Below are 72,089 nucleotides of genomic sequence, written 5' to 3'. Positions count from 1 at the left end.
GGTGTTATTATCAGAAGCTCATAGGTTCTGATTCTGTAGCAGCCAGCAAAACAGCCTCACAGGGAAGAGTTTCTGAAAGATTTGACACACCAGATGCATCACTACAGTTGTTTGGTTTCAGCAAATTAGTATTCTCCGAAGGAAAACCATTGATTCAGAACATTGCCAGCTACCACTAATTAATGAAACACAGTCTTCAAAGCTAATATTTGCACCTTTAAAGGGAGGTTGTCATATCTGAAAGGGTTCAGGAACGAGCTATACAAATTAGTCAAGGCCTGGAATATTCTGCTTACCACAGGAGATTTAAACTCACTCTGACTTGGGAACAAGGAGTTCAAGAGATGTCTTGCCATAAAAGTACCTAAATAAGGAAGAAGTCTGAAGGTATTTTTTTTTTAAATTTAGCAGACAAAGCAAGTTGTTGGACAAAGAAATGAGATAAATTCAAACTACAAACATGATGTGACTTTTTTTTAACAGGATGAGTAATAAATGACTGGGTAGCTTATTTTTTTCTATCACTTAGATCCTGTTAAGACTGGCACTGTTCCTTGCACATCTACTAATGCATTAGAAATACCTCAAAATGAAGGAAGAGCTCCCACTTACTCCACTTTCTGACCCCAAATCCAGCACCGTTGATAGAATGTTTGCTAAGACAGGACTTTTTTCTGTTGTGCCTGCTTATATCACATCTGGCAGCTCTGAGTTAGGAAGTGAAGAGAACTGCTGCTGCCTCGCTGGCCTGAGAGACTGGGCTTGCCCCTCTGTAGAGCTGGGCTGGCTGTGGTAACATGCTGTGTAGCATATGCTGTACCAAACTGGAACTTTTGGCATGTTCATTCACTCTCTAAAAAGTCAAAGGAAGGACATGGCTTTGTGTGACTTGTTATCCCAAATAGTACCATTGTACACTAAAGCTTAGCCCTAAAATCTGGGCTGGAGGGAGTATATTAAGACATAGGTGAAACAGAGAATAGAATCGCTCTTGACTTCTTGCATCACAAATGATGTTTTGGTATATACCAAATTAATAGAAGTTGTAAATGGCCTTATCTGTCACCTTCAGTAAGTTTTGCTGATTTCCAGTACATAAGAAACTGTCCCTTTTGTTTGCGTGTGTGTTTGCTTCTGTGATGTGCAGTCTCACTAGAAAAAAAATTTGGAAAAGCAACATGCATGAAAAGTATATTTACAACTGTGTATCAATTTGGGTGAAAAGACTGAATGGCTGAGGCATGAGAGACCAATGGAAGGAGTCTAGTCTTATTTAAACCTCTATTAATATTTTCAGAACTTGCAGCCTCTTAATGAAATATCCAGGGAATAAATTAAAAGTGATAGGAGAAAAAGCACAAAGAAGTAACACTCTTTCTAGAATAACCTTCACCTGGGACACTGCTGGCCAAAACTTCCAGGGACATGTGGGAGTATATTTTTAGTCAGTGAAAGAAAATTGGAAAACAATAAAGATTCTCAACTGACTTAGAAAGGGAATGGGTTGCAAATTAAATTCAACTTTTCAAATAGCTCACAGAATCGTAGTATCATTTAGGTTGGAAAAGACCCTTAAGATCATCAGGTTTAACAAGTAACCCAGCACTACCAAGCCCACCACTAAACCATGCCAGAAACACCATACGTAAACACTTTTTGAACACTTACAGGGATGTGATTTCACCACTTCTCTGGGCAGCCTGTTCCAGTGCTTGAAAATCCTTTCTGTGAAGAAATTTTTCCTAATATCCAATCTAAACCTCCCCTGCCATTTCCTCTCATCCAGTCACTTGCTACCTGGGGGAAGAGACCAACCCCCACCTTGCTATGACCTCCTTTCAGGTAGTTTGGAAAGCAATAAGGTCCCAATGAGCCTCCTTTTCTCCAGGCTAAAAAACCCTAGCTCCCTCATTCACTCCTCACAAGCCTTGTACTCCAGACTCTTCACCCTTGTTGTCCTTCTCTGGACTCACTCCAGCACGTCAATGTCTCTCTTGAAGTGAGGGACCCAAAACTGAACACAGGATTTGAGGTGTGACCTCACCAGTTCCCAGTACAGGGGACGATCACTGCTCTGGTCCTGCTGGCCACACTCTTGCTGATGCAAGCCAGGATGCCATTGGCCTTCTTGGCCACCACAACACATTGCTGGTTTAGGTTCAGTCACTGTCAACCAGCACTCCCAGGTCCTTTTCCACTGGGCAGCTTTCTAGCCACTCTGCCCCAAGCCTGTAGTACTGCCTGAGGTTGTTGTGATCCAAGGGCAGGATCCAACACTTGGCCTTGTTGAACCTCATACAATTGGCCTCAGCCCATCGATCCGGTCTGTCCAGATCCCTTTACAATCTTTCTACTCTCCAGCAGATCAACACTCTCACCCAGTCTGGTGTCATCTGCGAACTGACTGAGGGTGCACTTGATCCCCTTATCCACATTGTCAATAACCATATCCAACTGGACTGTCCTCAGTACTGAGCCCAGGGGAACACCACTGGTGACTGACTGCCAGCTGGATTTAATGCCATCCACCACCACTTTCTGAGTTTGACCACCCAGCCAATTTATTACCCAGCAAACAGTACATCCATCCAAGCCATGACCAGCCAGTTACTCCAGGAGACTGTTGTGGGAAACTGTGTCAGAAACTTTACTCAAGTCCGGGGAGACACATCTACAGCCCTTCCCTCATCCACTAAGAGGGTCACCTGGTCATAGGTGGAGATCAGGTTGGTCAAGCAAGACCTGCCTTTCATAAACCCACACTGACTGGTCCTGATCCTCTAGTTGTCATGCATGTGCCCTATTCTGGCACTCAATCTACTCCATGACCTTCCCCAGCTCTGAGGTCAGGCTGACAGGGTTGTAGCTCCTTGAATTCTCCTTCCATCGTTCTTGTAGTAGGGTATTATTTTTACTGACCTCCTCAGTTAGCGAGGACTGCTGGTAGATGATGGAAGGTGTCTGGGTGAGCACTTTTCACTGTGTTCAGTACCCTTGGGTGTGTCCCATCCAGCCCCGTGGACTCATGCAGATCTAAGTGGTGTAGCAGGTCACTGACTATTTCCCCTTGGATTATGGGGGATTCATTCTGCTCCCAGTCCCTGTCTTCCAGTTCAGGGTACCTGAGAACAACTTGATTAACTATTAAGGTCCGAGGCAAAGAAGGCATTTTCCTCATCCTTCATCATTATGTTTCCCCTGGCATCCAGTAAAGCATGGATATTCTCCGTAGCACTCCTTTTGTTGCCAGTGTATTTGTAGAAACATTTGTATTATGTTTTATAGCAGTAGCCAGATTAAGTTCTAGTTGGGCTTTGGTCCTTCTAATTTTCTCCCTGCATAACCTCATGACATCCCTGTAGCCCTCTTGAGTTGCCTATCCCTTCTTCCAAAGGTCATAAACTTTTTTCCCTGAGTTCTAACCAAAGCTCTGTTCAACCAGGCTGGTCTTCTTCCCCACAGCTTGTCTTTTGGCACATGGGGACGGAATACTACTGTACCTTTAAGATTTCCTTTTTGAAGAATGTCCAGCCTTCCTAGACCCCTTCACCCCTCTGGACTGTTTCCCAGTGGGCTCTCTCAATCAGTCTCCATAACAGGCCAAATTCTGCCCTCTGGAAGTCTGAGGGGGCAGTTCTGCTGACTCCCCACCTTACTCCTTTGAGAATTAAAAACTAAAATTTCATGATTGCTATAAGGTTTTGTGCTTTCAGATTGCAAGATTGAGTTGTTTTCTGTAAGACTCTAATAGTGATTTTTTTTCTCCCTCACTCTTTGTTCTTTGTTTGGAAAAGGTAGGACCCCTCTCAGAGTCCTAGATTTCAGACAGGTTTTTTTTGCCAGTCATTATCTCTTCCATTTTGTTTCTTCTGTTTGCTGAAGGCAGTAATTCTCATGATGAATTTGTATGTGTGGGATGAAAATATGCACATCAGCTTCATCAAGTATTCCATTAAAATTGGACCACAGAGCTCAGCAACACACAGCAAGATGCAGTGGTGAATTTATGTTGGATTGCACAAATATTTGGATTTAGATGCATGTTGGCAAGCAATCAATTAATTTTATAACTGAAAACCTCTCTGTACTAAAGAAATAGGAAAGGGTCTCTCCTCTCACTATACTGGGAGGCAAAACTATACAGTGAACCTGCTAAAATGAAAATAATTTTGTAACTAGTCCAAAGAATGTGAGAGGCTAGGGGATAACAGTGCTGTTTTGTAGCAGCTCATTAGATTTCAAAATTTGTTTTTATTCCATGTTAGAATCAAAAACCCTTCCTTTTTTTTGAGAAGGAAATGACATTTAAAACAGCATTTAATGACTTTTTTTTTTCCTCTAGAGTGAGTCAGGTCAGGTTTTGTCTTGTTTCCTCAGAACTTGAATCACAGAAACCTACAGCTGACAACTTTGTTGAAACAGATTTGTCAGTTTTCTATATTCTTAAAATGTTCTAGCAGCTCTACTATGTAGGTGTTTAGTTAAGTGTATCTTTCCTAAATGGATATTCGAAGGAGACTTCAAGAATTCACTTAAAAGGAACGGCTTCTCGTCTGCTATGTGTTATTCAGAGATTGTCAACATGAGAAAAAGCAGATATTAGATTTACGAAAAGAAATAGAACAGAAATAAGATACAGCGGTGATTGAAGACATCAAACTGAAAGTTGATTCTTTATAAATATAATTATTCCTTCCATTTTGTGTTTGCAAGTTGGGGAAATATCCAGAACTGTCCTTATTTGCACTGGCTGAAGTTTACTACACTTCTCCTTTCCTTTGTCCTGGCTGTTTTTGGCTTGTCTCTCTCCTTTCTTTCTCTGGGCTCCAATTTTTTTTTTGCCTCTTCCCGCTTCATTTCTTCCTCCACATAATCCAGCTTTTAGGTTGCCTTTGGCCATCTGTATTTTCTTGCATTCCCAAATGTGGCGTTCTCCCTGGAAATCCTGTATGTTCTGCTTCAAGTGCTGGCAGCAAAGAAGACTTCACTTAAATTCTGCTCACCGAAGCACCAGATCCACGCGGCCATCAGGATGTGAGTAAATTTCACTTTGCTGCCAGCACTCGGAGCAAAAAACTGCATCAAGAGGAAACAACAAAAGCTCTAAGTTCTAAAAGGATTTTCTGAAAAAAAATTAGTTCATTTATATGATGTACCTTACATAATATCAAAAGAAACAGCATAGCTGCTGGGCTATTGGGTTCATGATTCTTCTTATGTTTCATAGGCATTGTAGAAGTTACTACCCTCAATCTAACTCATGTCATTTTAGTGATATGAAACAATTCAGTTTATAAGACTAGAGCTTTAAAACCTTTTTCTACCGTGGTCTGTCTGTGACATTAGATAAGTTAATTATTGACATTGCTTCATTTTTCCTTATGTAAACTAACATAAATAATTTTAAACATTGATAACATTCAAAAGATGTTTAGAGGTTTTACTGTACTGGAGAACGTGATAGAAACTTGTATGGATGTGTCAGAAGTGGAATAACCAGCTCTGTTGGCAACAAAAATCTGCGGTGGCAGCATAGGGATCATAATCCTTTTTGGAGCCCTGGGAAATATTCAGTGCTGGAAATCTACCTTACGTAGCTGCCAGTACAGGACTGAATTACTGTGAAGTTGGCCTACCTGAGTTACTAACAAAAAGTGGAGTTTACACATCCTTTGGTCTCCAATGAGAAAGGTAACTTCTAATTCTGCCTTATAAATCAGCGATCTTTATTGGAATTAGTCATGTCACTCAACGAATATTTTTTCTCTCTTCCAGATGAATAAGTGCACCTATTTCTGGCACAAATATGGAACTTTTTTGACTAAACAGAAAATTTGTTCTCCCTCACACCTTCAGTCTTCTTCAACCCAGTCTCCATACAGAATTTTCATAGATTGCAATTGGAAAGCAAATCACAGTCAAAGCAAATTCATTTCCCAAACCAGATGAAAATTTATGTAAATATTTTTCTGATGTTTGCTAGTCCTTGTCATGTGAGTGATTCCCTGATGGATGATGCGCTCTGCAACGGGACACTATGGGAACTAAAGTCATATAGACAGAATAAAAAAGTAATTGGCAGAAAGATTCTCTGCAGACTTATGCACAATTTTGGCAGCAGCTGCTTCAATTTTCAGCTTCCTTTCCCACTCATTGTTTCAAAGCAACAGAAGAAATAACCTCTACTCTTGTGTACTTTCAGTGATATAATTCTGCCATGAGGATGGAAGAGAAGAAAAATCAGAGTAGTCTAACATAGGAAACACAATTCCTGAATTACTTAATAACTGAATGTGTGGGGTTTACAATGAATGTGAATGTAATTTCTTTTCTTTTAACTGCGAGTTTCCCAAAAACAAATTTCTAGAGCTTTGAAACTGAGCCTTTTCAGAATTAGTAGCACACAAATGATGTCTAATGTGTGATGATGAGCCTTAAGAACTAATTAATGGTATAAATTATTTTTCTATTCCTAGTACAATACCTTTTAGAAGACCCTTGCTCCATCTTCGAGTAGGCTAGCACTCAATAAGTCACTGCAGTGAAGAAAAAAAGCCTTCTAGCAAAACCTAAAATGCCAAGATAAGTAAGAATTGAATGAGAAGCAAAATGACTGTCCCTTTTTATCTGCAGGGATAAGAGGCACAATTTCTGTTGAACGGTTTAAACAGAATTGTCCAAGAACCCCTTGCTTCCTTCCCTGTTCTCTATATCTAAGTCACTGCAGGCACTTAATCATCTGATGGTGTCTACAGGTTGACAGGGTCTTAGCTGAGTTAGATATCAGAGTGCCTATGCAACATCTATACAGGTTTGGATCCACAAGGAGGATGGACCCTAACCTGTGGCCATCAGTTACTAAGGACTTTAGGAATTCAAAAAGAACAAGAAGAGTCTTTTTAATAATGTTGTGAGTCTGCCTCAAATTCAACGTGCCTAAACTGACACTCCAATCAATCCTTCAAGCAGCAAGCTTCACAGAGGTTGGAGAAGAGGGTAAGGAGAAGCTCAGCTGTAAGGCGTTGAGGAAGTGAAGTACACTTAAGAAAGGTACTCTTAACTTTACCATCCTATGTGACTGACATCATATAGTATTATTCTTGGTATATTTGGGACTCATACATCAGTGCTTGGATCTGGCCAAGACAAGAATCTGTTGCAAAAAAGATGTTGAAATAGATTCACTTGAAGAAAGATTTTTTAGTAGAGCCTATAGCATTGACTGAAATGGTGAAAAAAAAACAAAAAAAATCAAAAGCTTCCCCTTCAGTCCTAGGCCATCCAGCATGCGACAAAGAAGAAAAGAGAGTTGTTCCCAGATATGCATCCTCTCCTGGGCCCTTTACAGTGCAGAAGGGTCCCTACACGGTGCTTTTCCCACAGTAACTATGTAGTCGCCATTAAACACACTGACTCCCCTTTGGTAGTGCCTGCTTGTGGTGCTGTTGGTATTGACTGATGCTTTAACAAGGGCAGCTGCTGTAGTGGGTACCCTGGTAGTGGGTACCCTAGTAGTGGGTACCCTAGTGTGAACCAAAAGCTATAACAAACAGGTAGGAAAAGAGGGAAGAGAATCTCAAACTGTGGTAGTTCCTGGCTGAGGGATCTAAACGCTAAGCTTCAGAGTTAGACTCCAGCTTGCTTGCTGCACTGACTCCAGACACCTGCAGTACTTGTCTCAAAGAGCCACTGGAACTTAGATAAAACTGTCATTTAGGAGTCCCTAAAAGAATCACAGTCTTTTGGCCTTGTTGAATTAATTTATTCCATGCATGTCATGCAAGGCCTCTTTTGCAGAAATAGTACTGAATCCTTTCCGGATGAGTGCAGAAAAGCACTAGGTGGACAAGGTACATTCAAGCATTAAGCCACGTGAATGCAAGGAAAGGTACCTATAATTATCACCATAAACATACCCGAAATAGTGATAAATGAGGCAGGAACTGTTTATTTTCTTTATAAATTAATTCTGAAAATCATGCTTCCAAAGGTCCTGATGACATTAGCTTTCTACTTAAATTTCCCTTGACACTGACCCCTTTCTTCTCTTCTCAAAACCAAATTTGTTTAGAACTTCTGGTCCCTGATATTTTAAGATTTTCAATCTTTAAATTTGTTCAACTAGTGAGAAATAATGTCCTTACTACCATAAAAGCCTCAAAAAATTGTGGATAGGGAGTCAGAGAAGAATAAAGTATTGAATTATTGAGCAGAGAAAGTAGTCTGCAGCACCTATTAAAAGCAAAGAAAAACACAAGAAGAAAGAATTTTATTCCATACAGACTGGTATCTCTGTTTTTAGTCTAAGCATTTAAAGATGTTGTTTATTAAATGTTAAATGGAGTTTAAAAACTACTTTTTTTTAAAAGGATGTAATTGATGGAAAGGCTTATTAAGCCATGTCCAATATTCCCAGTCAAATGCTTAATCTTTAGTATCTCATCCTTTTCTAAGTATCGTTAAGTAGGAGCACTTTCACCTATGTAGTTGATTAATGAATCTTAATGGGAGAGAGTTTTCCTTGAGACTTGCCTAAACTTTCTTTTTTACTCTTTCTTCTCTCTTTTCATGTCCCCAAGCTCATCACTTTACATATTTCCAGTATTATTATGCTAAATAATTCCTGTTCAACCTCATTACATACTTTTCATATTGAAATGCTTTCCTAAATTACACTGAAAATTGTTTTTTGGGAGTATGTGATTAAAAAGTATAATAATGGTATTCTGCTTCCCCCAAAGTCTACTCAACACAACAAAGGGGATCAAAAACACTCAACCAATGGGTACAACAGCAGAACCTTTCCAAAAGGACAGCCCAATGTCTGATATTACCAGTAGTGAGGAAAGAGGTATTTTAGAGTCTGTTCTTTTCTCTCAGAGCCCTTTCCCAGCCCCACACCAAGTGCAGCTCTATGCTATGAGTTTCTCCCAACCCTAACCCTAACCCTAATCCTTATCCTAGACCCATATAGCACCTGAGATCAAGGTTTCCAGCCACACACAAGAAGAAGTTCTCAGTGAAGACTTGTTTTTGCACTCCACTGTTTCTTCTAGTCCTTCCCTGCTCCAACTGCAGTTTTGCTTCTCTTCTCTTTCCCAGCCTTAGCACTACACATTAAAAATAAACCTAGGACACAGTCTTGACTTATTTTGAGTCCATGTCACCAATCCCTATCTCATTCCAGCTGCAGCTCTAGGTTCTTTATCTATCCCACCTCCTGGGACAAAGTTAAGGTCACTCATGCGTTTATTGCCAGAAAAATGAAAAAGCCTAGAGCTATAAGTCGAATGGGGCTGGGAAGGAACTGCCAAAGCGAGTGTTGGATTTCAGAGTTCTCCTGAGAACCTTTATTTCTTGCCACGGATTGGGTTTTGGACTAAGGTCAAGGCTCAGCCCCTGCTCTATGTTTAGGCTTAGGATTCCTGCTAAGTTTGGGGTTTGGATTAGCATTGGTATTCGGAGAGTAGGAAAGCCCAGAGCAGCACCTGAAGTGACAGTATGAAGGAGTTTTCAGAGGATAGGCACATGGAGGGATTCAGAAACTGTATAAAAAACATGGAGACGGAAATTTTACTGAAGTCTTCATAGTTATTTGTATCTCAGGCATTAGGGTTTGCTTTGGGCTTAGCATGAATTTTTGTGTAGCCGAATATGCATAATATTTTGACTGAAAGATGTATCTTAAATGTAGAAGGCATCCCTGCTTATGTTGTTTTTGACTGGAAGATTTTCCTGTCTTGCTAAGAGTTTCATACTGAAACAAACAGGGTGTATATCAACACACATGTTCCTGACAGAAAAATAGTCAATGTAATAGAAGTAGTTTATATCCCAGAAGAAGTCTTTCTGTCTGAGAGATTCCAGATCATGGCAATGGGCATCTGTCATCTTTGCAGGAGCTTTGAAATATTTCTTGTTGAAGTTGTCTTTTTTTTCTCCCCTTTTTTTCCTTTATAATCATCTCTCCTATTGAATGTGCACCTAACCAGAAAGAGGTTTTGCGGTATAACAAGCTGCAGCACCACCAATAATTAATGCCATTCAACTTTGCAGCCACGATTTTCTATTTCCTTTCATCTTTGGTAGCTATTTACCCCTGTGCAAAGTGAGTATAACACTAACAAATCAGATTGCTTCTCAATTTACATACATACAATGTCATTGCTTAGGAAAACAGTACTTACATGAGTAAATGAACAGTTAAACAGCTGACTTACCATTTGCATCTGCAATCATAATAGTGGCTTGCATAAACTAACTGTGAAATTGTGTGTGTGTTTTTGTGCATGCACCTGCCTTATAATTCTCTTTACCTCAGTTGCACATATACTTAGGAAAATTTAGCATCTAATATGTTATGGTCTCCATTTCTGTTTTTTATTTAAAATATGGTATCTTCATCAACATCAAGTTAACAATTATCAATTCATATATTCAATCAGTGTATATTCTAAAATAAAGATACCAGCTAGCAACTTGTCATGTCTTCTCTCAACAAATTAAAAAAAAAAAAAAACATTAAGGGAAAAAAGAAAAGGAATAAATTTGGTCTGATTTATCTCAGTCAGTTACTGAAAAGGATCAGCGTATGACCATGGAGTAAATCATAACTAACTGGCAAAATTGTACAGTATTGATGACAAAAGCTTACTCATGAGTAGTTTTAAACAGTCGTGATCTTAAGCATGCACATTGTCAACTGAGCAAAGCACTTACGTAGCTGGCTAAATGTTTCTTTATTTGGACTTGAGAAAAACTGTCAGTGGAAGAAGTTGACCTTTTAAGGGGTCTTCAATGTCTCATCTAGTTCTATTATGCATTACAAAACAATTGTAAGGATGAGTGCTGTGTGCTTACCCTGAATCCAAGCATACATGCCAAATCAATTCAAAGAGATAAATTATTTGTTCCAAAAGCAGTATCGTTGCTTTTGCCTTCCTGTCTGAACAGCAACTGAAATAACACAGCTTTTTGGACTTTTGTGGAGATTATACAGTACACTAACTTTGTTCTTATCCTCTGCAGCAAGGTGAATTTAATCCATCTAGGGCGCACACAAGGGATGCTTTTTGATCTACTGTATGTTGCTTCATTACTGTTGCTAATAATGCTATCTATAGTAGGTAGATACTAATTTTACATCTTCTGCATCTTGTCTGTCTTTCTCTGTAGAAAAGAAATTTGAAGATCTGCCTCAGATATTCTAATTCACACAAGAATCCATCAAACTCAGCATATTCTAATATTTTTGTGATTCCAGCCATGCGAGGCACTTTACTAATTAAATTTATTTTTGGATACATCTGGACTTAAAGTACATTTCTTCAAACAGAAGTCAAGCGTAACACCTATCTGTCTCCTCTGTTTTGCACATTACTGTTCTGGTAACATCAGTCAGTGCTGATGTCATCAGCCAATGGCAAAACATAAAACACTAGTTAGCTTTATCACAAAATTTCTTTCACATGATAGTGTCCTTCTAAACTATGTCAAATTATGTTAACTGTGGTGACAGGTTATTGCATTTTTCATAAAAAGATTTCTAAACAGAATGCTAATACAACATACTTTCTTTATGCAGGTTATATTGAATCTGAATCCTACTTGAATGATATCAGGTACTGTATTCATGTACTGCATTTACAGTTTTGTGAAATGTTTCCGTTTCAAATTAATTATAAAGGGGGACAAAAAAGTCCGTCTACAGCAAAAGTAGCTCATTGTTATGAAGACTGTCTACAATGTAGCTGCAGCTCCATTTGAGAGAGTAATCACTGATTCCTTTGGGGATGTAGTAACTTTTGCCAAGATATGCAGTAGCCCTCAAGGGAGCTGACAGGACAAACTGAAATTCAGTGACTGCTTATATAAATAGAAAAGTCTTGAGACTCTTAAGGATTACATAAATGTTAGTGGGCTTAATAGACTCATGATCAGCCAATTTGCCGACACCTTAGAAGATAAACTGACCACACCCATTGTTTCCCCTCCCAAGAAAAAAAAAAGACCAAAAGGCTTATTATTTTACAAAGGAAATCTATGCAGTTACAGATTCTCTGATATTCAGAGAATCCAGGTCTAAGTCCAAGATAAGTTGGTGTCTTGTCAAGTCATTTAGGATTGTTGCCTCAGTTTCTTCTGTTTCAAAGAGGGAGATAATACTGTTTATCTTGTAAAATACTCTGGATCCATGTGAGAAGAAAAGCTATCTATGAGCATAGTATTTTTATTGATTCTTCGTATGCATTTTAAGTCTTTGTTTGTTTGATCAAGCACTGCATGAGAAAACATTCACTCAGTAAGAAGGTTCTTTTAAAGAAAAGTGCTTTTATCCTCCCCAAAACACCAGCAATACAAATTGGCTATTAATGTTAAACTGAAGACTTTTTTATTTGGCATCTGATTTTCCAAACCTCAATTTGTGTAGCTTTTAGCAAGGAAATTCTTCCCTTCTAGGACAGACTTGTTGCTTCAAAGCAAGGCTTTTGCGACGTTTTCACCGTTGGATCTCATGTCCTTGTTTGTCTTGTTGACAGTTGAAAACTGATGCTCTTTAACAATCATTAATCATTTGTAACTTCTTAAAATCTGTCATCTCCACATAGGTAGTTGTTTGCATTAAAGCAGGGCATATGCATCTCTCAGCATGAAAATGACAATTCTAGAAGAATGTAAAATAGTAAAAATACTAGTAAAAACAAGGTAGTTCACAATTATTTTTTTTTAATATTAAAAGTTCAGAATTTTGGAGGTCTTCTTTTTGGCCCTGTTATGACAGTGTCTGAGAATACAAGATTCTCACTGAGGTAAGAGTGGGGGTTGTCTCTTGTTCTTCATTGCCCATCTTTGCAAAGGTACCGTGTGCCCATCTTCTCTAAATCCTTGCATTAGGCAGTAGTTGTGCATAGCAATAAGATCTCCCCTAAGCCTTCTCTTCCTAATGTTGAACAAACACAGCTGTTTCAGCTTCTCATAAACCATGTGTTCCAACTCCCTGTCTATTTTAGTGGCTTATCTCCTGAACTAGTAGCAGCATGGCAACATCTCTCTTATCGCAAGGAACCCAATACTCAATTGCAGTACTGCAGATACAGTGTCACAAGTGTCAACCAAATGAGAATTGTCGATTCCCAGGACCTGTTTACGCTCTTGATAACACAATCTGGTATGCAATTGAACATCTCTGCAAGGGCAAATTTTTGTTTCATTTTCATGTTCATGTCGTTTGTTACAGAACTGAAGTTTAATGAGTCAAAGTCCCATGAACTGCAGATTTATTTCAGCACCAAAAAACTGCACCAAAGCAAACCCCACAACAAAAAAACCCCACCAACACAACAGTCTGCCCTAGACTGCAGAGTGGCTACCGTATAGGGATTACATGTTACCTTGCTATTTGCAGACCATTTGAGATGAATGGGAAGTAGATGGTGTATTTTAAAAACAACAGATGAAATTTGATGTAACTGAGAGGTTGTGTTTCATGATTCATGTATTGGTAATCTCAACATAAAGTGTCATCTGTTAGTTTGTGTCAGCTACTTAAGCATAACTGAATCAAAATCTCTGGGTTAGTCAGTCCAACATGTTATTCTATTCCTGACCACAGCACTAACAAGTTCAATTCTGAGATGCAATCTGAAACAGAAAACCTGGGATGCTACAACACCACACAAACATTTTTAGCCCTGTATTTTATAGAACCGTTCGAGCACTTACAACACAAAAATGTCAATTTTTAAGTCAAGCCCGAATTTGAGAGCTGGTCTTGACATAATTCAAGAAATTTGTCAATCAGCAATAATTTCAGTTTATAGAATGCTGAACTGTAACTAATACATTTAAATTTTTTAACAACCTCACATTGCTCTACTTCCAGTACAAGTAACATTTAGAATATTTTGTCAGCTTTTCTTGCCACAGATGCCCGCTTCACATGGGCACTCTAGTTTACTCTTTAAATAACTATTCCGTGATGATATTCTTAGCCTCTCCTTGCTTATTAATTAAAATTTGCACAAGAGAGAGTATAACCCTATAATTTGCCCTATGCTTTTTTGGAACCTTCCCATCCTTTTTCCTAATAACGATGTGGTGGGTTGACCTTGGCTGGGCACTAGGGTGCTCACCAAAGCCTCTCTATCACTGCCTTCCTTAGCTGGACAGGGGAGATAAAATGCAACAAAAAAAAATCATGAGTCAAGACAGGGATAGGGAGAGATAACTCACCCATTACCATCATGGGCAAAACAGATTTGACTTGGGGAAAAAATTTAATTTATTGCTAATCAAATCAGGGTAGGATAATGAGAAATAAAACCAAATCTTAAAACACCTTCCTGTCATCCCTCCTTTCTTCCTAGGATCAACTTCACTTCTGGATTGTCTGCCTTCTTCCCTCAGTGGTGCAGTTGGATGGGGAATGGAGGCTGTGTTCAGTTCATCAAGCATTGTCTCTGAGGCTCCATCCTCCACAGTGGCAGGACTGCTCACAGTCTTCCCTTGCTCCAGTGTGAGGTCCCTCCCACAGGAGAGAGTCCTCCACGAACTTCTTCAACATGTCTTTCCCACAGGCTGCAGTTCTTCAGAAATTGCTCCAGCATGGATCTCTTCCACAGGGTGAAGTCCTTCAGGCACAGGCTGCTCTGGCAGGATTCCCCATGGGGTCACAAGTTCTGCCACCAAACCTGCTCCAGAGTGAGCTTCTCTCTCCATGGGGCCACAGGTCCTGTCAGGAGCCTGCCCCAGTGTTGGCTTCCCACAGGGTCACAGTCTCCTTCAGGCATCCACCTGCACCAATGTGGGCTCTGTGGGCTGCAGGGACACCGCTGCCTCACCATGGTCTTCACCATAGGCTGCAGGGGAATCTCTGCTCCAGCACCCAGAGCACCTCCTGCTCTCCATCTTCACTGACCAGGATGTCTGCAGGGCTGTTCTCACATATTCTCACTCCTCTCTACAGTTGCAGTTGCGCAGCTTTTGCCCTTTCTTAATTAGGCTATTCCAGAGGAGCTGCCAATGTCTCCAATGGGCTCAGCTTTGGTCAGTGGTGGGTCTGTCTTGGAGCCACTGGCATTGGCTTTTGTCGGACATGGAGGGAGTTTCTGGCAGCTTCTCACAGAAGTCACTGCTGTAGCCCTTCTACTACCAAAACCTTGACATACAAACACAATAAAACCAAAAAGATTACCAAATTTATTTTAGTAACAAGCTGCATATTTTCTCTAAACATGTACTTTATTTCTTACCTTAGCAGTGTTTACACTGAAATGTATTCATCAAATCAGACCAGAAGTCTATTTTATCAAGTATTTTTTCTCTTCTTGACTACATATGAGAAGTATAAAAATAAATGATATAGGATATTATTCTGGTCAAATTTTAATCTTAATTTTGGGGAGGTAACCTAAAGAAAGTTTTTCTAATATCAAGGATTTTATATATGCCATCGGATTTTGTGAACCTAAATCTCTGTTGTCTTTTTGTGCATCAAAATTTTCTTCAGTTCTAACTTGTCTAAATCCAATTAATGCAAATTTTTTTCTTCAGTAAGTCTTTTTATTTATTCCTTTTTTACACTATTTTAAAATAAACTGTATCGTTGAATCTTTCCAACACTGTTAGCACCTACTGTGCTAACCACTAACCCATTCTGCACATAATCTGTCACTACAGTCCCATGGGAAAGCTGATTCCATCACTCAAGGCAGCTTAATTTCCTGAGTATCTTCTCCTAGACTTTTTAAAAATCCAAGTAGCTTTTTTTCCATACCACATCTTTCAGCTGACAATTCTTCAAAAGTTCTAAATAATTAAAAGGGACATGAATTTCCACTAGCAAAGCCATCTGACTTCAGAAGTTATCTTATTCTACATATTTAATACTTAGAAACATGATGTGAAAAATTTATACAACATTGAAGTAACAGATACAGTTCTGTAATTCTAGACATCAGCCACATGTCAGATGCATGAGAAATGTGACAATACCTGTGCTTTGGCACTCTGATGTGGTAACAGAGTAGCAAAACAGCTCTGATAGCAGATTTGCGTGTATCACTTCGATTACATTTAGGGTTCATATGTTCACAGTGACAGTCATTAGGCTGTCTTATTGCAGCAAGGCACTTTAGTGCACCTACCCTTCTCTTCTGCATTGTATACAAGCATTTCCATGTCTTAATCAAAGACATAGTGCAGTAAATTTTTTTTTTTTACATTACTAGTAAAAAGTCCAGGAATGTGGGACTTGTCTGGGCTTGTCTTAGCCTGAGCTGATTTTAATTGCTTTAGAAGTGTGTAGATGTATTAGGTAACAAATATCACCCTTTCCACTTAATTGGAAGAAAGAAATAGCTCTTTTGAGTAAGGCTTCCATGCCCCCTACTTCTTACAGAAGCCTGGATTTGTGGACTTTAGGACCCAGAGGGGCATTATAAAAGTGAAAGTAGCATTAGAGAAAAGGGGTAGGTACTAGGAAGATATATAATTTCCTGTAGTATTATCCTCTAATGATTATAACTGGATGTTGTATTTTGATTTCATGTCAAAATATAATTGGGCTAACAATAAGTTCATAAGTATTTATCTAAGGCATATTCCCTTTTTTTTTCTGATAACAAGATCTTAGTATAAAACAAGAACAAGCTAGCCAAAAGCTCACTGTGTACATGCCAAGCTTTGCAACCCTAAACAGTTTCATTGACAATAAAAGCAACTGTTTGTGTTCAGTAATGTAGGTGTTCAAATTTTGTTGGTGTTTTTTTTTTTTTTTTACTGAGTCTTAACAGGATATATCTTCATTGTGATGCTAATTCTTCATGGAAAATAGACCTCTACTTCTAGCAAGTGCCAAATGTTATTGTTCAGAATGCTGGAGTCACCCTAATGAGTAGTATCTGAGCTTATATCACTTGATAAATTGCAAGTGCTATTTTTCTTCTAATGCCCTAGCAGCTCTATCAGTGTTGTTGCCTCTTTTTATCTTTATTTCTTTATCCTTCTGCCTTTGTTTCAATTATTATAGTCTCATTTTCACTCCCTCCCCTGGCATTCTTTGATATACAATCACTATAAATCATTGAGAGTTTTGTAAAGTTCTGAAATTTTTTTTCCATTTTACTACAGTTAATACCTCATTACAAATGCTATGTCAGATCCCTCGTATTTGCAAAGGATGACCTCATACAATTCTGTGGAAATGGTAAAAATAGAAGTAACTTTTCATTATCAGTCAGAAAGAGTGAGCCCAGATTGTATCAGCAAAGCTGCCTTGCTGTTATTATGACTGTGATTTTTCTTTTTCTGTGGTGACTGAACCCTAGTTGAGGATCAGGGCCCAGTTATATGAAGTGCCACACCAACATACAGCAGATGTTCAAAAAGCTCACATGTTGTACTGTGACCCAACAGCAAAATATGTGCAATGTTTCCTCTGAAATCATGGGGGAGGAGGGGTTGTAAACACCACTTCACTTCTTTTTCTTTGTTAATTGGCACCTTTTGCTGTGAAGAGGATTTTCAGCAGTGAGTATTTTTCATTGTAAGGATTTTAAATGTTTTACACATGTCCATTTTCTTCCTTGCTTGTGAGTTCTTTCCCAATGAGACTATTTTCCAGGCAGATGTAAATACTCAAAAAAGACAAGCAGGAAATGTGATGATGAAATTGAGATAGTTACAAAGGCACCGAGTATCGGGTTTTAGATTTAGAATTGTTGCACAGTGAGCATGCTGTGGTTGTTTTGGGGGCCTTCTTCTAAGTAAATTTTTGGTATTGTAAGTGAATCCAGTGATGCTGCTAAATATAATGCCCCCTCTTATCAATGTTGCATGTGCACGTTGTGTTTACACTGTGCACAGAGATCACACTGAACTTAAACAGAGGAAATATGGCAGCATACAGAGGATTGGATCTAGAAGACTTTTGAATGATGTTACCTAGTCAATCAGGAGCAGATGCTTGTTTTATAGAACTTTTTTTTTCTTCATCTGTTTTAGAAAATTCCTATTAGTAGTGAAGATTGACTTCTTTTTATGCACAAGGACATCTGATGACTTCACAGTTCCTGAGCAAACTTTTATTTGTAAATTCTTCATAATTGGAATGAAACTGCCCTTGTTTCAGGACTTGGAGTTGTCAAAATGTAATTAAATGGGTTCATGTCTTCAGACTTTTGACCAAATCCAAAACCTCGATGCAATATCATCAGCATAGGCAATCCATGTCTGCTCTTCCACATGGACATTAAATCTCATGTTTCATTATTATGCTGTGGTGCAGATTTCTCTTCTTGTTTATTGCTTTTGGGTTGTTTCAGCTTGCTTAATTGTTGGTATTTTTGCTGTGCCCAACAACTGTTACTGTCGTGTAGTTTATTTGCTAATTTCTCCTTAGATGGAGTTTCTGTATTCCAAAAGTCTATGCTTTTCAGGTCTCTTCTGTGGTTTGTTTTTTTTGACAAATTTTTGGTAGAAGACAGCAAATGAGGAAAAATGTCTTTTACAATATCACTGATACATTCACCATACACATCCTAGGAACAGTCATTTTAGATTTGAAAGAACTTTCTTAATACTAGAACCCCAGAGGAATTCTATGACAAAAAATAAGCTGTGAGAAGTAAGCACCTTCTAACTATATATATGTTTTTTTTCTATATAATGAAAGACATTTGGGGATCAATTTTGGACCAATTTTTGACCAATTTAGGTACTGGCAGAACTTGAGTGTCTTTTTGTAGGGCTGGCTAGTGGTATTTCTTTCAGAGTGGGAAATGAAATTTAAAAGAAAATCAGTGAAGGAGATTGTAAGCCTACTCCCCAGGACCTTTCTCTTTTTTTAATGTTCTTCATAACTTGAGCAGAAAACAAGAAATGTGAGATTTCCTGTACAGTGGAAGTATCTGAAATGTTGTACTTTAGGAAAATCCAACATGGAGCTCTTCAAATATTTATGACTACGCTCTCTCAACCTCATTGTGGGTTTCCCTATAGGATGGCTGGCATGTGCAGGCAGCTCCCACTGGAACATGGGAAACATAGCAGGGAGGTCTGGCAGCCCAGTCAAGTGTACAGGTAAATCAAGAATTAGAAGAGCTCTGTTTTTTGGTGGGTTGCCAAAAGAATAGGGAAGTGACATCCTGGCAGTGCAAATTCCTGAGCTATCTGCTAGCTGAACTGATGCGAGACAGAGTTCTTAGCAGTGGAATGACTTGAATATCTGCAACAAGATTTTTCTTTTGAATAATAAAAATTTCCAAAGAACTCCAGTCCTTGAACGAAGTTTACAGTCTTCAGCAATTTCACCCTCCCTCCAAATAACCCCCCTGCCAGCAAATATTTTTATTCTTCTGAATAAAATTTTGTATTAGAAAGTCAAATATGTGGTCTTCTGTATTCTCAGGTGTGTGACTTACATGCTGAACTATTTAGTCCAATGTGCAATAAATATTTCATTGTTTATATAAAGTAGATCTTCTACTGCCAGTTCCCAGAGAGCTGGAAGGAAAAAAAAGTTCCATGCACGAAAGGAAGAATAAGCAGATCATGTATTTAAAATAAAATAGTTTCTATTCTATGTAGACTCCCTAGCTTTAATGGTCTAAGCAGTTCTAAACAACTCTTGTTCAATTTCATGAGCTTACTATATTCAGAGGTTTGGGGATTTTCTTCTTTTTTCCAGATATTTTTTTCAGGGCTTGCTATTCCTAGCCATCCATAGACTGCAGGACACATAGATATTTATGAGAGAAGTTGATGCTCTGCATCATGTGCAATTCGAACACCTTATTCCAGTCCTACAATTTTGTCACTTTTGTACAAAAGTTCCTGTTGAAAGAGAAAAATTGAATATATGGATTAAATTCTGCAGGTTAATAATTAGCCTGCTTTTTGCAGATCTTTCTCCTATAAAATATTAATTTCTTCAAGTTATTTTAGGGGCCAGACCAGCAAAGACATTTAAGCCTCAGAGATTCTCAGGATGCCTCATGATATATTTGGGTGCCCACGTACCGAGGCTCATTGCAATATCTAATTACGTTCAGTAGGAGAATTGGAAGGTTTAAAAAATTTTTCTGCATCTGATCAAATTAATATAATTTCTGCTAGAAAGGAATGTATTGAGCTCTGGTCTTTCTGAAGAATTAAAACCACAAAGAATCATTTAGATAGATTTCTCAAAAGTGAAGTGTCAATGAACTTCCTGAAGCTCCCTGAACATCACAGTAGTGGTGGTTTACATATCCCTGGCCACATCCAGCCAGCACGGCCGTCTTGGCTTCACTCAAGTCCCATGACCAAAAGGTTTCCAAGTCCCTGCAGGGATCCCTAAAGACCTACCACTCATGCTTTTGTTGTTATTCTGCAGTTGCCAGAATTGTGGCTATGTTTAGCTTTTCTGACACACTGCTGGGAAATTGGGTGACCTGCCAGTAAATGTGCTCTCCTCTGTAGGAAACCTACCTGCTATTTGACCTGAGTCAAATAGCTCATCACATCGTGTTCTTCTAGAACACTTTTACACTGATGTAACAGTCTAGTGGATAAATTTCTAACTCTACCAGTAAGAGGAAGATCATTAAAAGTTGTGTTTTGTCAATATGGTCAGAGCTTCAGCTCAGCTAACTCTTCCAGTAATTTGCAGGGATAAACACAAAGTCAGGTTTTCTTCTTTTGCTAGAACAAAATGAAAGAAGTAAATCTGGACAGAAGAGCCATACTCTTTCAGGTTTAAACAAAAAATCTCTCACACCCGAAGTTTCAAGGTACTAGGTCTCACTGCATCAGTCACCATGAGTGTTCAGCCACTAGGAGTTAGATGAGATTGAGGAATATACCTAACTTGTGATAACACCTTAAAGAAAATTTTGTCCTTCCTGAATATGTTTGTGTTTCTCAGATTTCCAGAAAGAATTGATCCTTTCTCAATGTATATATACTCACTGTGTGCATGTAAAAATATCAGTGAGATTATTAGCATTTGTACTGTTTTTGCAAGGAGAATGAAGAGCTGTCTCTCATAAAATAAACTTCCTCCAACTGCTCTGCAGTGCTTGTTTCATCTTACACTTTCTGACCTACAACGGTCAGAGTTATTTTAAGCTTGTCACAAATTAACAGAGAATTGTTCTCCCTCTTGTTAGTATAGAAACTAATGGATCAGGCCAGGTTCTGTGCTGATGTTAATTGCTCCATCTCCATTTGAAGTCAATGGCACTAAATTAATTCCTGATAACAGAGGAGTCAACCTTTCATTTTTCTTTTGACACACAAGCATTGGTTATGCTGAGTGGAAATCTCATTTGTGAAGTTTTATACTCCTGGGCTGAGATACTTTGTATGCTAACACCAGAGATCTTGTTTCATATCCTTTTCTGTGGCTTTCACTGTAAAGTATAACCTCCCATTCCCAAATCTTCATTCGCGAAGCCTAGCCATGAGTTGAGGAATAACCTCCCATTTCTATTCTACCTTGATTCAGTTTTTTAAAAACTTTTGAGCAAGATTTTAGAAAGGAAGGGGTGTCTCTTTCCCTCATCTTTTGTCTCCATCCTTCACATATAGTTTTCCCCATCACACCTCTATTTCTAGTGTGCAATCTTTTGTATTCCTATTTGAATTTTCTGTTTTCTTTATTTTCCTCTTTGATTTCGTTTCAGGACTCTTACCAGCAACCACATTCTCTGCTTTGCTGCGGTATGATTAGAGTTTTATTTCTAGTTATTATCTTGCTATGCAAATCTTTCTGAGAATAATCATCTGGAACTGCATCTAGTAATTTAAGATATTTCCATTTATGTCTCTTGCATTCTACTCCCTCTCTGTTGATCTTTGCCACAAAGATTCAGAAGTAATTGTTGATAAGAATGCAATCTTTCTTTTAGTTATGAATACCCAGTTAGAAGTATTTACCTTAAAGAAGTCAGGCATTTCACTGATAACAGATCATTGAAGTTATACTGTTTACTTATTATATGGCTATAAATTAATGTGTATATCTGTTTACTATCTACATATGGATCCTTTCTGACTTGAAAACTAAGTTTTGATTACAAAGTTACATTTTGTTTGCGAAAGTCTTATAGTTCTTTGACACTTCATTAAAGATTAATAGTTGTTGAATTATAATAATAGTGTTAATATAAGCAGTTTTCTGAAGGTAGTGAAGAGCAGGATCTCTGGAAGGATTTGGTTAGGACTGTCTTTTCTAGGACACTTAACTGTCAGTTGCAAAATATTTCTAAAGGAAGTTAAAAATTTTAGATCATTTTAGTGATCTAATTCATTGAAAAGGACTGCAACAAATTTTGCTCACACATACTATATAAGGACAAAGGAGGAGGTCCCTGAAGGGAGAATAGACTTCAGTGCAGAGGTAAGGACAAGAAGCTTAAGTGGCCCAGGGCAGCATAGACATGGAAATTTCTTAAGTTCACATAATTTTCAACACAAAATGTAAACATGTCTAGAACCTGTAAACATACTCCCAGCACGGCTGTACCCTCTAGAGCTTGTGGTTCTTGGCAGGCTCAAGCATTCTGGGCAGCTTAGGACACCCTCCTGCATATCCAGACTGCATGGCAGCAGTGAGGTCCAGCATTCACACACAGAGCTTTTCAGTTCCACTTGATGCTTAAGCCTCAGCTGTTGTGTAATTTCTACCTTTAGAGGCATGTTCACTACTGAATGAGGATAAAGACAAAGGCAACTAAGAGTTTATGGTCTTCTGATACCTTTCCATAATGGACATTCAGATTGTCCATAAGGGACACTCTATAACTTCTCTGAGTTATAGAGAAGCTCAGACTATTGAACTGAAAGAAACCTAAAATTACCCACTTGTATATGTTCATACTTACATGATTATGTTCACATAAGCTCAAGCAACTTCAGTGAAATAAATTTCATTTATTGTGCTTCTTGCATTTTAACAATGTTTACATAATACCTGAACCCTATAAACTAACCATCAAAAATTATCACCGCCTTGAAATCAAACCATAAAAATGATCTTTTCCTAATAACTAGGGTTTCTTCAAAGAAAATGCTAGGCCATAATCTTTTTAGTCTCATGTGTCTTCTTAAGTTGTACAAAGAGTTTGGAAAGAGTGCAGGCGAATGCAGACATACACTTGAAGGAAAATGTGAGGGAATTGTCTTTGTTGCTTGACAGCCATGGTTACACGAAGAGGTTAAAATACGACAGATTATAGTGAAGAAGTAGCACAGTGCATAAAAGAGAGGTAGCCTTGTCTCAGTTATGACAGCTTCATCCTTAGATAAGCAGGCCCTCCTGAGGAAAACATGCTCATTTTTCCTCATATTTTCAATTTTATGAATTTATTACCTACTTGTTTATTTCCAAGTAATATTTGTCATTCAGATGCCTGCTTCAAGCATCACCTTGTCATTTATGTTCTAATTTTAGAAGGAAACTGATCTTTTAACAGTTAATGAAGATTATTTCATTTTACAGTTCTTTTTTTCATAGGTTTTGATCCAAGAAAGCTGCACATCAGTAGAATTGGTCATGGGTGCCAAATAGGAGGAGAGATGAGTACCTCAAACCTTCCATTTTGTAACCCTAGAAGGGAGGTGGTGTTGCAATTAGAGCAGCGAGTTCAAGCAGAGGGTGAGTTCTGTCTATTATACAATGCTGAGAACAGAACAGTCCTCAGTAGAATATTTTGTTTAAGGAAAAAATAAGTTTATTTTTGAAAAAGTTATACCTCTGCTCCATTTAAATCCCTTTTTATTATTCTTTGTGTATCTTTTTGTGTCTGAGTTGTGGCTAGACTTCTCTCCTTTCTTTACAATTTTTTTATTATTCACTCCTTGTTTTTGCTTTTCTCTCCCTCTCTGAAAGTCAGTGGTATGTGGTATGCCATCCATTTTTTAATCAATCTTAGTACAGAAGTAATAAAAGGTGGCCAGTGTGATACCAGACTTTCTGAAGAAACAGAAAAGATCCGAAGAAACTAAGGAGCAGTGAATCTGGCTTTTATACTATATAGATGTGTAGATTCATACAGCGTTTTAGGTTACTTAGCTGAATAACTATCTAAATGCCAATATCTTTTTGTGTATTAAAAAAAGTATATTAAATAAATAACGACTCTTCTAGAGAGAATGTAGAAATATAAATTCTTTACGTAACCAGGCAGATGCACTTTATGCTGAGTGATGAGTATCCTATGCAGTAGAGTTAGTAGTGAAATGGTTAGATGTTATCTGAAGGAAGAGTCTCTATAGGGGGAACTCTTATTTCACACATCTGCTGGGGGTCTTCTGAAGTCAACAGAACATCAGTAGGGCCGATCAAACTAATAATGTTGAAGAAATGAAGCTGTCACAGGAAATAAAGAAGAGTCCCCTCTTAGGTCAGCGACTGTTTAAAAGATATGGAACAGAGGGTAAAATGTATACTTGGTTTTGACAACAGAAGAAAGTTAGAATTGAGTTCCAGGTGCTCTGCAGCATATTTTAAAAAAGGTGGAAAATAGATGAATAGGGAAATAAGAGAGTTTATATATAATTCAAAATCAATTGAACCAGAAAAGCTGACTGTCAAGAGTTTCAGAAAATCCCCATGCTAACTAAAAGATACAGTGATAAAAATGCAGTGACATTCACCGTCATAAATGCAAAGCAATGTAAATGAATAAAAATAGCCTGTGATTGTATACAGATAACTAGGGCTAAAGCTATTATGTACACCAAAGAAAGAGAAAGGTTCCTAGTATTTTTTAAAAAGCCTAGAAGAGTAAAGAGGTGAAGCACAGACAACTTCTCTTTAAATCTTTCAGTGCTTAAGAGAATTTGAAATGAAACTCGAGTTTTGACTGTATTTTTTGGCTAATCCTAAAGAGGAGTATGCAGCATCCACATATTCTTCACTTATGGAATTCTTCCAGGAAGCTGGAAAGAAATTTTCTGTTTAATAATAGTTTAGCTCCAAGGACAGAGGAGAAGCTTTTCAAAGCTTCATAAGCAGCAGCTGGGTTCCAAATCTCCCTGACTTCCAGAAGAGATGAAGTGCCATACAAACATATGTGTCTTTATTTACCTCCTCCCCATAACCACCTACACGCAAACTAGCCTAGTTTCTGATCCACATTGTGTAGGCACAGAATGGGAAAATATCTCCTGGGAGATGCTCCTGCTCTCTCCTTGCAAGAAAGAGGGAAGTCTTTGTTGTTCCTGAGGTGGTCTGACTGCAACAGCTCAGTAACAAACCAAGACTCTGCCCTGGCAAGAGACTTGCACATCCTACTTCTGCCACAAGGGAAAACCTAGGTCAAATGCCTGGGTGCCAGCACAGTCACGAATATCAGCCTCTCCTGACAAGACTTGTTATCTTCACTTAGCTAATGATCATAGCTGAAGTTTAGCACTTTCCCTCTTCCCAACTTACCCCCACCTCCAGACCGTCAGACTTCAAATGGATGAATTAGCTTCCCCTAGTTAAACAACATAGAATTTTGAGTTAAGTATTATCAAAACCTTCTTCAAAGATATTCACTAGCTTTCTATAAGAGGAAAATATGGTTTTAACCATCAAAATGTATTTATACCTACTGAAAGCTGAATAATAGTTTTTTTTTCTTATCTAGAGTCTATGGAAAAGAAATATTTCATTTGACCTGAACCAATAGTATTCAACACCAAATACTTTATTTCAAGTATTTTTTAAATGAGAAAATATTATCACTAGGATCAAAGGACATTACAATACAAAAAAAAAGTTTTGTGAAAATCAGTCTTTTCATTTTGAAATTATTTTGCGATTTTTTTCCAGATATTTTTAGAGTGCAAAAATGGAATGACTATCCAATGTTATTAAATATTTTGCTCAGAAAAAGAAAGCAGTGGTTGTAAAATCTCACTGTATTTTGAACAGTCCCTCTCATCCTCAGAATCTACCATTAATAATAATTTTTAGAAGATAAGACTTTATTCCAAGTTTCCACCTTGGGGGAGTTTTCTTTTTATCTTGGCATTACAAACCTTTGAAAAGAAGCATTTCGAATGGAAGGCATGACAGATCTTTTAAATGGAATATGCAGCTACTGAGCTCCACACTATAATTACTGTCATGCTGAAGAAGGTTAAATATTTATGAAGAATACGCTTTTTATCACTCAGTCTAATTTTTAAACCTGAATTCTGTAATTGCATTGAAATGCCAATAATCAAAGGGGGGTTATTTCTTGGCAGGCGTAAGATTTTCACCAGTCTCATTTATTTGTGAAGCATGGCCAATGTAAGTATATAAACAAAGTCTGTGTAATTTTTTTCATTTTGGACCAAAATTAAATTGAAAGCAGTTCCACCAAATAACTTCTTAGGCAATGCCTGAGGTTTTTTTTGGTTTTTGTTTGTTTGTTTCTTTTGCCCAGGGATTGGAAATTGGCCTTCCCTCCTTTATGTGTACTGAGGTTTATGTTCAGTTACTTTGTGAATTTCTTCCTCCCCAGATTTGGTTAGGCTAAATAGTAAAGTGAAAATTAATCTTACAGTCTTAGTAGCATATATTGCTATATTGAAATCATACAGTAAACTTCTGAAAAGTTTCATGCCAAAATTTACTGCCTGATCCAAATTTCTTTTATGCTCGCACTTCAATAAGTTTGTTGAAAGTATGTTCCAAATTCTAGTTTTACCAAGGCTATTACAGATACCTTTCACCTAATTTTGCGATCCTATAATCAAAATATTAATCAAACCAATAGGTTAAAATATTTCTGTTTAATAATTTGATTGATTCACATTAAATCTCACCGTTCATGTAATTGTTTTGTGCAAATTAATCTAGAGTATTTGTCTGACAAGATATACTAGAAATCTTATCCTAAAGGATGCATATACTCTGATTTTATAGTTAAACAGGCTTTTAAAAACTTCATTTTTATTTTGAAATATTGGTTTGTTGTTGGGAAACATTAGGGGGGAAAAAATTGCTCTTGTGTAATATGGACTCTACACAGGAATCTAACACCTAAATCTACGTCTTGACCCAAATTCTGCTTACACAAAACCTGCTTAAACCAAGAGGCATCTAGATGTTCTCTCATCACTTGGTAGTTCCTCAGGGGTAATTCATAAAGCCTTGTCACTTGTGCAGGCCGAGAATGGACAAGCTGGTTCCTCCCAATGCTAGCAAGTCAGAAGTAAAGCAGAGTAATGCCATAGTTTTTGGCTTGTCAGAGGAGGAACTTGTTGCTATATGTCATTTCAGCAAAGAGTTACTGGATTGGGTCCCTGTCAGCATTGTTTTTGAGCTCTAGAGGACAGGTGATGGCAGTCTGATCTTCTTTTATTTTAAAAACTTGAGGCTAATACACTTACCTAGGAGGTGTCATGGTTTAAGCTCAGCTGGCAACTCCACCCAACGCAGCCTCTCATTCACCCCTTGACCAACAGGATAGGGAAGAGAACTGGAAGGGTAAAAAGGAGAAAACTTGTGGGTTGAGATAAAGACAGTTCAACAGGTAAAGCAAAAGCTGTTCAGACACAAGCAAAGCAAAACAAAGAATTCAGTCATCACTTCCCACGGTCAGGCAGCTGTTCAGACATCTCCAGAAAGGCAGGGCTCCATTACACATAAACGGTGACTTGGCAAGACAGATGCCATCATTCTGAATGTGTCCCCTCATCCTCCTTTATATACTGTGCATGACACCATATGGTCTGGAATATCCTTGTGGTCACATCTGTGCTGGCTGTTTCCTCACCCAACTTCTTGTGCATGCACAGCTTCCTCACTGTCAGGGAGGTACGAGAGGCAGAAAAGGCCTTGATTGTGTGTAAGCGCTGCTCAGCAAAAATTCAAATATCCCTGTATCATCAACACTGTTTCCAGCACAAATCCAAAACACAGCCCTGCACCAGCTACTGTGAAGAAAATCAATTCTCTCCCAGGGAAAACCAGTACAGAGATGTTGTTTACTTAAGAGAAAAGGAGTTCTGGGTTTGATTCTTGATTCTAGGCTATTTGTTTACATTTAGTAGGAAAAAAAAAAGATAACAAGAGGAACAGAAGAAAAGTAACTGCAATAGAAGTTACATCAGAGTGTAGTACAAATCTGCTTTCCCTGGAGTCTTTCAGATGACTGAAGGATGACTGTGTGTTTTTCAACATGATAGCGCAGCTTCCATCAGAGGCTGATAAGGCCCACAACCATCTGATAAGGGTTCTCCTTCTGGAGAAGCAATGCATGATGCGGAATCCACTTAGTCTAGAGAGAGTCCTCTACTTCACAAAGTATTCAAGTCACTGGGATGAGATGTTAGTTTAATTGAACTCTAGGTGCCTACTTTTCAGGTGGAAACTACTTCAACTACCTTAGCAGCACATTCAGTATGTGATTAATTTTATCCAAGAGTATATGTCTGAAGAACGTCAGGTCAGTCAATCCTCTAAATGTTTCCTTCTTTCTATCAACTGGAAAGAAACAGACACAGCCATTTAAAGCTGTATGAAAAGAATTTTACCCACTGGTATTCATAGGAACCCTGCCATGGCACAACTTTGTTCTGAAAGAAAACAAGTCCTCCTCAGTTGTGTGAAAGGTGTGTCCTTGTCCTTGGGAGAATGTGCTGGACCCTGCTTCCAGGAGAGTTGGAAGGACCATATCCAGAGTAATAGAAGTGAGCACTCCATTGTGCAGTATTTTCTGATGAGTAGTTAGAGCAACTTTCTATTAGCAGTGCAGGGTAGTTCTTCTGAGAGATCTAAGTCTTATTGTGCACTAGACAGGGAACGTTGGGAACAAAATTCCAGTGTGAGTTCCATTCAGTGAAGCATTTACATTGTAAGTAGGCCTGGTTTTTCACAAGTTACAGAAAATATTGTAAGGGCTGAAAGTATCAGTAAAGCTGAGTCATGAGGCATCTTGTATTTAAAATTAATTTGCTCTTTTTCACTTGATTATCATTTAACTACTTAGAATTGGAAAAAAATAATTGGCATTTACAGAATGCATTTTCTTCTATTCAATCTCTAAAGCTGGAAATATATAATTTCAGAATATGTTATGAATTTAGTATTGACTGTCTATGACTCTTTCAGAGTTCAGTTTTGTTCTGTTGCCAACCTGTATGCAGAGAGTTAAATCCTGGGAAATGGCAACAATGTTGTAAAGAAGTGTGTTATAAGGTAGAACAATGACACAGATAAGGCAGCCTAAGGTATATAACTTCAAAGAATTTTAGATATGAGTGGCTGCTGGGCTATTGGGAGACAAACTGGCTCCGTGTAGGCTAGAGCAGGGTACTCTTCCTACGGCTATGCCTGGATTCAGCAGAGATCTGAAACTTCAAAGACTTTGGAAGAGGGGAGGGGGCATGAATAGGATAGGAAAGGCTATGAGGGATGAATCAACGGAAAGCTGACAGTCAGATTGCAAGAGACATGGAGAAATATTATGTATGGTGAGCTGAGCGGGGTGTTGAGGTTTTTTGTTTTGTTTTGTGTTTTGCTTTACCTCCAGGAGTGAGGTTAGTTCGGTTCATGGGAAAATCAAAGCTTCATACAGTTCTGTAGATGTCCCTATCTTTCAGGAATTCATGTTTGCTTCTTGTTTTGCAGGTGCAATCATACAGCTATGAATCTATAGAGAATGTAGAGATATGTTTGAGAAACAGTTATGACCAATGTTTTATTGAGACAGATAAATCCTGTGAGAGGTTAAACTGTGGAATCCCACTCGAGAGAGATGGAATAAAGGTCTAGCAGCTTTGATGTATATTCTGGAAAAGAAAGAGAGTTTCATATATCTATTAGATGTGACAGTGACATTCATAACTGTTTCTCCAACATTACATTAAAAAGAGAAATGTATAAATCTGAATATTTAAATGATTTGATACCAGTGTATTTTGGTGAGAAATTAACTTTCATTCTGAGGCTCACCTACAAAAGTCAATCAGAGTATGGCCTTGCTTATTTTATGGATCCATTAACTATAGAATGGCAATTTACATTTCCTATATTTAATCCACAGAACAGCAAACAGTCTACTCTCAATGATTTACCTCCTGCAAATGTGAAGTCTGTAAAGGCACTTCAAAAATATTCAAAAGCTTGATCCTTTCAGCAGTTTATTATTTTATTAACAAACATTTTATATTGCTATATTTTATGTAATTTTTTTCTTTCTTTATAGTCTTTATTAGAAAAGAACGTGGTCCTATCTTTAGCTTAACTTAGCTAAATCTATAAATCTAATAGTCATTGACCTCATTGCTGCAGCACCTTTTTCTTCCTGCATGTTATTTTCTTCCCCTTTTCATGATTTCTACAGAAGCAGGGCGAGATAGCCCTTTTCCAGTGACACCCAAGTTCACCTGAAGCTACATTTTCTTTCATGAATATTTTTTTTTTCCCAGATGACAATCACAAGTGACCTTAGCACACACTTAGTATGAACAGCACCACCGTATCTCAATGAGACTGTATCCCCATGATCTTGAGACAAACTTCTATTGAGTTATGCAGTTAATAAAGCCATCACAAGAAAAGAATGATTTAAAATGTCAGTTTGTTGTGGGATACCTACTAATGACCATTTATAAAGTTTGGGTTAACTTTCACCTTTTCCCCTTGAGCTAACCTACATTTGATAGTAACATCCTATGAGGACACTGCTTGAACTAGAGCAGATTAAGGGAAAATAGAGATTCCACAGTACTCCTTTGGATGTGTTATAGGCAGAGCTGATTCTCTTCCTTCCATGAACATGTGTATGAATTATATAACAATAAAAAAAAAACCACGGCAAAACAACTAAAAATGTTTAGGAACTCTGCATTTCTGTGACCTCTTATCTAAATTACAGCTGACATCTGAGCATAACTGTGACCTTGCTTTGCAGTTTACAAAAGCCTTTCTCTGTTCACCATGTCCATCACATGAGGGACCTCTCTTATCAGATCAGCACGATCCTTCAGACATGTTTTGTTCAATAAAGGGCAGTGGCTTTGGTTTTTTCTACTTTCTAAACTAGCATTTTAGCCTGGATAGAGAGATTGGAAAGTATAGGTTTTTCTTGATTGTTCACGGACGTTTATAATTTGTTAGGAGATGATTAATAGGTGTCTTTCAAAGGAATGATGACTGTCCTTATGGTCCATATCTCATAAACCAATCTGCACTTGTCTGCTTTATCTTGTCTGCTTATCTTGCCTGCATGAGCAAGTATGCCTCAGTAGCAACTTCTGAGTACTCTTTTTGTTTTAAGTACGAAGCGGAGAAAAGGAAACTGGTATTTCCTTTTCATGAGGCATTCGCTAAATATACTAGAGAAGGCAAAAAGCCTGGTAACTTCTTTACTGCTAGACAAGCTCCAAGAAAGCCAGAAGAAAAATCTATTTTCATTCTCTCCCTTATGGGTGTCAAAATATGGGTAATTTAGTAGAATTTGCTAGGGATATAAAAGAAAAATAGCTTGATCCACTAAAAATCTTTAGGTTTAGCTGCAGAACACCCTACCAATGAACTGTAACTGCTGGGACCGTTTGTATCTTTCTGCTGCATTTAACTTCATTGTCTATTTTGAGATAAATTGTAAAACAACATATCAAGTTAGCAGATTATTGACTGTCCTGCTGGAAAATATGTAGAGCAGGCTTGGTTTTAAAATAACTCTGTAAAAGAGTGAACAAGCCAAGTCTGTGCAAGAGAAGTTTACATAGCTTGCATTGGATTGACAGGTAGTAACTCAAAAATGAATTGTGCTTTTTTGGGTGGAAGGGATTTTATGAGACATGAGTTGTTTTCATGAACACTTTGAGTGTAGTTAATTTCTACATGATTTCTTGTTCTTTGAAAGATATATGGCTCTATCCAACTCTGTTTGGAATTTTAAAAATATTTTTTTTCTGTCATACTGTTTGCTTAGTTTAAGAAGGATGGCTAAATATTCTTTTCTAGGATCAGGGAGGAAAGAGTTTAGTTCCATTATAATAAAGTCCATTACACTATTATAGAAGTGCAGAAAGATAATGGAACAACTACAAATAATTTTTGTTTTCTTCATCTCTTTTTCAATGATAAAAAGTGTCCGATATCAGTGTGTAGGCTTTAATGAACCTGTGTTAATTTAAATGATTTGAGAGTTTGGTCTACCATCTGGGAAAGTCTAGTGCATGCCTAATGTTTCTGTATTTTATTTCATTATTTGGGTTTCTTCCATTATTTCACTTACTATAATGCTAAATTCCTGTGATATGGTTGCAATTGTTCCACAGAAAGTAGAGAAGAGGTAGGTCTTACTTGCCCTCTGGTTGGTTCTTTTTAACTTTTGCCTATGGAGAAAGCAACACTTCAGGAAAAGTTAGCTAAGCTACAGGGGACTTATCACTGGAGAGGACATAAGCAGAAAAATGATTCTACCTACTCTAAAATTGTTTTTGGTGTCTTTAAAGATGAGATTCCATTTTCATCACTTCAGTTGACAGATATTTAACATGTAAAATTTTTTCTGCAGTTGTGGAATCATTGGTTTTGGGTTAGATTTTGTTGTTGTTGTTCTTTTATGTGGGTGGGAGTTTTTGTGGGTTTTTTTTGTTTGTTTGCTTGTTGTTTTTTGGGTTTTTGATTTTTTTCTCAGAAGGTAGAGCCCATTTCCATCTGACAATATTCACAAAGCCTTCAGGAGGCTATCAGGGCCGCACTATTCAAGCTCCTACAAGGAATCCGGTACTTTATGAAGGTGCTTTTGAAAATGCCAAAGGTTAACTTTCTGCATTTCTAGATACCTTTAAACATACTATAGTTTATGTCTATGGACCTATAGCATTGTCTGCATTTCTCAGATGAGTGTATGGAGATTTTTAAACACTAGGTTTCATCAGTGCATCCGAGAGCAAAACAAGATAACATTTCTTCTTGTTAGAAAAAAGATTTTCCTAATTATTAGGACTTTGTTTAAAAGTGATCAATAATTGTGTATCCTTTTAGAATAGGAAAGAATTCCTTCTAGTTGGTTGCACCCATCACATATCTAATTTTAAATACAAAGCTGAGGCACAGATCCTTTGTAAAATTGGCTAAGGGTGGTACTGTGTCTCCTTCAAAAACAGGAATTATGTTAGACCCTCTACTCTTTGTTGGCAGACAGATAAAGAATTTAAGGACTGCATAGGAAAGCAAAAGCTGAATGAAAAACAGAACCCATTGACAGATGAACATTTTGTGAGCCATAGGGAATTCTGCACTTCCACTGTTGCAGTGTCCTCAGAGACAGGTTTGGGGGTCATTTATCGTCCCCTCCTCTTCACCTAGAGTGTTTGAACACTATTATGCCTAACATCAGTCAAGAGGTGAAAACGAGCTTTGAGCATTCATTCAATTTAAATGTTTTTATCAAAAGCATTTGTCAGTTCACAGGTTGGTCTAACTAGAAGATTCAATGCGTGAAGGTAGGTCATGCTGAAATGTCCATACTAGGGCTGTGGTGTCACAGCACAAACTGTTCCATGGAAAAATTTATATCAATCTCCACAATGGCCACAGCATGCCACTTTTCTAGTCCTCTTTGCACGACCAGTGCTTTAAAGCAAGTGTATAAAAAGATACATCAGTTCTCTGATCCAATTCACAGGATGACTGCCCACAAAATTGTAGCAGACCTAAGACAGAAAAAAATAGAGGGCAGGAATATCTAAATATCCTGTAATACCTGAAGACTTCTGTAGTTTAATGGGCTAATTTTTGGTGGCAGTGTTGGGATGCAAGGCTATCTCGCATTCAGGTCTGCTCAGGGATGCTTCTATTTGCAGAACTGAATGATGACCCAAACCAGGGACCTTATGCAGCTGAAAAAATAGGTTTTGTTTGGGTTCCTTTTCAACTGAATTCACTCCTGTTCTGGCACAGCTCTGACCAGCTTTGGCCAGAATAAGCAGTATCTCTGAGTGTTCAACTGTGGCTTGTATTTGCTGAAATCACATTCTGAATTACCAGTTTGTGGAATAGGAAATTTAGGGGCATCATTCCCCAGCAAGTAGTTATTACTAGACAATCAAACACAGGAGATGATGGCCTGTACGCCAAAGAAATGGATGCAATTTTAAAGAGCTGAGGTCCTTCAGTTAGTAGGAACAATGCCAAAGCTGTCTGCTGAATAAGGTAATGAAGAGTTTAGCAGCAATATCAGTGTAATGTGTTCCTTTTTTCTGCACTGGGCACATTGTCCTCCCAGCTGGTTCAGCATAACTCTTTATAAGGCAAGTAGTTTTGTAGGTGGAGTAGAGAGCTGATTCTACTAAGCCACTTTCTTCTTTATGTTTAAATTGTTATTTCCAGTATACTCACAGCTAAACAGACCAATTCAAGGCCAGTAATCTGGAGCACAGAGAAGAAGAAGCATCTTTTGGTGACAGAGCAGTAAAGCTCTCATGCTTCTGCTAAGGTGGAGGGAACATACCAGAACTCTGCAAGACCCCACAAAGGCTCTGACATCCATTTTACCCTTGCTCTGAGAACAAGGAAGACTTCCTTTTCAATTTCATGATCTGTCAATCTCTGTTCAACATCATGAACAGTTAATTCGCTTGTTAAAATCCATTTTTCATGCATTGCCCTCTTTGTGAGGGATAGTAAATCCTTTCCTTTACTTACCATGCTTGAAATTTAACTTTCTTCCATAAGGCTGTAGAAAAAAATGTTCTTCTGTGAGTCACAAAAAGGAGCATTAGAGGCAGTTCAACTTTTATTTTTTTCCCCCCATTTTATGAATACCTGAGGATTATCTGACTCAGGTTTATTAAGTATGAAAAAATGACACTAGGATTTTAACATCTTTTGACGTTAACTAATTGACTTAGAAAACTAATGCCAACATCATAGAACATCATAGGCATGGTATTCAATATATAGCTATATTCAATATTAAATATCTTGTGGAATTCATATAACTGAAGCCCACACAAGAATAACGAAGCTGCCAAAAGTAGTATCATATCCAGTTGGCTTAATCAGCGAGAAACCAACTGGTCCACAGATGCTCTTTTTTCCATGAAAAAATATCTTCTTTTGCAAGTCTCATCTCTGCAAAATGTTTCATATGAACTCTTCTTATCCTGCAGGCTGTAAATAATTTATTCATCAAACCCTTTTATTTGTAGCAGATGGAAAACTTAGTACAAATTTAAAAACAAGAAAGGAGAAGATTAGACACTTAAAGGTGAATAATAATTTTAATTGCAATATACTGCACTGACTTGTAGAAAAGGCCTTAAGGCATGGGAATCAACTGACACTCAGATGGACTTGGATTTTCTCCATTTAGGTGGCACAGACAAGAACTGGAGAAGTTGTTTTTCCTGAAAGTGCTTGTTCACCATATGTAAGAATGTGAACATAGGGAATGAGATTATGATAAGATGTTCCCCTGTATCCAGTGTTCCCTTACTATCCACTTCCAGCATCCTTGTCTATTCATGTGGCTGTCTAGCCCTGGTCCCAGCCAGTGTGACAGTGAAAATGGACTAGGGGCTATGTTTCTGCAGCGTGTGTCCTTTTTGCCCTCTATTATTCCCCTTGCACAGGAACATATATTTTGGCAAGAAAATGATAAGACATTAAAATAAACAAGATATGGTATGGTTCCAACTCCTTTGCTTTTGGAACATGCACACTTTTGATACCTTTGATTTAGCAAAACTTCTCAAACTTTCGTTAACTGACTAGAGAACACAACTTGCATTCCTGCTCTTTGTAGTTCACATAAGGTCACAAAGGAAACAAAGACCTTTTTCCTACATGTGTTAAGAGAATGGTTCTCAGACTGCTTCTATTGCTTCCAAAAATACTGCTATCGTTTGTATTATGGGTAAAAGTCTCATAATATTGCCAATAACATAGCTGCTACTCTAGCAACAAGAAAAATATGTGACTTTGATGATACATTTCAATTTATAAAATATCATTTATCATTAGATAACTACTTTCATGTGACAATAGCTCCTCCTGTAATGCAATGACATGGACCAAATAAACTGAATTTTATTCAATTAAAGTTTAAAATATATCAGAACAAACATATATAAAGTATGTTTTGAACCCCATAATGCTGGGATTTCCCATTTGAGTAGTATTCTATAAAAACACCATCATATCATGGATTATTTTCTTATAGACTGACAATGTAATAATTAATAGGACAGATGTGATACAGCTGTATATAGGAGAGAAAAGAGGAATTACAAAAATGTCAGTAATAGGAGATACACTGAGAAGTCTTTTTGGTGTAAGAAATACTGCAAGAACTCTTTCTTTTGTAACTGAGTGTTATCTGGACTGAACTGTGTTGGGTCCTGGGAGCTGACCTGATCTTTATTGTTGAAATACTGATGACTGATTGAAAATGAAGGAGAGGAGCACATGTTAGTTATTCTGCTGTGAATGTATATGTGTTCCTTGTTCTGTAACTCTCATCCAAATTAAAAAAGAAGAATTTTGCCATTCATTTCAGAAGACGTTGTGCAAGGCAATGTGCCTTTGTAATTGAAGCTATCTGTCTGAGTTCCATTACAATTTATTTTTTTTTTATACTAAGGGATCCCTCATGCACCTGTTATCTGGAGTTTGGCTCTTAAAATGTGTTTTGGCAGAGAATGATGTCAATATCAAGTGTAAAGATGATGTCAGTATGTTAGGATTATTGACTTGGAAGTCAATTGAAGGCATTGCTTTCATAGACAACACAAAGCGATCTCCATGCCAAAAATTTCATGTCCCTTACCACTTAAAAAAAAAAAGTGTTCTCAGACCAATGAGACCAGATGTTCCTCTGCATCCAGCTGCTCCCCACCCTGACTTGCATATTTTATATTTCCCAGAAGGCATTTAAAATCTGCAGCATCCCTGTTGAGTTTATTGCACTATTAAGTTAAAAACTGCATCAAATGTTGTGTGTTAGTTAAGAAGAAAATTACTGTAGGTGGGTTATTTTTGCAAGAAAGAGGGTACTATTCTCCTTTGCTAATATTCTAGGAGACATAATTTCAATTTCATTTATTTTTTGTAAGAAAATTATTAATAAAAGTTGTTTTCACTCATAAGATATTTGCATGGCTTCCACCTGTAACTTTCCAAACAATTGCAAAAATGAGGCAATTAACATTGAACATACAATCTTTCTGGCATAACTGGGCATTTAGGCAGAGTCATATAAATAAAAGGTACTGGGTTAATAATGAGAAAATAATGTTACAGCTGTAGGTGCACATGCTTGGAACTATTTCAGCTGGTATATACCTAGTACCAAGTTCAACACATTTTGTTGACATATTTTAGTTTAATTTAATGCTTTTGCCTTATTGTACTTTTATTACTTTGCTACTGTATTAGAGAACATCTACTAATATACTCTTGCAAAATCTCATTCACAGTGTGAGCTGAATTAGGACTTTTAAGTCACAGACTTCAAAGTTTTCATCTAAAATATTCTGTGGTGGTAAGTTTCACACACTCATCAATAAATGTAGCAAGATTTAAAAATGGATAACTTTTTTTCTGATGTGTTTCAAAACAGTCTTGATTTATTCAAGGGCAGTAGATGTTATTTCACCTGTAACAGCACGAAAAAGGTACAAGGAAGGGCAAAGCACATGTAACAAGATCATACAGCACCAACAGTAGATGTACCAGTACTCTTGGTGAAGTAATAACTCATGGTTTTTCCCTTTCCATAATCTTCCAGTGGCATTCATAGGATAATCACTATAGTTTAATCTTTGTCCTCTAAAGGTACAATATCTGGCTTTCAAAGTCTCACACTAGTCTGTGTTGTGACGCAAAGAGCAAGACTTAGTCTTGCAGTGCCACCCTGACTAATTATTTGACTGGCATTTCTTGTACTCAAGGGGAGTGCCAGGCTTTCAGTTGGATATTGAATTCTCAGAAAGCTTTGTATTTATATTTGGAAGAGTAATCACAGACTTGGCTAGCTGCCCCAAGGAAACAGGTCTCTTGAGCAACACCCAAGTGGTTGTACTTTAGACCTGAGATGGTGGAGTTTCACAGAAGTAAATACCTGTATTGTATAACACTGGAAAAATATTTTCAGGGACTTTTTTCTTTTATGAATAGATATGGCATGACTTCAAAGCTCACTATCAATTTTTCTACAGTCCCAATTGGACTGTGCTTCAGTCTCTTTCTTTCATTCTCTCTTCACTCTTCCAGTGGCTTTTGTTGTTGTCTAGCACTTCTTTAGAAATAGCCTAGGAAATACATTTAAGTACAGTAATGCATGTGTGGAGAACGAAACTTGCTCTTGTTAAACTGAACATTCACACTCAGAATAGTTTTGAGGATTGTAACTCTTGAACTTAAGCATCTATGGCAGGTAAATATTTTTAAATTATTAGTGTGGATGTGATTTATTGTCCATCACCATCATAGCTACCGGATATCTAGCTGTGCAAGCTCCAGGATAAGGTATTGCACAATGATGTCATCCCTGCACAAGGTGTAAGCATTTGGTATGATATAATTTCTGTGGACTCCTTTGAACTTGGGGTCTAGGACATGAGTCATATGAATTTCTGCTTCAGGATGTCCCCCTGAAGTGGTCACTTCAACTCTGGATCCTGCAGAGAACACTCTGAGTTTCTAGCACTAAAACAGTAATAGTAACCCAATGATTCATGCTCTACTTCTCTTTTCTACAGAGAAAAGCCATGTTGGGTGGGGAGAAATATGTCCTGCTTAATGATAGGCAAAATACTGGTATCAAGTAGCACTATACACTAAAAGTATCCTCAGCACCAACATCACCTGTCCATATTGCTTGGACATTCACAATTCAACACTGATGCCCTATGCTGTATGACCTGCTGCAGCTGGACTTGTTGCAACCCTGCCTTCTTGTACTCCTCTGGTTCCTGGTCACATGCCCTGGTAGTATTTTTCCTTTTCCAGCAAAAAGTTGGTGAATTTGGTGGGATTAGTCTCAGATTGTAGTAAAGGCAGGACTATACTAAGGTGGGAAATCTCTTTTTTGGGCCAAAATCTCTTTGGTACATCTGGCTCTTGCAGAGATCACATTATGAAGAAAATGGCATAATAAGTGTAGAAAAAAATACTGCCCCACCTTATACAAAATTCCCTGAATTTCTCCTTTCTAAAACTTTATTAGGAGCACGATGGTAGTATAATTGTGTTATTTTTGGCATCTGCTTCATGTAATATTTGACATTATTGCCACCATAAACTTTCTCTCCTTGTGTATTTTGGGTCAGCAGTGGACCATTCAGGCACAGGAGCAAACAACTACTTTCCAATCAATCCACTAATCTACAGCTGAGTTCTTAAATAACATTCAACTGGACACTAAACTGGAGTTGAATCCCAGATTCTGGTCTTCCAAACTAGAAACTGATGAACAAAAGAGAAAGGAAAAATGCAATTCAGAAAATATTTTATTGAGTACAATACCATTTCATTGTAGGCTTTTGTCAAAGGTCTACTTTATAAAATACCACCAACCTCTCTGAGGTTGAATACAGCTCGGGCAGGTACACAAGGAGTGGGAGAAGAGAGGGGCAGCATCTGCAAATTTTCATGCAAGAGGCGTAATATGGGATATTTGCATCCAAGACTATACCTTGTCATAGTGCCCAAGTTTGCACCAGTTCACCAGAAAAAAGTTAATGAATCTACATTTAAATTTTACAAAGGATTGTAACAATCAGCTACAAGATCAAATTTACTGGGTGTTGCCACTGCACATTTGACAACTAAACTCAAGATCATAAAATGAAAATTAGGACCTCAGAATGAAAGTACTGTAGGAAGCCTTGTGCAGAAATAGGATTAGCTCCTATTCCAGAAATTGATGATTAACAAGAAATCATAACCGCTGTAGATAAGGACAGCTTCAATTTTTACCAATGTACTAACATCTAACTTCCATTTTTACCAAATGGAAAACAAGGAAAGTTCCCGAAATTTGGGTTAATCCCACAACACGTCTAATCAAGACTTGGCATAAAGGTTCTTGGAAGGAGATTAAACAAACAGTAGTCCATAGGCAATTTTCAGTTGCATGAAACAACTTCTCAGCTCACATAAAACAGCCTTAAGTGGGGTACAAGTGTGGTAATATTTATATGAATTAAATTGATGCTTACTGAAATGTAGACCAGCTAATTTTTCTGGTGTGAGTGTTCATTTTCACTGATGGCAAAGCATAAATGTGCTATAAAATGTAGGAACAGTCTTAAGCAGCCTTGAAAAAGTCTCTATATTGCTTAAATTCTCTCAACCCTACTTCTTTATGAAGTATATATACATTCAGAGACTGTAAGAAGTTTTCAGCTTGACCATATTTCTACAGCTAATTGGATTTTATGAGCTAGTCCCTACAGAACCTTTAAAAATGTGCCACGAAACCTGCACTGTACTGCCAAAGAATTTGAGGAGCACTTAGAAGAGTAAATACGAAGGTAAGGTAAGTATAGCAGTTAACATGTCATATTACACAGACACTTCCATTGTCATTTGGGTGTGCATGTCCCAACACGCGTAAGAACCACTAATTTATCAGGAAATAATTTTATAAAGCAGGATGGAACAATTTGTTAACTACAACAATATTTTCAAACAAAAAATAAATTATTAAACCACACGTTAAAGCAAGAAAAATGGAAATGTAAAGTTTAGCATATTCATTAGCAATTAAGAGGAAAAAAACATCCTGAATAGTCCAGGAAAGCCAAAGTATTCAAATAATTCAGCAAGGCTCTGTTGAAATGAATTTCTTATTTATTAAAAAGACAACACATTCTCAAGAGAGCATCTTCTGCAATGAAATAATTTAGTTTCTTCATACAGACACATCATACACAATGTTAACAACCATGAAAAACAATACAAAATGTTTTCAAATTTAACAAGTAGAAAAATATAACTAGATATATATGGCAATTGTGAATCTAATACTGTACAGAAGTATTTATGGATTTTACAAATAAATTATACTTTAAATGCCCTTTTCAATTTTTCTAACTGTACACTGGAACATAGGTTCTGAAGCTTACCACTAACTCACCACAAATGAGTGCCAGTCAAATGTCCTGCCCACAAGCTCAAAAAATTTCTTGTTGGGTTCATGGAAATATTCATGCAGTTTCTCCAGTAACCGGGTATCTACTTGTGGGTGTGCTCGTCCTTTTGACTCATGTAAACAGCGCTCTCTACCACTGTCCCTTAGGCAGTAGAAGCCTTTAGTTTTATTGAAATAAAAGTTTGAAGCATTTATCTGTGGTGATAACTTCAAAAATCTCTCTACCTTTTCTATTTCTGGGAAGGGATCTTTGATCAATTTATCCCCATCTACAATGTGGATATGATCAAGAGGAAAATACTTCAGCCAGTTCTGCATGTGAATGTAGTACAAGCTTCTGTTTATTGCCTTGTAGTCCACATTGAGTTCACCATCTTTAATCAGGAATTGTTCGATGGATGGATACGGCTTGTGCTTCTGCATGTGATTGTAGAACACTTGGGTGTAATCTGATAGTACTCTTTCACTTGGGTCTCTTAAAATAAGGAGTAGTCTCATTGACTGGTTCATGTTATAAACTCTTTCAGGCACTTTAGGTGATGTGAAATATGCTGGAGTTTTTTCCACGGTGATCTGATGGGGATTTGATTAATATACCACTGCAATCCATTTCTGTAGTGATCTTCCCAGTCAAAGAAGTGAACTTCACTTTCTGCTGCTGCAATATCTGGATGGAGACTCAACATCTCTAACAAAGCTCTTGTTCCACCTTTTCTCACTCCAATAATAATAGTCTGTGGCAGCTGCTGACATGATCCATTAGAATGAATGTTTTCCTTCAAGTCATTTTTCTGAGATGTTTTCTTTAAAAGCTCTCTCTGAACAGACTGAGAAGAAGTCTCAGCATTTGAATTTATAGCTGGTCTGGAAGGCACTATCTGAGGCTGAACAATAAGCAACACAGCTCCCAGCAGAAAAGCTGCCATGACAGAAGTTCTTAGTCTGGTTTCACTCAAGCAGGTAATTGGGCATAGAGTGATTTCCACCGAGAACAACCTTTAAAAGTTGTTTTTGTTTTGCTGAGTGAATGTGTATTTCTCAAGCAGAAACTTCGCTGAAAGAGGGAAAAGAAAAAACAGATTATTTTATATTCAGACATATCACTACTAAAGTCACACTGCAAATATCTTCTGCTTTTCACAACTGAACAAACTTTAGTTTTCCCAACTCTAGCCTCATAGATATTTTGGTGTAAATAAATGTTTTAAAAAACAGGCATAACAATGCCATGAGAAAATGATTTCCAGTCATCAGGAGATATAAACATTATGAATCTTTCTCTTGCACTCAAGATTCATCCAGAATGTTATTATTTTAACCTACAAGAAGAGGTTTATCTTAGAAACAGAGCATATAAAAGGAAAAGTTGTGAACTGGACAAAAAGAGCATTCTTAAAAAGGGGGGATATGTAGGATATCTGGGTATTACAGCATCCCAAAGAACCATGTGACAGCAATCTTAGAAGTCAAGCCTCCTGGGAAAAAGGTTTATGCTACATAGGTAGAGCTGCCCAACCATGACAAAGCAGCATTCTCCTGGGAAGAAGTTAGGAAGAGCTCTGGGTGAATAGAAGACCAAGGAAAAGTTGATCTTCTGTGTCATTTTTAAGTGAAGTTAACTTTTGCTTTGTGCTTAGGGTTTCTAAGGATAAAATAGGTGGTATGCAAGATAATGAAACCATAGACTATAGTATGACTGAATCAACATAACACTAAAAGAGTTGTGGTTCCAGTCCTGATCCTCAGGAAAGAAAATACACAACGGGTACTTCTGTAGGTCATTTTGAGAGTTAACCAGCAAGCTTTTGTGATGTAAAGAACTAACTTTAGACTTTGTCAAAAGACTACTAAATACCACCCCTGAACACCATTTAAAGGTCAGGGTGTTTTTAATGCAGTGTTTGAAGTGAAATTGTAATAGCCTCACACGCAGTTTAGCTGTTAGATTGTCACATTGTGAGCAGGCTGTGTACACAAGCTCCCTGAATTAAGATGCCTTTCAAAAACTTTATACCCTCAGTGAAGGGCTGGTGTATGACTTTGGTATGGTCTAACTCCATTTAGAAGTAAAAGCCACGATGGCTGAGCACTTGACTGCTTTGCCTTAGTAGGTTACTGTAATTATGAATTTAAGCTTGGAACAGCATGTACTGTACCTGCTAACAAGGGCTGAAATATGAAATTACATATGAACAACCTGAGGAAATGCAAGGGTTAGGTTTTGGAAATTCTCCAGAGAATCTGAAAAGAAACTAATGACTTTTCCACAATAAGCTAAGTCCCAGTGCAACAAGGACTAATGATGTGTTTCTAAGGGATCTAAAGTTCTGTTTGATAGCTTTGCATTTACAGAGGTCATGACTCCATCCTGAATGGAGCAGGTCTGCTTCCTGATGTTTGCTACTGATTATCGCTTCTGTGCTTTCCCTTTTTTCATTTTTAAAGGGCTACAAGCCAGCAATATTGTTAGGAAACAGAAATCAAAGCTGAGAAGAGAGGGAAGTAAAGTGTCATGAGAGATGGGAAGTCAAAAGAATGCCTCCCTCTATGCCTACAGGCTTTGAGCTCGTGGGCATGCCCTCTCTCAGGCAGGTCATGCCCTGTGCTGCTCTGTGATGTCTCATGTGAGGCAACTTTGCAGAGAAATTTGTTGTTTTTCCATTCTTGGCCACTGCTTTCTCTGGCTGTAAGTCATTTGGCTGCCGTTGTTAGTCTTCTGCTCTCTTTCCCCGTCCTCACCATTTCCGTTAATCTTTCTCAGCTTAATCTACTTGAGTTTTAACTAGAAACAGTCTTGATAGCCTCACACTGTGGATGTCGGTGGGGGGAGACACTGGGGGACAGGAAATTCGATACAGGTAAATTCATGGTGGATGTCCCCACTGAGCTATGCTGCGACCATATTCAGCAGCAATGGGAGCAAACAACACAGCACCAGCCAGATTGGATCAGTGACTGATGGGCAGCTCAGTACATAAGAACAACAAAACATCAACTCTTGCTGAATTTTAAGGTCACAGATTAAAGGAATAGCCACTTACTTCAGAGTATATTTTAAGTCACCAGCTCCATAAATAGCAGGCCTGAGTTGTTGTCTTAACACCTTATTGGAAAAGCATAATAGGATTCCAGGGAGGAACAGGTTGAACTGTCTTGAAAGGAGTTACATTAAAGCCTAATGGAGGGAACTCTTATTTTTTAAAAGTCAGACTGAAATGTGCTATTGCAAGTTCTGTGATAGACTGTATCTGGAGAGATTAATTTTTAGCTGCTGGCCTCAGATATTAGTGAAGACACATTTCTGGGTTAGTGGGTTTTGTTTGTTTGTTTGTTTTTGTTGTTCTTGGTGGGGTTTTTTTGGGGGGTTGGGTGGGGTTTTTGGTTTGGTGGTTTGGTTTTGTTTTTTTTTTTTTTTTTTATAATGAACTATATGTATCAATTCATTAGGAGTCTTAATTTATAATTCCTAGTTTGCATACTACTCAGTTGCCTACTTTTTTATTCAAGCCTTCCTGTGGCTGAGTACAGCACAGGAACTTTTGGAGAAAAGACACAGCAAGGTGTCTCTTAGCTGTAGCCCGTCTCTTGTTTTGGCCAGCATAGCTCTTTGAAATCAGACTCATGGGATATTACGGGTGTGGTACCTGGGGCCTCATCTCAGACAGCTTTTTGAGCCTCAGTGGAGCCCCGGCTCAGTGTCTTCCCATTCTTAACTCAAACACTTTTTCAGTGGAGAGCTTTTTCTAAATAAACAAAAGCAACTGTTTTCTTTTGCAGCATGAAACCTCAGAATAACAGGGGAATATCTTCTGTTTCAGGCATACAGAATTTCACTGTTCCTCCCCAGCTATTTGCTTAGGTGCACATATTCCACTGCAGAACACTGTTCCAGTATCTGTATCATTTACTTTATGCAGTCACAATGAACCATATTAGTAATTATGCCATTTAAAGTACCTATATGCTATTGTTGTTTTGTCTGCAAGCAATAAAGCTTTGTCTGCCTTTTCTTTCCATTCTGTTTTGTTTCTCCCAAACTGTACAGGCTTGATATCTGGATCAATTATTTTGTTGTGGTAGACTAATGCAACACAATGGACACGAGCGTGCCTCTAAATTCAGCACAAAACATATGTTGTGTGGGCAAAGTGGTCTCCAGGAATAAAGCAGCATATAAATTGGTTGTCATTCAGCTTTCACCTCTTATGTCCTCTTTAAGGTTTTATGTAGATCTGTAGCTTGGTGTCTAGAATTACAGCAGTTTATATAAAAGGATGCAAACGTATAGCTTTATAATTTGTGGGTCTGAAAAACTCTTTCAGCAATAATAAGCATGCACTAAGGAGTTTATAGCAGCCACTCTGCCAAATTACCTTTCTGCTTTAAGAATTCTCTTCACTGCATCCACAAATCACGCAGAGCATATATGACTTCATGACTTTGTATTCCAGATTAGTACAAAAAATTTCACTGGCAGTCATTACTATTGCCTTTGCTACAAGTAAATGAGCAAGTTGTAAAAGAAACACAGTTTATGTTAAATGGTGCTTTGACAATTATACCAAGACTTTTTGAAAAGTCTGATTGCTTTTGCTTAATCTTTTCTTCAGCTTTCCCCAATTAATTAGCAAAATGTGCTATCCTGTTTATTCAACAAGATTTCATGCGGACTTTGCCAATCAAATCAGTTTTTATGATTCAAATCTCTTCAGTATTAATAGTAACTTGGAAATAAATGGAAGCTTTTCTCAGTAAATGCAGTATGAGGGCCACAGCTGCCATATTTAATTGACTTTTAAGCATATTACAGTGCTCTTTGAAACACATGTTATGACTTTTGACTATTTCTTACCATACTATCAAGGTATTTCAATGCCTCAGTATATTTATCCTCACTCAATGACGTTGCCTAAACTACTTAGATTATGTATACTTTTTAGTTTAATATCCATTTAAAAAAAATAAGGTAGTTTTTGCTGGACTGATAACTTCATTTTTGCTGGGAATGGAATGGGATTAGATTTAGCTCTGAACTTTCATAAGAACCTTCAAGTTAGCTGTCCAAGTGGGTAGAAGGGAACATAAAGAGTGTTACAGGGCAGTCAGTAAGCATCAGGTAGAGTCTGCTGGCAGATAATTCCCAAAAAAAGGGCACAGCAACACACAGAGGTTTACTGGAACTAATGGGACACAGTTACCAGGACAGTAATAGGAGAGGGAGGATTACATCCTTTCCATAAGCATGCAGGTGACTCCACCTTCGTCAAAGAGAAGTTGTGTTTTTATGATTCTCTCGGGACTGTGGATGAACAGGCTAAGTTTCAAATGTCCTCACTTTCTCTCCTTGCAGAACTGAAGCCTTTCACTGGAAAGATGTCTACCCAGGCATCTCAAAAAAACAGATTCTGGCCTGAATGAAACCCATAGTTCAGTTACTAAAGTTTGTCTGTAGAGGGAGATTAGAGTTGAAAATCTAAGACATTCTGTTCATATAAAGTATATTTAGTTTTGCAGATGTGATAGAACCTCAGGACAGTTTGTGGACTGTATTTTCCCTTGCACATATTTCAGCACTCAGTACTGCAAAATATAAGACTAACATTGGTGGTTAAAAGTAGCTGTGCAGTACAACCCACACATCTGCTATGCTGGCTTCTCTTATCGGAAAAGCAAAATTCCCTTAACTGTGCTAACCAGCTCTACAAAAAACTTTCTAAACTGATGAACAGTCAGTGATCTGAACATTTGTATTCGGTGATGTATTTAAAAAACTTGAACTAGATCAATTGCAGTGTACTTGAAATTCTTCAATAACTCATTGATATGAACAGTATAAATTCCTTTCCACTAAGAATAGACTGTGTCCACCACAGGATATATTCCTTAGTTGTTTATATGAGCTCATCAAGTGCCACTTTGTATCCTGTTAACATAAAACTCCCCAGTACAGCTATCACTTAAAACTCAATCAAGAGCAGGAAAGGCTTTCTTTTTTAAATTTAACTTAATTTATGAAACGTGTTTTTTCCCAGATATATATTCTGCATTTTGCTATTTTTAAATATTAATCTGCCTCACAATACCCTCTTCACGAAGAAACACTTTCTCTACTACCTCCCCATATGTGTTTTTTAATCACATTTAACACAAATTTTAAAAAGCATGTCAATGAAATACTTGAATTCTAGTTTCCTGTAATTAACTACAAGTAATTGCCTACATTAGTGTGTGCTACAGAGACAAGTATAATAAATTAAATAGAACTACATACTACTGAAACCGTAGATCTCTAGGGGCATAAACTATTGATCACCTCATGATATATAAAAAAAAGTCATTTGGGCATTAAGAGGGGACATAAAATAATTGAGTATATGAACCTGTCTTACAGTGCCTAGATGATACTGTCTAGGTACATTTCCCAAATTATATTAAAACTTCTGCACAGCCAGTAGAGATTAAACCATGGCTTTAACTTTTATAGTCAGCATGTTAGGAAATCTAATCATAATTTCAGTTCTATTAGGATGATATATTGTCTATGAGCTCTAAGACTTCAAAACTTCGAGACTTTTAAAGTGTATTTCTGGTCAGAGGAACTTCACGAGCTGAGAAAGGTTGACTTGGTAGGAAGTATTTTTGGCTGAAATCTGCTGTATTTCTGCACCTGCTGTGATAAATACAGTTTATGCAAATTAGCTAGGCCAGCAGTTCATGACTTCTAAAGAAGGAGTTCAGCTCCAGTGTGAGCAATAAGGTAGCAAATTTATAACAGACTGTGGTTATATATAACATTCACTCTTTTTCTTGAGGTCAGAAGGGACCATTTCAGTCTTTCATGCCAAGAGATCATAAAAATTTTTGGAAGAGAGAATACCCTAGATTTCAGAGAACCTCATGCAGGTAAAAAATAAAATGGGACATTACAGTAGAATAAAAATAAACTTGAAAAGCTCAGGATGCACAGAATTTTTTGTACTGAATGCTAATATGGAATCCCCTTACCAACTTCTAGTAATTTTTTTAACAACTGTCAAGATTCATTTTTTTTCATAAAGTGGGTACACTCTACCACTGCCTTCTCTGTCCCCCCATAAACCCAAATGCTCAATTCAAAATCCAGAAACTACTCGCCACCCCACTTTCCAAGCAAAATGGGTCACATTCTAATTAGGAAGCAGAAATCTATTGCACAGTTAATAGAGTTGCTTCCTAATTCATCACAGCTATCCTCAAGAAAACAACCTGTGTGAAAGGATGGCTCTGTCCTGTCTGGCTCCCTTTCTGTACAAAGGCTCACCTTAACTGGATGTATTAAAATAGGGAACACAGCAGACTAAGCAATTCCATTCTCATTTCCCCTGCCAAGCAATTTCTCACCACTCTCTGTAGCTGTGGGCTCTGTATCAAATACTAATAAGATATTTAAAACAACAAAAACAAAACAAATAAAAAAAACCCCAAACCTCCAAATAATCTTTTAGTTCATATTCCAAGTAGATTTCTGTGTCTTCCACTCTCCTGCCTTCAGAATAATACTGGAGCACAGTACATACTAGTGAGGTCATCACTGTATTAGACTTAGCTAAACCAATCAATTTACTAAGCGAAGCACTACACAGTGACCTGGAGAGAACCCTCATGCTCTGGAGTGACAAGTGAGATGACCCAGCAGGATCTCCCATCTTGGACTGCCTTAGCATATTACAGTTTTCTTTTTCTTATTATCAAACTTTTAATGGAAATTCGTCAGTTTTAACATATTTTTCAACTCTGATAGCTTATAAGCTATGGGTGGCATTTCTAGAAGGAAGAGAGAGATTCCAGGCTAGTCAGGCTAATAAAAACATTCTTGGTTTCCTCTAATGAAAAGCAGAAGAGTTCTATGAATATGTATATATTATACCCATTCTGTTTTTCTGTAATGTCTGTGTAAGCATATAGCTAGTTCAGAATAACACAGGTAGTACCCTGACAAGGGGAGGGACATAGATGGGAACTTGGCAGTCGTGGGATTGGAATTTGCTCTGTCAAATTAGTGTCTCTCCACTGCAGTAGCTAGCTTTGCTTCAGGTGCATAGTCTTGCTGCTGACCTACCAGAGGCATTGGTTTGGGTACGCACTATCAAAAATCTCAGCATTTTCCGAATAGGGGAAAAACCAAAACAGGGGGTATTGAAAGGGTGGATGTGCAAGACATAGCTGAAGTTGATGTCAGTGACTGTGCTCTTACTGAAAGGTTCTCATTTCTGAGCAATGTGGGAAATGCACTTGCTCGAGAGTACAAGAAATGCTAGCAGATGTAAATTACATTACATTACATTACATTTTGTAAATATAAATGTAACAATTACATTTATATTTACAAAATAAGTTTGATAGCCAGACAGTACACAGGCACTCACCAAACTGAACCTGTTCTACTCATGTTCACTTGCCATACATACTGCAGAGGCTCTCAGTGGGAATGGGCAATGAGTGGATCTCTCACGCCAGAAAGATGCTCCCTGCAGACATTCCATCTCCATGCCATTCAAGCACGGGGATTTCTAGAACTTCTCCGATATTTTTGTCTGCCCCAGTATCCAAAGAGGAACAGTCTTGAAACAGGGAAAGCCCTCAACCTACTGCACTAACATAGAGGAAGGAGAATCATATACTTTAATTCCCAGTCAAGTGAGGTGATTGAATTGCCTGTACTTAGCTGTGTGCCCTTTCCTGATCTTTTCACCGTCTGGCTGAAAGACGAGACCAAATCAGAACTCTTCCAGCCGGGGTCTGCCACGGCTCCCTTCCACATCCTTTTGCCCCCAAAAGATTTGACCTGCACGCACACATTTATCCCTGGAAAGCACACTGAGAACTGCAGGAAGCAAGCCTTCCCTGTACTATTCTAGGAAGCCAGTCCTTCAAGACAGAAATGAGCAGGAGTTAAGGTTGTACCCTCCGGACCAATCCCCAAAGACCGGTCTCCCTGCAGCCCCAAGCAGCTCGCCAGGTTCCAGTTCAGCACGCTGCATCCAGCCGGCTCCAGCATACAGCGTGGGAACGGTTCAAAGATGCTCAGCGGAGCTTTTGCAAGTGTTCTCCTGTCAGGTAGGAGCCCCGCACGCTGGCACCCCGCTTCGACAGCCCTGCCACTGTGCCCTTACGTGTGCCTGTCATTTAGCCACAGGCGAAAGATGATGAAAAAGCGCCCCAGGGGCCACACCTGGCCAGGTAATGCCAGAGGTAATTCCGGCCGCCTTGCTTTTTCTCCCCTCCTTTCTCTCCTTTCCCCTCCAGCTGCCTCCCAGACAGCGCTGCCTCCCAGACCCTGTCTCGGCGAGTACAGAGGGCGCGGGGCAGCGCCGCGGGTCCCTCCCGGTGCGGTTCACTGGCACCGCACGGCCGGGCGGCCGCGCTCCCCAGCCCCGCAGCGGCGCCGTGCGGCGCTCGCCTCCCGCGGCCGCGGGGCTCCCACCTGCCGCCAGCAGGTGCCGGGCGGGCGGCAGCGCCCCGTGACAGCGCCTGTGCACCCCCGGCGATCCACGATCGCCCCGGCACCCTCTTCCACCCCGAAAACTTTCCGCTCTGCGCAGGGCAGCACCCGGCGCGCCGATCCCTCCCCAGCTCGTCACTCACCGCCGGGGCGCGGGGCCGTGGGGCAGCGCTCGCCCCGCTGTTCCATGGGCGCCCGCAGGTGCCGGCGGAGCCGGAGGAAGCGCGCCCGGCAGCGGCGAGCGGCGGAGCGAGCCGAGGACCGACGGAGCTCCCGCTGCCGCCGCGTCCGCCCGGCAGCGCCGCAGCCGGAGCCCGGTGCCTGGCGCCGGCCCGTTTGTACCGCCCCGCCCCGCCCCGCCCCGCCCCGCCCCGCGCCACCGAGAGACCCCGCCCGCCCGCGGCTCTGAGCCCTGCCCGCTGCGGGCACCGCCGGGTGCGGGCGGTGGGTCGGTGGGGTGGGCAGCATCGCCGCGTGCCTGTGCCTGTGTGCACACCCATGTATGTGCCGACATAGTAGTTTACCCAAATAATATCACAGGCTTTGGGAAACAAATATCTATCCGCAGAAGCACCCCCAGTGTCCCCCCTCCCCTCCATCCCCACAGCATCCTGAGTTGGAAGGGACTCGCAAGGATCAAGGAGTTCCAACTTCTTCGATTGCCTCCTTCCCGTACCTACAAAAATAACACCCACGAGAGGTCGCGTGAATAACAGAGTGATAGCACTTGTATTTACTTCTTCTACTTCTTGTTTATTTTCTTGGGACTTTACAAGGTGGCTCTGATTTTTTTTTTCTTTTCCCTGAAATGCTTTCTGTTGATGAATTTAGGATGGATGTCTAGAATGACAGAAATGCTGCTTCCTAAGAGCAGTGGGGAAAAGGCCTTCTGGGGATTTAAGTCATAGGGTTAATTTATTGAAATAGGTCTGTATTTGCCATGAACTGAAATGTGTTTTTTTTAAGATAAAATGCATTAAAACCGGAATTATCATACTGCATCCATTATTTCAACAGCCAAACTCTTGAAATTTACTGTGAGTAAAATGCAGGCCCAAACAACTAAAAAAAAAAAAAAACCAAGAAAAAAGAAAAGAAAAAAGACTGATGAGGGAATTAATTTCTCAGTTGATTTTGATCAGTTCCATACAGTCTGACTGATCTGACAGAGTATTTCCAAAGAAGATCAATTAGCACTGATTGTACACAGGTCTTAGTGTTGTTTGCCTGAAGAGGTAACTTCTGTTTCAAACTTTTACTTCTTTTCTGTAGTTTTACTTCTCTAACTTTGCTTGGAAAGAATAGTTGCTTGTACACGAGCTTGCTTTGAGAGCTGCTGTTCTCCAATGGCACATGCTTACATTGATTTAGGGTTTGATGTTTCAATTTCCATCTGCATTGGTGGAGCTGTTTGCAAAAGCATTGCAGGACTGGGCTCTCACTGTACAAGTACACCAGCCAGATATTTTCCATCCTTCTACTAAAAACTGTTTCTGTGGCTGTTGTATGGGGACTGGGAGGTTGGTGGGAGCTGGATCTAGTCAACTTAGAATGGTCTCTTTAAATAAGCAGTGGATGAGAAAGGCTTAAATCACCTCTCTAATCTTTGACAGGACATTGGTTAATATTCCTGCTGAAAGCAGACTAATGGGAGGTTTGCAGGATACTATAAAATCATGGAATCAAAGAACGGCTTGGGTTGGAAGGAAGCTTAAAGACCATCCAGTTCCAACATCCCTGACATGGGCAGGGACAACATTTGCCAAACCAGGTTGTTCAGAGCCCCATCCAACCTGGCCTTGAACATATCCAAGGATTGGCACCCACAACTTTTCTGGCTAACCTGTTCCAGTGCCTCACCATCCTCACAGTAAAGAATTTATTCATGATATCTAATCTGAACCCACTCTCACTTACTCTGTAACCATTCCGTCTCATCCTGTCACTACACACTCTTGTAAATAGCCTCTCTCTTGTAGGCTCCCTTCAGGTACTGGAAGGCCGAAATTAGGCCACCCTAAAGCCTCCTCTTTTCCAGGCTGATCAAACTCAGTTCTCTCAGCCTTTTCTCACAGGAAACGTGATGAATCCCTCTAATCATCTTGTTGGTCCTCGTATGGACTTGCTCCAACAGGTCCATGTCTTTCCTGTGCTGGGTACTCCAGGGCTGGACACAATACTCCAGATAGGGTCTCACCAGAGGGAAGCAGAGAGGCAGAATCACCTCTGTTGACCTGCTGGCCATTCTTCTTTTGATACAACCCGTAATTATGGTTAGCTTCCTGGGCTGCAAGCCCGTATTGTCAGCTCATGTCCAGCCTCTCATCCACCAGCACCCCCAAGTCCTTCTTGGCAGGGCTGCTCTTGCTCTTCATCCCCTGTATTGATATTGGGGGTTGCCTTGCCCCAGGTCTTGTTAAATGCTATGAGATTCCCATGGGCCCACTTCTTGAGCTTGTCCAGGTCACTCCGGATGACATCCCATCCTTCAGGTGTGTCAACTGCACTGCTTGGCTTGGTGTCATCTGCAAACATGCACTCAATCCCTTCATCTGCGTCATTAGTGAAGATATTAAATAATGCTGATCTCCATACAGATCCCCGAGGGACACCACCTGTCACTGATGTCCATTAGGACTCTGAGCCATTGATGACTACACTCTGGATGCGACTGTCCAACCAATTCCTTTTCCACCAAATAGTCCACCCACCAAATCCATCTCTCTCCAATTTAGCAAGAAGGATGTTGTGACAGTCCATGTCAAAGGCTTTACAGAAGTCGAGATAAAGGGCATCTGTAACCCTTCCCTTGTTCATTGATGTAGTCACTCCATCACAGAAGGCTACTAGGTTGGTCAGGCAGGATTTGCCCTTAGTGAAGCTGTGATGACTGTTTTGAATCAATTCCCTGTTCTCCATGTGCCTTAGCACAGTTTCTAGGAGGAACTATTACGTGATCTTCCAGGAACAGAGGTGAGGCTGATAGGTCAGTAGTTCCTGGGTCCTCCTTTGTACCTTTCTAAAAGATGGGTACAATATTTCCCCTTTTCCAGTCAGCTGGGACTTCATCTGGATGCCACGACTTTTCAAGTATGATGGATAGTGGCTTGGCAATTACATCAGCCAATTCCCTCAGCGCTCTGGGATGCATCACATCAGGTCCCAGAGAGATGTGTATGCTTGGGTTCTTCAGGTGGTCATGAACCTGATCTATACTTGCAATGGGAAGGCCTTTGCTCCTCCAGTCCCCATCCTGCTGTCCATCCACTTGAGAAGTGTGGGAAGAGCAGTTGCCATTGACAACTGAGACAAAAATTGGTTGAGTACCTCAGCTTTCTCCTCATCTGTTGTTAAGAGTTTAACAGCATTATTTATCAGGTGGGTACCCCTTCTTTGACCTCTTCAGCAGGGGTACATCTTCTCTGACCATTGGGTGTGACTTGCTCACTGTTCATTTACTCCTTGGGTGCAGGGCTCTGGAAATGTCAGGTCACAGTTACTGCACCAAAAAACAGCTTAGCGCACTAATGCCATGCAAAAATGTTCATATTGTAAATTATCTTAAATCCTTTTCCTTCAGCCTTGGCCTGTGCTGATATCATAAGAGGAGCCAAAGCAATAAATTATGGAACTCTGTTTTCTAATCATGACTTCTATTGAGGGAAGCAGAACAAAATGCTATGTTTGTTTAAGTATCACCAGCAATTTCAAATGGATTACAGGAAGTAGGTGTGTGTGTGGAGTTATTTTGTTTACAACTGTTTGTCTGCCTCCAGCCTTGAATAGGCATACTTTTTCATGGCTAAATTAATTAGTTAAATAAATATGTAATAGAATGTCTAAGGAATGAAAAGTACTCAGTTATGTTTTAAAAGGAGTATCTCTAAATCAAATCTTGTATAAGGTTTTCAAGAAACAAATGCAACTATTTAAGGAAAAATAGGATGGTATAACAATAAATGTATTTTATTTTATATTTTGCATATTTAATATTTAAAATGTTTCCTGTATTTAAGACTACTATATCATTTCAATGTAATTTTTTTAGCACCAATAGAAATACGCAAATACTTTACTTTTAATTTTTTAAGATAGAAATAGAACATTACACGAGTATTTACTAAAAAAACCCAAACAATAGTAGTCTTTTTGCTTTGCATTTTAATGCCTTCATGTATGTTTTATTATAAACCTGATAGTCTAATGGAGAAATACATTTATTTACAATTAGCCTTGCTGTTTAACCCTGTTATTTATGGCATGACAGTGGGTTTTGATTTTCTTTCAAAGAGGTTGAAACCAAAAAGCTTAAATGTTGTTCAACTGCTATAGACCTGCACAATTCAGTCATAAGGGATCACTGTTTCTTCCCTGTGAAGGTACCTAGATCAGATACCATAATACCCATCTCATGTTTAATATGCAGTGTTGATATAAAAGAATGAAAAGATGAAAAATTCACCATTTCTTTAGGTATTTTGTTCCAATCATTAACTATCTTTGGTGTCAAAATAATAACAGAAAACATATGTGTACCTTTTAATCTGAAGGTATCTAAGTGTACCTCCAAGCCATTGCTTTATATTATCACCTTCCCAGGTAGATTAAAGATATGTTTTGCCCAAAAACATACTTCCTTATTCTAATTAAGTCACTTCTCAGCATTCTTTTTTTTGTTTGTTTCCTTTTGATAAGCTAAACAAAGTGATCTCTTGCAGCGTCTCAAAAAAAGGCTAAAGAAAGTCTAGATTTAATTACTTTTCTTCACTTTTCACAAGTTTTCATCAGTGAGTGCAATACTGATGCCTAATATTCACAATGGAAGCATTTTCACAATGTTTTGATAATGAATCCCAATTGCCAACAAGGTTTCAAGATCTACTAGTTATTCAGTTCTTAAGCTATTTCAGGTATGTTTCATTGTCATGTAATCCTTAGTTTTTAAATTCAAATGTTCTAAGTGACTAAATCTAATGCTTTATGAGAGTATAGGTCCATTCTGCCTGCATACTTCTCTTTATCAAGCAAATTTATAATTTCCTCGAAGTAAATTTATTTGACAAGATGGTGGTAGTGTCTCTTGAACTGTGGGATAAGAGAAAGTGACACTAAGTTGATATGTGCTGTATTTTTATTTGGTTGATGGAGTAATGACTAATTTAGAAAAAAGAAATGAGAATTCTTAAAGTCAAAAGAATGAGAAACTAAAATGATCAATGCAACATTGCCAATACTCATTTATGCTTCCCTCATTATCCAAAAAGGAGGATGTGAAACATGAGATGTCTGATTTTACCAAAAAGTTCCAGCATATCCTGGATGGCTGATGTGCCATACTTGCAAAGGGAGGGGTGTCCGGTCCATACAGTAAATCAAATGGGAGCTTGTCAGAGGAAAAAACTCTGCTGGAGGAAATGGCAAATTATTCAGACCCAGAGTCAGCTAATTTGGGGACCAGGCTTGGGGCAGGGCCCATGCTGGGGACAGGGCCCATGCTGGGGACAGGACCTGTGTTAGAGACAGGAAGACAGCAGAGATGGGATGCCTGCACAGCAGAGAGAAGGTGGTGGCTCACCAGAGGCAATGTGGCTCCCAGGATGTATCACAGTGCCTCTCACCCAGCGCTGGAGATGGGCTTTACTGCTAGCTCAGCTCTGGAGCTGGCTGAAGCAGTTTCCAGTGTAGCCTAAAAAGCTCTGGTTTCATGCTGCCATAAGTATCAGTGGGATTTGAAAACTTCATTTCGAACACTGTGCTGCCCCTCCACTGTTTCTCGCAGTAACTGTTTTGGAAATGCAGAGGTGGAAGGTAGCTGAAAGAGCAAAGATGTGAAAATTTCTTAACTGAGGAAATACTTAGAGCTTTCTCTGTATGGTCTATGTTGGATCTGCCTGTTACACAACAAAGTTTACATTTGTCAGGTTGAAGTAATGCAGATATGACTTTAGAAATTCAAGGCAATTCTGACTCACAGATTTCTATTTTGTCACTAGGAAATACTCTAGGGAAATCAAGGAGGAATTAATGGTGCAATCCAGTTAGCTAGGGGAATTTAGGTGTTGAATTTTAAAATACAATTAAATAGGTATATATTGTAATGTTATTTTAAATTCAGGAAATAAAAGGTATGTTACTTCAGGTCTCAAATGTAAAGAAGATGGACCTAACTTAAATCAAGAGTGTAAAGACATGAGTAATGCACCATTTTGATGAGAAAAACAAAAGAAGTGAAAAGGGAAGGGAAGTATGCAAAGATGTATGTGGTTGGGAGTGTGAGGTTATAAGCTCGTCTTTGAGCAAGTAAAATACATTTGAAGTTTTCCACTTTCCTATACATTGTGTTTTACCTTCATCCCCAAAGGCAAGCACCTATCAGGCATTCAGATTGGATGTGACAGTGTGGCCACCAGTCAATGTAGTTCTTGATAGAAGTAGGAAGTCAATATAAATCTGGGGAGCCACCCTTTCACTTTGTAAGCCGTTTGCTCCAGTACTTGAAGAGCAAGCCTGTGTTGCTTGTAGGGACTTTTGATAGAGCTGTGGCTTGACAGAAATAGTTCAAAATGAACTCTTGGGTGGTGAAACCTTGTACCATACAAGATATGTGAGCTGTCAGATTTGAAAGAAGAGCTTGGGATTTTGCAGTCCACAGGTAGAGTTCTATTAGTGTTGACAGAAGGGACTGTGCCTCTGGTCTGGAAAAGGTTCTTGTCTGGAGAAGAAGGCTTTATGGGCTGTCCAGAAAGGAGCTGTCCTTGAGGTAGAAAAGAGCAGGTTGGTTGTTCATGGTAGAAGGTACAGCTGAAATAGGGAAACAAACTTTGGGAAACAGACAGTAGTTCTGAATGGGTGGCAGATTTGAGCAAATATACAGCAGGCTAATCTGTAAACTTTTTGAAAGCTGAATTTGCTTCTGTTAATGCCCAGTGCTGTTGATAACACGCTGTACTTCTTAGACATAGTGAGGGTGCGTTTAGTAATGGCGATATTGAGGAGATGTAATATTATGGTCCAGGCTGGGAGGCACCTTTACCACATATTCTCTCTATGGTCCAGCATTCTTCAAATTAAGTTCACCTCTTAGATTAAGCAATAAAATGCAGGGAAAAGAACCAAAATATACCAGATGGAAAGAAACTGTGTGAGAGGGATCAGAGTGGTCTAAATACAATACTGAAGGAGGTGCAAGGAAAATCTAAAAAGCCTAATCTCCTAAAAATATTTTCAGGCATGATTTAACTACAAAGAATGAGTGAGGGTGTGATGTATAGGTGAAACATAGGTGGAAGTGAATCAAGCAGAGAGGAACCTTACAGTGAAAAGAGAGGATAAATGATAATTAAGTGATAATATTGAACTTTCCCAGAGAAATAAATAAAGGATTAGTCTGAAGATTCCTCACAGTCTCATAGCTCAGTGTAGATTTTTGTTTGAAATGATCTCTGTGAAGCATGCAGTTGTGCCACAGCCTTCTAATTCATTTTCTCTAGGCAAACATTCTGGGGTTGGTACTTTAAGCTCCAGGAGCTGAGCGTTGAGCACTGAGGTTTATACTGCATAAGAAAGAGGCCTGTCAAAATTCTGCAGTTCAGTATAAACATTTAAGACTTTTCTTTTCCCTAACTGTAATGCTGTTTGTAGTAACAAACGGAGATTATTACCTGGTGATGCAAGACTCGAATGATTGCTTTTACATGATCTGAAGAATGCTGGGTTTAACAAAGTAAAGGAAGAAAAAGATTAGTAGTAAGTTGACAATGGATGAGATCCAAGTTCCAGAAGATGTGTCAGACTTGTTATAGCTTTGCAAGTAATTAAGACTCTTCCTTTGAGAATGCAGAGTACCCCTTTTAGGTAAGGTATTGCTATATAAAGAGAAGGAGTTAAGTAGAAAGTGATAATTATTGCAGTGTAATCTTTCCGAACAGCTGTGTGGGTGACAAGAACTCTGGGTAAGAGGGAGAGATAAGTTGAGGAGTTGCAGCTGCACAGGATTTTCCACCCTTCTGTTCAGGGTGACATACTAAGGCTAGCAGAGCCTTGCAAGGGCAGCAGAGCTTGCAGGTGCTGAAAACGCAGGTAGGTTTCTTTCCCCATCCTCACCTTTCTGCTATTGGAATAGTTCATTGACAGCTGAGGTTGCTAAAGCAGGAGAAAACCACCAACAAAGAGAATCCTTTCCTGTTGGTTTCATGCAAGCTGCCCTGGGGGAGACTTTGCCCCAGCACCAGTGTGTGTGAGGCAGTTTCCAGTGTAGCCTAAAGAGCATTGGTTTCATGCTGCCATAAGCATCAGTGCGATTTGAAAACTTTATTGAGAGAAACCTGAGAAAACCTAACCTGAGAAAAGGTTAGGATCTCTATTTTCAGTGATACCTAGCCAGTTGAAATCAGAGGGAAAAAGTCAAATGCTATTATATCCATTGGAAGTTGCTTGCAGCACACAGACACTTTCACTCAGGGCAGGTGACAGCAATCCATGCATCTGAGCCCTGCTGTGCAGTTTCAAATCCAGAAAAAAACCAGAATAAACAACCGACTGGAGTTGCCTTCCCATTCAAGCATTATTATGCTTCCAGACTTGTAATTTCAGACATCTCTCAATGTCAAAAAGCCTCTTGTGTTATTTAGGTTTATTATATCTTTAGCCTGAGAGCTGGAATATTTTTTTTTTTTCTACTCACAGCCATGTACAAATGTAGGGAAATAGCCGTAGGTCTCTATTAGACAAGTTAGTTTGTTGCTTGGTCTTTTGGCTACCCTAAATTAGGAATGACTGGCCTCAGGTTATTTTAAGAGAAAGATAGTCATGCTCTTCAGAATGACAGTTTCCATCTAAGTATTTAGAGGGGATTACTGTGATTGAGAGAACTGTTCTGCATCTATTCTGCCCCACTTTGCTGTACTTGCCACCTGATGGACTGTATCATACCAGAATTTTTTTCTGGTGTGTTTGTGTACCATTATTACTTTCTTTAGAAGCAAATCCCTGTTGTGCCAATGCTACATGGTCTGTGAGAACTTAATGGTAATAGGCAAGAACTAATCTGCATACTCTAATTGAAGTGTATGCTACTGGCTTTCTTGCTTAGGTGAAAGAAAGACTGCTGAATTTATACTCTGCAACTCAAATACGAACTTGCATGAGGAAATAAATACACATGAGTTTTTTCTAGTACTGCAGTATATTGTTGAGGGCTAGAGTTTAGTTAGGCTTTAGTGTGTGACATTGGTAAGGAATAGAGAATTGAAAAGTGTACTGTATACAGCTCACTCCTAGACAGAGCCTGATAGCATTGCAGCTGTCTGGGATGTCTGCTGGCTTTAAAGGGATTAAAGGTAGGTAAGGCCGTGGCCCACTTCTCTTTCACACAATCAGCAGGAGGTGAATCATACCTTGTGCTTTCAGAAGCATCAGTACTAATGGGGTACTTTGGACCCATCCTTCCCACAGACAATGTGATGTCTTTACGGGCTCAGTGACAAGACTGGGACCCACTGTGTGGTCACCTGTACCCTGGGTTTATGCTACAGGAAAAATTCCTTTTGACTGTGGGGTCTTTTCTTGTTTCAAGAAGCTTAAAACAAGCTGTGATTGCTCTTAAAACTAAAAGATGTTTAAGGTACTTTCAATAGCTATAGTAGGAGTATGGTTACCTTGGATAAAAGAACATGCCCAGACACACAGATGCTTTGTAACCTTCATTAAACATATTGTTCAAGGTTGAATGCTTTCGCCTAACAGATGATATACAGCATAATTGTGTTCCTTTAAGAGCACTGTTGCTTTTAAAAGACTTCGTTGGGGTTTTTTTCTGTGGTGGCCTCTAATCCTTAAGGCTCAACTCTGACAGTATGATTCAAAGTCTTGCCTAAGTTTGCAAGTGACTCCATGGAAATCAGCTGACCATGCAGAGAAAGGTATGTTTGCCAGAGAAAAAGAAACTGTGACCCAGGCTTTCATTAAATGCCAGTCATGTGAAACGTGGGCTGGTCTGTTTGTCTCTGTTGCGTGTAACTAACTGCCACTTACACCATTAGAATTTCCAGGCACAGACCAACTGGGTTATGAAACTTGAATTCCAGATACAGAGTGAAGTCCTAGGAAATTAGATGACCCATGTTGCAGACAGAATACAAGTTCAGTGTAAAATATTTATTGCTCCAAATTATCGTTGTAAGAGTAATAAAATGAAGCCATATTTGTAGGCTTCACAGTGATATATTTTTATGAGCTTAGAGCTGCTGCTTGTATAAATTCAATAGAGAAGCTGTTTGGACTTGTTTCAAATTTCTGTAGCTACAGGGGAAGAACATTTATTCCCTATTTCACTTGTTAGAAACAATGAAAAGCAAATCTTTTATCTGTTTACTAGAAAATACAGCTTTAATGAAACTCATTACCTTTCTGAGTCAAGTTCTTTGAGTTCTGTAGAAATGGAATCAGGTTGTCTAGACACTGAGGAACAGGACTGACACCAGTTTTTTACAGGTCTTTTTAGAAAGGACAGATGAAAACTTGTTAGATAGATTCAACTGAAATAGTTACCCAAATCATAAAGTCAAATGAGAGTATTTCATCTGAAATGTGTTTTTGCTGGAGACTGAAAGAAATAAATTTAGTTGTGAAATCCTTCCTAGACCTTCCTGGTTTCTGGGATTGATTTTTCCCCCCAGGTACTCAGCATCCTGAAGGCTGGCTGCTTTGTGGGGGTCACTGAAACATCCTGGTGCCTTGGTTGCAAGAGTCTATCAGACAGGAATCCAGCCCTCAGAATTTTTAAATGCTGAATGGTAGTCGGTAGACACCTTGTTTGGAAATTTAAAAATCATCAGAAAAATGGAATGTCCCTTATCTGCCTACCCCTGTTGCAGTATTTATTTCATGGGGCTGTCCTGACTGAAAGAACTTTTATTGTATGCTTAGGGCTAGTTGCTTTATGGAGTGAGAAAAGAACTCAAACCCAGAATGTCTTCATACTTACTCTCAGAGTAACAATTGATTTTTTTGGCCTAATTCAGATATTTATCTGATTCTGATTGAGATTGATTTCAATGCAGTTAAGGTTATTACAGGTGGTAGTGCCCTTGGAGTGTGCACTGGTTGTATAAGAAAACTGTGTTCATGGGATCCTCATAGGAGATGTCTCTGCATTCTTAGAGAAGTCATATTGTATGAGCTAATTAAATTCTTCCAATGATAGAAAAGAAGGTTGATCCCAACTTCATCATTAAAGAGAAAATGTATCATGTTTGAATTTCCTTTTAATGGAAATTATTAATTTAAAGTAGTGCCTTATTGATTAAAAAGAAAAATATTTTAAAAATCCACATTTGGTACAAGAATAACCTGGAGCTTTTCTTGAAAAGTCTCTTCCTCCTCTCTAGTTGCTGTCCTTGCTTCTCTGTTGGGGATACGTCTCAATTTGAGGATTAATATAGAAAAACATAAAAATGCATTTTAATTCAAGGATTTCGGGAGGAGTTTGGACAAAAATATTTTTCAAAGGAAAAACAGGTTGTTTTCTATCTCCCTCTGTATTTTCTTGCCCCCAACTTCTCTTCCTCAGTAAAAGAGGGATAAGATATATTGTACTGATTATAAGATAGGCTTCTCAAATAGTTGTATGTATGTGAATAGTAACCAGTTTGCTCCAAGACAGTGTTTCATAAAATATGAAGCAGATTTAAAATTCAGCCCCCCTTTTAGGCTCTTGTGTCTCTATGTAAACACCTTGAAACCTCTCACTCCACCTACTGTTCTTCCATTACAGATAAGATAGCAGCATCTCAATTCACCTAGTTCAGGAAAAGAAGAAGTGACCAGTGGCACAGAGTCATCATGAGCCTCCCTTAGCAGCTACCAGCAAATAAAGGTGTCTGTGTCTAACTAACATAAACCTTTTATCTCTCAACACATATATAGACCTACAGTTTGAAAAACTCTGTCTTAGAATAATTGTTTCATCAGCCTTTTACTGCAGTTTTGCAGCCCAAAGAAACTAATTTTGTCCTTGCATTGCAGCAGAGCTACAGTAAAGGAAGGGTGACAAATGAGGTAAATATACCCAAGTGTTGTGAATTGCTGCTTACGTCACTATTACCTGTGAAGAAGAGGGGCTGAATTTCACAGCTGTGGAAAGGGCACAGCTTGGACATGCTGGGAGACAGCACAAGAAGAGTGTTGGCATCAGGGATGCTGAGGGACCAATACTTTCAGGCAGAGTTAGGTCTTGAATTATCCAAATCTTACTATTGAGAGTACAAGTTTCTATCACCTCAAAATTCATCCTTCTAATCACAAAATGGATTGATGAAAGGGACTTTATTATAAAGAGAATTACAATTTTATTTATCAATCATCTTTTTACAAATAATTTGGGTTATTAACATGAATTCCTATCTAGATCACAGGACATCTCAGGTTGAGGGGAATCTCAGGTAATCTAATCCAGGCTGTCCAAAGCCAAAGCATGGCCAACTGCCATGTTCATCCACTAATCCTTGCATGTTTAATTGTTTGCATACAAGCTATTTGGTCAGTGCAAATCTCATGAGCAGATTGTGCTATGTCTACCTTATTTGGCATTCTATCATTTCCTTGATTTCTGTGATTTTCTCTCCAACAGTTCTTAGCTGCAGCTTGACATGTTGCTGGGCTTTACTATGGGATACTCCTTTCCTATCTTCCTTTATTATAGGAATAATTTCTGTCACATCAATCTGTTATGTTTCCTTTTTGAACCCCTGTTTAGATGTTTTTTTAGCAGAAAAGTATTTTATACATAAAATGTTTATTACTAAGGCTGGTAAATTTTTAACCACGGAGCTAAAACCTACTTCCATTTCCCACTCAAAATCTGAGATTTTATTAAAAAAAGAAGGTCTAATTACATATTTCTGATTCCTAGTAATATATTCTAGTATTTACATTTTCTAGGTTGCTGATTCTGTCCATGTGTCTTGGTGTACTAAAATGTGACTGTCTAATATATCTGTATGGAAATAATTCTACACATAAATATTTAGATTTTATGTAAACACCCACATAATGAAAAATATTACTAGAAAGACTTATTTTTTGAAGTAAAAAAATTAAATCTTATTTGTTTAAAAAGTTGTCTTAAAAGAAACTTCCTGTTTATGAGCATCAGTTCACACAGTCTTTGTTCTAAGTCAAATTAAGAGAAAAGTAAGCAAAAATTAACCCAAGTTAATTAAAGTGTATTTTTAAGCAGTCTCACTATAAAATCTATAAAAGACCCTGCTATTAATGAGGTGAAACTTGATTAGAAAGTTGTTTTAAACCCTTGCCTGTTTTCAATTCTCTGGGAGAACAGCAGAAAGAATTGTTGAGTGCCACTGTGTAGAACTCATTAATAGAAGACTGCTAATGCACATTTGCTATCCTGGTAAGCTGTGTCTTCTAAAAGTCTGATTCAACTAGACAAATTACCTGTTTTTAAAAGGAGATGGAAGCATTTGCAGTAAAACTCTGTGTTGTCAGATGTACAGAGGGGATATAGCTCCTACAGAAAATATGTTTATTCCAATTCTTCAGACAGAAAAGGTCAAAAAAGCCTAGTTAAAAGTCAAGAAAATAAAATCAGCATTGGGGACTAAATCCTTGTCTCAGTGCATAGGCTAAATACTTCACCTGTCCTCTAGGGATGTCTGGTCTCTGGGCAGCTTAATCAATCTTGGAGTGGTGCAGGAGTAATCTGTGATGACTACACAGCTGCTGTGCAGAAAAGGTTGATGTTAGCTCAGATGTGTAACATTTCTAGCTCTTGTGGAATTCAACTCCTTATGGTACAAATAAATGCCTTCATTATGAAATACACAGGAGGTAAGCAGCACCAGAGAAGATTCTGTATTTTTGTTGATGAGGCAAAAAGTCTCCCAGTACACATCTTTCAACACTCTCACTGATCATAGAAGAAGAAACCAATTTTATGCATTAATGATATCTATAGACTTGAAAACATGTAAATATCTTTCAAATATAATCAGTCTTTTACTCAAGCTGTTGCTTTCCAAAATTTTACTTTAAGCTTGGCTACCAGTTTAGTGTAATGGAACAACATCGTATAGCTCGGTTTTGGTCCTTTTTTTCCCAAGGAGTTAATTGACGGCAGTGGAATTATTTCTGATTTGCTATACTAAGCCAAAATTTCCAAATGTAGATTTAAGAAACAGTTTTCTTCCTAATTTGCCAGAGAATCACAGAATGCTTGAATCTGTAAGGGACCTCTGGAGCTTGTCTGGTCCACATCCCCTGCTCAAGCAGAGCCACTTACAGAGAGTTGCCCAGGAATGTGTCCAGGTGGCTTTTGAGTATCTTCAAAGATGGGAGACTCCACAACCTCTCTGGGCAGCCTGTTCCAGTGACCAGTCACCCTCATAGGAAAAAAGTGTTTCCTGATATTCAAAGGGAACTTCCTGTGTATAAATTTGTCCTGTCACTGTGCACCACTGGAAAGAACCAGGCCCTGTCTTTGCAGCCTTCCTTCAGTTGTTTATATACATTGATAAGATGTCCCTAACTCTTCTCCAGACTGAACAGCTTTTATTATAGGAGGGACACTCCAGTTCCTTCATGATCTTAATACCTCTCTGGACTCTCTCCAGTGTGTCCCTATCTCCCTTGTACTGGGAGATACAGAACTGGACACAGCACTCCAGGTGTGGCCTCACCAGTGCCAAGTAAAGAGGAAGGATCACCTCCCCGCATCTGGTGGCAATACTTTGACCTGCTGGTACCCCATAGTGGGTGCCTTCTAAGATCTTCCTTGCTTACTTGTGGGAAGAGGCACAGAAAAATGTTTTCTGCCTTTTTATCCTGTTTATGCTCTGCATTTACTGTCTTACTCGTGGTGACATGTACCTTGTGTATCACATCTTTAAACAATGCTGAAGATAGCAGAGTTTCATCCCACATCTAAGGAAAAGCAAAGGAAGCATTTTCTTATAACTTTCTAAAAAATGGGAAAATGTCAAAGTAGAATAATGCGATCCCTTTCTTCTACAAATATCTGCCAATGCTCCTGTTTTCCAAATTGCACCCACATTGCAGAGGAGAGACCAAATATGTGATCTTCACATTTATGTGGTTCTCCTTCGACTTCAGACTGGTACAATTATGCAAGTTCATGACTATATGAAATCAAACAATTTCATATAATTCACTGGTTTGTTACTTGAGATGCAGGAGGCCAAGAGCCCATGGGTTCTCTGCTAAGGTCAAGAGGTTTATTCAGTGATAGGAAAGATTGGTGTGGTAAAAGCCTTCTGTCACTCCTAAGAATCATTTCAGAGCAGCTGGGAAAGAGGGACCTTACAGATTGACTAAGTCTACTTAAACTTAAATATTTAAATGTCAAGTACCTAGGATAAGTCAGTGCAAAAAGAGACACTACAGGAGGAAACATCCCTTCTTCCTGCACCATAGGCATGCAGCTGTAGAGAGGAATTGTCCTTTAACTGTAGAAGGAACCTAGACAAGACGTCTGTAGTATACTGTCTGCCTAACCTTCAGTAATTGTGCTTGGATAGACTGGATCCCAACAGAAGACAGTGCTTTTGTTTCACTCTTGTGATTTCTTATGTTTCACAAGTTCAGTTGATTGCATACCAGAGGATGAAGAGTGCTCCATCCACTTGTGGCTGCAGGCGGGCCACCCAAAAGATTGTGGAGTGGGTTTTACCTGTACCCAAAATGACCTCTCAGCTGCCTGCAAGATGCAGACAGTAGAGATCTGGGCATGTGGTGCAAGACAAAAAGGAGTAGTTCAGCTCTAGTGCCCAGAGCAGAACAAAATTATTCTGAAACACATTTCAGTAATCTGAGTCTTTATCTGTACCTCCTTAATTAGAATCAAGGTATCATGATGTCCAGCTAACACTTAAATTTGTATTTCTGAAATGATGATTCTTCAGTGAAGAGATATAGGTCCTTCTTTTACAGCTGCCTGTATTTGACTTTGAGCTCTCCATTCCTACTTCCCCATTTCCGAGTTCCTGCAGATTACTTTGAATACCAGTGAAAAAGCTTGCTGTGATTTCTGCTAGTAGCTGTATGAATGGGTTCTACTGTTGAACGATTATGAATTTAACCCAAAGGCACGCATCATTCTTTGTGGCTTTTTAGGAATGCAGCATAAAAATGCAAGTGTATGAAGAGCTACAGTAGACAGTGCAATTTACTGAGGGGAGATGCCACAAAATGTTACAAAATACTCCCAGTCTAATTTAAAATTTTTTCTGTGTTCTCCCACACAGTTCTCAAAACCAGTTAAGTGACATGAAGAATATTACACATTTTTACAACAGATGGAGGATATCACTTTTATGTATTTCAACAATTCATTAAAAGTAAGGTCCCCTGGTGGTCTAGTGGTTAGGATGCAGCACTCTCACCGCTGCGGCCTGGGTTCGAATCCCGGTCAGGGAAAAAGACCCCCGGGCAGATGGAGCTCGTCAGCCCTGTAAGGCCATCCATCTAAGAGAAGGTCACTCTAAACAAACCTACGTTCTGAGGACCTCACTGCCACTATCCAAGCTTGCTCGGCCCCGGCAGATGAACCTCAGGATTAAAGGGTGGGCTCAGTTCAGCGCACGCTGTGTCTCACCTAAAAAATCCACTGCGCAGGCTCGAAGGGTAAAGACCTTTCCCAAATCTTCGCTCGCGAAGACTGGTCATACTGAACTGAAAAGTAAGGTTCTGTTAAGATTCACCATGCTGTGATTTTTCTCATATCTTGTCTGCCTAGTCCAGGCTTATGCTAGGGAGGGGACTGAGAGATTCCTCTCACTGGTTCACCATCTGATGTCTGAACTGTCCTCTCTTCAACAGAGAAATAAGAAGTTTTTGCAGAAGGAACATAAATTGTTCTCCCTCTGTGCCCAGTGCTACCACTGATGCATGAAGGATGAGATAGGCCACAGAGAGATATAATTGACAAGGAAGATGTATCATGATTTAAGACCAAAATGGCTATTCTGAAACTACATGGATAGGATGCCAAAACATTTTAATCACAAATGTACAAATTATATGACTTGCCTGCATTGTGGGAAAGACAATGCAATGGGAAAGTCAGGAGAGAGTCAAATAGTGGTTCCAGCTGTGTGGTACGTGGTCATGGGACAGGAGCATGAGGTCCCTTTCCATTCTTGAGTAACGTGGACATCAATAGTTATAACACTGGGTAGAGAAAATTTTGGTCAAATTTCAGCAACACCTGACAACTCTCTGGTGCTGCTACTCACAATCAGCCCTTCTCAAAGGCTTTCCACAAAGACACTGTCACAATGCTTGACATATAGTTTACACTCAATGTACTCATCTGTTCCTAGAACTAAGTTACTCTCTTATTGTATAAGATTAACTAAAGTTCACATGTTAACAATTCTCATCAACGAAGTCCACCCTATTCTAACTGCCACAAGGATCAATTTTTTAGGCTTGACTTATTTTACACTGAGGTTGGTGAGTTGCTTCATTGTCTGATCCAAAGAAATAATACCAAAATCTAATAACCTTTAATACTTGCACTAAAAGTCAGCCATGCTATGTCTGCAAATATGTTTCCCAGTTTATTAATTTAGTAATATATGCATTTACACATGAGCCACACATATTTGTAACACTACAAAGAAATACTGCTGGACAACTTGATTCAATTTCCTCACTGATTTTGCTTTCCTTGGACTTCAATGGCATTTAGTTGTGTCTCTGCTGATCAGCTTGTTGTTTAGCTCTATGCAGTATTATATTTTATCTTGGCTCCAAATATGTTCTCAAATTAACATGATGGTACAGATGGATTCTTGTCTCAGAGCCATATGATTGATTTCATCTCTGATATTCTGCTCCATCAACATGCAAGGAATTAGTTCTGACATCAAAGGGCAATCTGTTTACATTGGAAGTGCAAAATATTGTGCTAAGCAATGCAAAACAGATTAAAAAAGAGAATGGCACCACCACTGCTTTTTTGAAACAAAACACAAAACTTATTAGGAAAGTCATACACTCCCTTCTACAAAGCAATTATCTGAAATGCTGAGAACATGAGAACATCTGTAATGAGTCAGACTAAAGGTCTGTTTGGACTGCTGTGCATGTATGCTGCTGGCCAATTTAGAATGTTAGAGATATAAATGGGGCAAGCAGATGGTGGTATATTCCCCCTCTTGCAGCCTTTTCAAAACAAAAATTCTAGAGGATCTCCAGGAAGTGAACCACCAATCATGTAAATTTAGATGGGTTATAATTTTTTAGCCACTCAGAACAGATTTTAAAAGATTGTATTAGTAACACATAATAGAAACCGTTACCAACAATTGCATTGGAGCTTGTAAATTATTATAGATTTAGGATATATTTGTTCAAATAAGAGAAATTCTGGCAGAAAGAATTGTTATCTTCCATTTGCTTTGGAACTTAGTGTTGTATTTATTTTGATTCAAGAAGATTGTCTTTTGTATACTTGTCAATGTAAAGGATGAAAATAAATAAGTAAACCACATGTAATTCTGACCTTGGCACTTACAGTCAAAAAGGGGGTTTTTTCACTTTTGAGACAGAAAAGTTTTACTGGATGACATAAACTTACTTACTCTCTTACACTGCTATTTTTATGTATCTTATATTAGTTTCTCTTGATTGATGTAAAATAATTATAATAATAGTGCCCCTTGAAAAAATACCTGATACTAAAATGGTGAATGTGAACTAGTCTGACAGAGAAAGAATACAGCAATAGGCTGGAAAATGCATAATTCTTTTGGGGAATATATAGCCCTCTGTTTGGCCCAACACTTTTTTTGCATTGAAGACTTTTTCTGTGTGTTTTACATTCCTCTGAAATAATCAAGTATCTGGTAGTCAGCTCTTAGTACTAAATTGTTAACGAAAATTCAGTTTCAGAAGTATAAAATGTGGTAAAGGGAAACAATTCTGTAGTAGAAACAGGTGAAGTAGCTTGACAGGCTAAGAGAGTTGGGGCTGTTCAGCCTGGAGAAGAGAAGGTTTTGGGGAGACTTTGTAGCAGCTCTCCAGTATCTTAAGGGGGACTACAAGGAAGCTGATGAGGACGTTTTTACAAGAGCATGTAGTGACAGGACAAGAGGGAATGGCTTTAAATTGCAGGAGTGTAGGTTTATATTGTGTATTAGTAAGAAATTCTTCCCTGTGAGGGTGGTGAGACACTGGAAGAGGTTGCTCAGAGAAGTTGTGGATGCCCCATCCCTGGAGGTGTTCAAGGTTAGGTTGGATGGGGCTTTGAGCAACCTGTTCTAGTGAAAGATGTCCCTGGTTATGGTAATGGGGTTTAGAACTGGGTGATCTTTAAGGTTCCATCCAATGCAAACCATTCTATGATTCTATGACAAACTGTGTTTCTTTATATGTACTGGCTCCAGCTTCCCTGAGAAGCTAAGTCTGTCTTAGAGGCTTTGGGGAAAGTAATTAGAGTGTCCAAAAGAGGGCCATGAGGATGATGAAAAGTCTGGAGGGGAAACCTTATGAGAAGCAGTTGAAGTTGCTTGGTTTGTTCAGCCTAGAGAAGAGGAGACCTCATTGTAGTCTTCAACATCCTCATGAGGGACAAATTACCGATCTCTTTACTCTCTTGACCAGTGACAGGACTTGAGGAAATGCCATGAAGCTGAGTCGGGGGAGGTTCAGGTTGGATATAAGGAAAAAGGTTTTCACCAAGAGGGTGGTAGAGGACTGGAACAGTCTCCCCAGAGAAATGGTCACAGCACCAAGCCTGTCTGAGTTCGAGAAGCTTTTGGACAATTCTCTCAGACATATGGTGTGATTCTTGGGGTGTCCTGGGCAGGAACAGGAGTTGGACTCAAGGATTCTGATAGGTCCCTTCCAACTGAGTATGTGCTATGATTCTATGACATTCAGAAACTGGTATTTAGATTAAAACTAATAATAACAAATTATTAAAAACCAGGTTTTAAATATAGAGAAATTGAAATTATATTAGTTGGACTCACCTTACTTGCAGATAATTTCTGACAGCATGGATTTCCTCTGAAAGAGGTTTCAGTTTGTGTCTTTGATTTTGAGAGGGCAATTTTCCCCCAGTAAACCATCACTGCATATACATTGCACATTCAGCAATTGTAGGAATGTGCTGCACAGCTGTAATGTGGTCAGGTACAAGGCTGGAGTCTCCACAAACTTCAGACGGAGCCTGTGTGAGTGTTTGATCACCCTCAGAGTCAGGATATGCTTTCTTGTGTTCAGATATATTTCCAGTGGTAAATTTCCAGATATATTTCCAGTGGTAAATTGAGTTTGAACAGACTGTACACCATGAAATGCCCCCTTCACTTTCCCACAAATTGGCAGTTCTTTTAAGTTCACCCAAATGCCCAAGAAAAACCTCAACTTTCTTTCACACCAGCCCAGAAAGCCAGCAGGAATTCTGCTCACTGACTGGGACTGTCCCTTCTTAGAGCAAAGTCACAAGCAGAGTTTGCAGCAAAACTTCTGGGAGCTGATACTGAGAGTGTTTGTATTTTCCTGAGATAAGTTTCATCTGCCATAAATACAGCCACTTTGCAGTGGAGTGGTCCCTTCCTTCCACCTGTGAACACATCTGAACTGTACCTTTAAAACCCTCGCATTAAAACAAGGTCTCCTACTCAGAGTTGCTAATAGTTCAGGTTATAATATGATCAGTCAAACAAATGATTTTTAAAAGCTTTCCTGTGTAATGTGACCTAGTGAAGTGCATTAGCTGAGTAAATATATTGTTGATTTGTTTTTCCATTAGCAATGAGTGATTTCTCTTTAAGCGACCTACAGTACTGCTTTCTGGGAATAAGGCAATATTGATAAAGAGAATGGAATGTAAAGGAAATATTTTTTTCCTTAGAGAAAACTTGTACACAAAACCAGGGCTCACTGGTCTCCCTGGTTTTATATCCTTTAGAGTGACATGGCTTCGTTGCTTTGTCTTCCTTTTTCTCCAGGTCAAAGGAGTCATGCTATACATTATAATAGAGGTACAGTTTTTATTTTCTCAGCAGCTATATTCAGGCTATGCCTTTAAAAAAGACAAATTCATCTTGTGACTGTCTGCTCTGTGACACATTATATAATTTGATGTATATTTATTTATATCCCTCCATTGCAATGAATGGCAGTTTTCACCAAAAGAAAACAAGGCATTCATTCTCATCTGTTTGGGGATCCAAGATGTATCTGAGCAAACAATTTGCTTCCACTGTTTGCTTCAAGATTGAGAACAGGAAATATAGAACTGAGATGGAAAATATGACAAAGCATGTTGCATTGGAATTGAGCTTGTCCTACGATAGACAGTGCCTGAAATTTTCATGCATTTATGCTTTTCTGATATGTTAAGAAGCAAATATACATGGAATGGAAATTGATATTCAGCAGATTTGTTAGTATGCAGATCTTTGCAAAATAATCAAGAGAGCGCTTAGGAAGTATTGCGATAATAAATTTCTTAGAGCAGATGTTCCTTAGCA

General features: G+C 38.7%; 1 protein-coding gene across 1 annotated transcript; it reads right to left on the bottom strand.

Annotated features, from left to right (window-relative positions):
- Positions 1-40,818: 40,818 nt before the first annotated feature.
- On the bottom strand, positions 40,819-50,767 carry HS3ST1 (heparan sulfate-glucosamine 3-sulfotransferase 1). Its single transcript, XM_017824576.1, is given in 3 exon segments — positions 40,819-41,668; positions 41,671-42,138; positions 50,709-50,767. Coding segments are annotated over 2 exon segments (948 nt in total). The 5' UTR covers positions 42,011-42,138; positions 50,709-50,767; the 3' UTR covers positions 40,819-41,060.
- Positions 50,768-72,089: the final 21,322 nt, after the last annotated feature.

The sequence above is a fragment of the Lepidothrix coronata genome, unplaced genomic scaffold, assembly GCF_001604755.1.
Source record: "Lepidothrix coronata isolate B3197 unplaced genomic scaffold, Lepidothrix_coronata-1.0 Scaffold111, whole genome shotgun sequence".
NCBI classification, from domain to species: Eukaryota; Metazoa; Chordata; class Aves; order Passeriformes; family Pipridae; genus Lepidothrix; species Lepidothrix coronata.
The sequence above is the reverse complement of the archived record's forward strand: the minus strand, read 5'-3'. Positions and strand labels throughout refer to the sequence as shown.